We start from the raw sequence: 72,089 nt of genomic DNA, 5'->3' as shown, positions 1-72,089 counted from the left end.
CCCATGGACAGAGGAACCTGGAGGACTATAGTCCACAGGGTTGCAAAGAGTCAGACACAACAGAAGCGACTTACTTAGCACACAGGCACGCATTTTACCTCATACCGTTAAACATATTTTCTGCAGTTACCAATCCCTTTTTATTTTTAATCTATATCTCTACCATCGACTTTCAAATTTTGCCTTTTAGAGCCCAGGCATTTTGTGATTCTGACTTAAATGCTTTCAAGGTTAATAAACTTTTCCTAATTCACAAAAGGGATAACAAAATCAGGCACAATTTCCCCAGTTTTATATTTTCATTTGAAACTATCAGAAGTGCTACTGCTTAAAGGATAGCAAATTATTGAATTAGTAATAAACAAATACTGAGGGAAACAATGTTTCAATCAAATGATTAAAAATCACTGTGATGCAGAGAACATTTTAATTCAACCTAATTTGTATAGCACACCAAAAAAGAGTGAGGTGCTATGGATGACACAAAGTTGAAACACTATTTCTGCTGTCAACGTGAATGTTCTGTGAAACGTGTCAGGAAAACAGACAGCTGTGTAAAAGGGTATCCACGGAAAACTCTAGCATGGATGAACAGCACTCTTTCTCCTCTCAGGTGATCAGGAGGCTGGTAGACTGTGGCTGAATAGGACAGAACGCACAGGAATAGGAAAGGACAGGAGCTGGAAAGAGGAGGTAGGGAAAGGACTTTCTAGCTAGGCTGAAGAAAGAGGAGACAGCTTAAGGAAAGAAACAGAGAGCACCATGCCTTCATGGAGAAGCAGAAAGCAAACTGTTCCTCAAAGTGGAAGACTTAGGTAGAGATACAGTTAGAGATACAAGTAGAGGTCAGGGGATGAATCAGGACCTTGGATGCCAAGCTGAAGAGTCTAGGTATTCCCTTGAGGCAACTGGAAGACAACAGAGATGGCTGAGCGTGGGAAGATGTGAAAGATTAATGTCTCTGTGTCATACAAAATGGGGGACTGGGGCAGGGGAGGGGAGTAAATGATGGATGACCAGCAAAAGTTACTGAAATAGATCAGGCATAAGCCAGGCTGGTGAAGGCGGGAATAGCAAGGAAGGAGGAAGGTAAGAGCTGTTGAAGAGAATGTTTTGGTTCAGAGGCTAACTGAATAGGGAGGACAGAGACAGAACACACACTATTTTTACATCCAAATAACTGGGATCATTAATCAAAACACCACAAATTCAAGGAGAATAAATATGACGGCTGCTGATTTTAGATGAAAAATGTCCAGGATTAAAAGAACCACACTTATTCAGAGCTTGCCACGGGTCAGCTCATGGAACTGTCATGGAAGCTCCATGAGACAGGTATATTATTCCTCTTTTACAAACCAGAGAACTGAGGCCAGTGCCTTGCGGGGAGTGAGTGACAGAGTTGAGACCTGAACCCACACCATGGTTTTGCATTGAACTTTCAAGTTTCCAAGAGGAGACTGGTGATGTGGGGCAGAGACCTGGAAGAATAATCAGAGCTGGAGACCGAAATTTGGGAGTAATAGCAGCAGCCCGGGATGAGAGGGCAGAGAGTGGAGGTGGAAGCCAGGGGCCGAGCTCTGACTGGCCCTTTGTCTTGGTTTCCATTGCAGATCTGAAATCAATAAGAGTGGCTAACAGGATTCTGCGATAAACGACCTAAATTCAGAAACTGACTCTGAGAAATAAAGAGGCCGTGTCTTTGTCTTCTTCCCATTCCATGCACTTGTCACTTTCTCTGTTCTTTCCACAATGCCAGAGATCTGTACCACAACCATCAGAGATTCAATCAGCCGAGGATAGTCAGGAAAGAGAAATTAGGCAGTAATGTGAAGTTACATGGTTAATGTAAAGGGCATATTAACTATAAAAAGGGATTAGACTCACAAGAGACCAGCTAATAAGAAGTGAAAAGGACTTTAAAGAGCATAGGACTAGCAGATACAGAAAGAAGCCACTGCCTCTAGAATTGAGATAGATTATCCCCTAGCTCAGGTTTCCCTGTTGGCTCAGAAGGTAAAGAATCAGTCTCCTGAAATGCAGGAGATCCAAGTTTGATCCCTGGGGCAGGAAGATCCCTTGGAGAAGGATAAGGCAACCCCCTCCAGCATTCTTGCCTGGAGAATTCCATGTACAGAGGAGCCTGGAAGGCTACAGTCCATGGGGTCACAAAGAGTCAGACATGACTGAAGTGACTAAACAACAACAGATATCAAGCCTGGATAATCATCTTCAGACTGCTTTTCTGTAAAATAAAACTAAATCCTTAGTCTATAACCTGGAGCTAAATACAGTTTCTAACTCAAAAGGTACAGGATTACTTAGCTTTCAAATATGTAAAACAAAATCTGACAGAGGAAAACAACTAGCAAGTCAACAATCAGTGATAGATTTTAATACATCTGTTTCTAAAATCAAGTGACTTTAAACATTAGAATTAACATGCAGAAATTATCAGTCTGGATAAAAAAGCATACCCCCAACTACATGCTATTAGAAATGGAATTTAAGTTTTAAAAATGCAAACAGGTAGAAAATAACGAGATGGGAAAGTATATGCCATGCTAACAGGGAGTATAAGAATCAGCAAAAATAGGCAAGGAATATTACAGAGAAATGAGAATCATTTCATAACGATAAGGTAGCCAATTCATCAAGACATAATTCTAAATGTGACATACCTAATAACAGAGCTTCAAAACACATGCAGCAAAAATTGACAGAGCTAAAGGGAGAAACAAATCCACAATCATCGTTGGAGATTTTGTCATTCCCCTCTCAGTAACTGATGGAAAAAATGGACAGAAAATCACTAAGGATATAAAGACTTGAATAACACCAGCTAACAACTCGATCTTGCTGACATTTCTAGAACATCCCACCTGACAACTGTAGAATACACAATCTTTTCAACTGCACGTAAAATAGTCACTGAGTTAGACCCTTATCCAAGACCAAAACCAGCTGATGAAGCAAGTAAAAATCAGAAATAATTTTGAAGACTTTACACAATTAACAAGTAAGATCCCTGCTTACATGGCACACATCTCAGCAAACAGAGATAAAAACATTCTTTTCAAATCACATGAAGTGAAGTGAAGTGAAAGTTGTTCAGTCATATCCGATTCTTTGCAACCCCATGGACTATACAGCCCCTGAAATTCTCCAGGCCAGAATACTGGAATGGGTAGTCTTTCCCTTCTCTGGGGTATCTTCCCAAGCCAGGGATCGAAGCCAGGTCTCCCAAATTGCAGGCAGATTCTTTACCAGCTGAGTCACAAGGGAAGCCCCTCAAACCACATGAGTCAGTACCAAAAACTGTGTGTACCTGACTGTGGCAGGCAGCCTCCAATATGGTCCCCAGTGGTCTTCACCTCCCAGTAATCTCACCCTATGTGGTCCCCTCCCATCAAGTACAGATTGGACTTAGTGATCCGCTTCTGATGAATAGAATTAAGATGTGATGGCTATAACTCAGAGACGAGGTCATAAAAGGCTGTCTGGGGTTGCTATCACTCTCTCTCTCTCTGAACACTCCTTCTAGGAGAAGCCAGCTGCTACATGATGAAATCCCCCTGGAGAGGAACTGAGGCCTTCTGCCAACAGTCATGTGAGTGAACCATGAAAGCTGCTCTCCAACCCCGGTCAAATCTTCAGATGCCTGGAGTCCTACCAACAGCCTCTCAAAACCTCATGACAGATTCTGAGACAGAACCACCCAGGTAAGCTGCTTCTAGATTCCTGACCCTCAGAAACTCTGAGATAATAAATGTTTGTTGTTCTAAACTACTAAGTTTTGGGGGTAATTTGTCACCAAACAATAGATAATATCTAAGCTATTAGGAAAAAAACTTTCCAAACCGAAATGTATACAATCTACTTTGCCTGACCAGAAAGCAATACAATTAACTATTAATGACAAATCTTTCTTAAAAATAAACTGTTTTAAATAATTCTTGGATAAGAAGGCTGTCAAACTGAAATTATCAACTATTTAGAGATGAATGAAAATGAAAACACTACATATCAACACCCATGGGATGTAGTCAAATATACTAAGAAATACTTTTAGCTCACAAGTCTAGTATTTATTAGAAACCAGGAAAAGACTAATGGGAAATGAACTAAACACCTGACTCAAGCAACTCGATGGAAAAAAAAAACAAAAAATAATACATTCCAAAGAGTAAAAAAGGGTTAGTAATAAAAGTTAGAATGCTTTAAACAATAGGCTTAGTCAAAACCAACATTCTTTGACTAATAAAAGAGAAGAACTTTTGGCATTTCTAATTTCTAACTGGTTAAAAAAAAGGGAGAGAAGATGTAAATAAACATCAGAAGTGCAAAAGAGAACATAAACTGAATCTCCTTATCTGGAGCTATTTTCTTAAAGACTGCATTTGATTATATGCCCTAAACTGGAATATCCAATTCAAATTAAAATTTTCTAATACAGTCCAATAGAACTTTTGCAAGGATGGAAATATTTTGTATCTTCACTCTCAAATATGTTGGCATTGGCCATACATTGATACAACCCTAGAGCAATTGATACACCATTACTGCAACTAACTGAATTTTTAAATATTACTTCATTTGAATAAACTTAATCACATATGGCTGGTGACAACTGTAATAGATAACACACTTCTAGAAAAAAATTATAAAAGTTAAGAAGTAGAAAAATTTACTTAGTTTGAACACTATGAAGGAATTTAAAAGTGCAGTCAAAAATATTCTTTAAAGAAGTTTATTAGGTGAGTTCTACTAAACATTCATAAATAATGTTACAAATCTGCAAAGTATAGAAAGATCTCAAAATCTCAATTATTTCTTCAAAGTTAACTCTGAAACCAAATTCCAATAAGAAAGCGTAGAGAGTAGCTTTCCTGGTGGTCCAGTGGTTGATGACTCTGTGCTTCCACCGCAGGAAAACAGCTTCAATCCCTGGTCCAGGAACTAAGTTCCCATATGCCACATAGTGCAGCCAGAATTTTTTAATAAATAAATAAATAAACAAGTACAATTTTAGTTCAGTTCAGTTCAGTTGCTCAGTCGTGTCCGACTCTTTGCGACCCCATGAATCACAGCGCACCAGGCCTCCCTGCCCATCACCAACTCACAGGGTTTACCCAAACTCAAGTCCATCGAGTCGATGATGCCATCCAGCCATCTCATCCTCTGTCGTCCCCTTCTCCTCCTGCCCTCCATCTTTCCCAGCATCAGAGTCTTTTCCAGTGAGTCAGCTCTGCATCAGGTGCCCAAAGTACTGGAGTTTCAGCTTCAACATCAGTCCTTCCAAACAACACCCAGGGCTGATCTCCTTTAGGATGGACTGGTTGGATCTCCTTGCAGTCCAAGGGACTCTCAAGAGTCTTCTCCAACACCACAGTTCAAAAGCATCAATTCTTTGGTGCTCAGCTGTCTTCACAGTCCAACTCTCACATCCATACATGACTACTGGAAAAACCATAGCCTTGACTAGACGGACCTTTGTTGGCAAAGTAATGTCTCTGCTTTTTAATATGCTGTCTAGGTTGGTCATAACTTTCCTTCCAAGGAGTAAGCGTCTTTTAATTTCATGGCTGCAGTCACCATCTGCAGTGATTTTGGAACCCAGAAAAATAAAGTCAGCCACTGTTTCCACTGTTTCCCCATCTATCTGTCATGAAGTGATGGGACCAGATGCCATGATCTTCATTTTCTGAATGTTGAGCTTTAAGCCAACTTTTTCACTCTCCTCTTTCACTTTCATCAAGAGGCTCTTTAGTTCTTCTTCACTTTCTGCCATAAGGGTGGTATCATCTGCATATCTGAGGTTATTGATATTTCTCCCAGCAATCTTGATTCCAGCTTGTGCTTCCTCCAGTCCAGCGTTTCTCATGATGTACTCTGCATATAAGTTAAATAAGCAGGGTGACAATATACAGCCTTGACATACTCCTTTTCCTATTTGGAACCAGTCTCATGGTGGAGAGGTCTGATAGAATGTGGCCCACTGGAGAAGGGAAGGCAAAACACTTCAGTATTCTTGCCTTGAGAACCCCATGAACAGTATGAACAGTAAGAAAAATACAGTTTATCTTCTCACTAATGCTCAAGCTCTGTTGCTGATTGACAAGAGGCTATGCTCATTACAGTGACTCAAGGGCCTAGGCTGGCTTTGTATGTTGCTGGTCAGGAAGTCAGAGGTAGAAAGAAATAGCCCTGGATATGTTGCCTTAACAATAAAATTCTTGGCCCAGAATTGTGACATTAGTTTCACTTCCAACTCATTGACCCAAACTAACAACATGGCTGGACCCAACTCCAAAGAATCTAAGACCCCCATAAGCTGTGCCTCATGGCCAGGAAAAAAAAAAAAAAAAACCCTTGGAGAAAATCTAATTAAATCAGCAATCAGAGAAAGACACCCACCTTCGGCCATACTAGTTAGTATCATACTTGAAGTCCTTGCCAATACAAGAAGAATTAAGGGGTGAAACAATATTAGTATTGGAAGAAAGAGCAGATGTTATAATGAAGACAATGTGTTCATCAACTTAGAAAATCCAATGAAATCAACTAACATGAGAGTTAATTACAAGTGTTACAACTAAAGGACACTTCCGAAGAAAGTGGCCGTATCCAAGGCCAATGGAATCATAGAAAGATAATTCAGAATTATGGTGGGCTTCCCCGGTGGTCCAGTAGTTCAGAGTCTGCCTTGCAATGAAGGGGACAACAGTTTATCTGGGAAGATTCCTCACGCCTCGGAGCAACGAAGCCCATGTACCACAACTCCTGAAGCCTACAGTCTCGAGCCCATGCTCTGCGACAGGAGCAGCCACCACGCTGGCAGGCCCACGCACCACAGCTAGAAAGCAGCACTCACAGCAGCAAAGGCCCAGCACGCCCAAAATAATAAGAAAGAAAGAGAGAAAGTTATTTTAACAGAGAAAGAAATTCCGGAGAAAGATCTCTTTCTTAGAAGCAAATCAAATGATCAGATATCTAGGAAAAAATTTATCAGGAAATATATAAAACAAAAGTGATTAAACTAGAATTTTTTTTTACTAGAGAGAAGAATTACAATGATCCTGAATGAGAAGATTTAATACTGTTAAGATTTTAGTTTAAAAGCAATCATCTATACACTCAAAGTAATTCCAATCAAAATCCCAATAATTAATTACATCAAGCTAATACTAAAATTCACATCTAAATATCCAAGAATTTCTAAGAAAATAGCTTTTAAAAGCAATTTCCTTACCAAACGTACTAATAAAGTTATGGGAAATGTTATGCCCAAGTTGTGAAATCTCCCAATGACCACCAGGGAGCCGATATCCGATGCAAAAGCAAGAGAGTTTTTATTACCAAGCTCGAGCTGGGGCTCCCACCGTTACCAACGCAGCGGCTATAGGGAGGAGCCCCGGGTTTTGGATTACATTGCTTATATAGGGAGTATACATGGAAAAAAAGGATTTCTAGGTAGGGCAATGTCTGATTGGTCACTTTCTTTCGAAGGGTTGTGTGTTGGTTCTTGATTGGTCCCTATTGTCTAGGTAGACCACAAGTTCCTGAGCGTTAAGTCAGGAGATTTTGGTCTGGGGTCCGATTGGCTCGTGGGCGGTGTGGTGAGGTCAGGGGATTTCCAAAGGTTCTTGGATTTCCAAAGGCTCTTTTCCCGGAACCTTACAAAATGGAGTTTTTCTGTTAACAAAATGGAGTAGCTTAGATTCTTCAGAAATACAACTGTGTAACTCTAGGACAGCAATAAACAAATATACAAGGGAATCAAACCAGTCAATCCTAAAGGAAATCAACCCTGAATATTCACTGGAAGGACTGATGCTGAAGCTCCAATACTTTGGTCACCTAATTCGAAGAGCCAACTCATTGGAAAAGACCCTAACGCTGGGAAAGGTTAAAGACAAAAGGTAAAGTGGGCAAGAGAGGATGAGATAGATGGTTGGATAGCAACACTGACTCAATGGACATGAGTTTGAGCAAACTCCGAGAGGTAGTGATGGACAGAGGAGCCTGGCGTACTGCAGTTCACAGGGTCACAAAGAGTCAGATATGACTTATCAACTAAATGACAGCAACAAGTAAGGAAATTAAATAGAAGATCAGAAGTAGATCCATTTCATATCAGGCATAGTTGGCTCTTCATATCAATGGCGATGAAACAGACAATTCAGTAACTGTCACTGGAGAAATCTAATATCCATCTGTGAAAAAATTAAAATACATCTACCCCACACTACCTAAGCACAAAATTCATATGTATTATAAAAACAGTAGCCAAAACTCTAGACCACTGCTTTTATGACCTTGGCAGTGTAAAGAAACATACAAATCCCAGAAACTATAAATGAAAAAACCAGCTTATTTGCTCACATAGAAACTTAAAACTTGACAAAAGATTCTATAAGCATCATTATAATAATAGAGAACATAACTGCAAAGAATTAAAATTTATAAAACATAAATATATAAAATATATAATATATAAAGCATTTCTCTAAGTCAAGAAAAAGACAATAAATATCTAAGTCACAGAAAGAAATAAAACTAATATACTTTGGAATGATATCTTACAACTATCATAAATTAAATACACATTAAGAATACAAGAAAAAGACCCAATCTTGCAACATTTCTGCTTTTTTTAAAAATTTTTGTGGAGATGTGTGTGGGTGTGTGTGAATAAGGATAGTGAGATAGATATTCTCAAGTTTGGAAGGGCAAGTTGGCAAAAGCATTATACTCCTGCACTCATTTTTACCTCTAGTAATCCATCATGCTGGAATATTTTTAAATCTCTTTTATGATTTATATTAAGATAATTTTCTAAATTTTACTTAGAATAATGAGAAATCTGACTAGAAATAGTCAACTAAAACAAATATTATAACTACCAGAAATGTAAGCACATGGAAAGGTCCATAACAAAATAAAAAGCATGATATCAAATTACACAATAAAAGCTATAGTAACAGTGTGAGTGGTACTGTTAATATTTGTTGACCATTTACTAAGCCCTTACTATCTACTAACATTTCATTTACACAATCCCTGTGTGAAGTAAATACGACTTTTTTACCCGTGAAGATAAACTGATGCCTCAAAGGTTTGGATTGATTCACTTTTGTAAGGTAACTAGGTGGTGTCTGCAAACACCTGAAGTGTTCTGAGTTTGGTTAATGAAGGTTTTCGAGTTGAGATTCTAATACTGCCACTTCACCCAGCCCTTACCAACTCAGGGCAATCTAGGATCCTTGCCAAAGCTGAGAAGCAAAGGATAAACCAACAGAGAAGGTCAAAGTTCTGCCTGCCTTCCCAGAGGAAGATCACATCTCTGGCTTGATGACCTGGGAAATGACAGGTGGAAATTCCTCTGCCCACCTTCAGCTCACCTGAGACACGAAAGGCATCTCAAGACTGAAGCGGACGCATGAACTCGGTGAGTGACTGGCATGAACACCTACCTGGGTTCTCATCTCCTAAAAATACCACCAGGCCACTGTCGCTGACCCTAGATAAAGTAGAATCGTGGGGGTTAGAAAAGCTGTAGAAGAGTCTCCCACCCCTCAGGGTGCTCTCCCAACCATAGTTTCCATCCTTAAGGACCCCCAGCACTCACAGCTCTGCCCTCACCTTCCCAACTCACTCCAGAAGAAAGCACAGAATTCTTTTTTTTTTTAATTTAAATTTATTTAATTGGAGGCTAATTACTTTATAATATTGTATTGGTTTTGCCATACATCAACATGAATCCGCCACGAGTGTACACGTGTTCCCAATCCTGAACCCCCCTACCACCTCACTCCCTGTACCATTCCTCTGGGTCATCCCAGTGCACCAGCCCCGAGCATCCTATATCATCCATGGAACCTGGACTGGCGATTCTTTTCACATATGATATTATACACGTTTCAATGCCATTCTCCCAAATCATCCCACCCTCTCCCTCCCCCACAGAGTCCAAAAGACTGTTCTGTACATCTGTGTCTCTTTTGGTGTTTCGCATACAGGGTTATCATTACCATCTTTCTAAATTCCATATATATGTGTTAGTATACTGTATTGGTGTTTTTCTTTCTGGCTTATTTCACGCTATAATCGGCTCCAGTTTCATCCATCTCATTAGAACTGATTCAAATATATTCTTTTTAATGGCTGAGTAATACTCCATTGTGTATATGTACCACAGCTTTCTTATCCATTCATCTGCTGATGGACATCTAGGTTGTTTCCATGTGCTGGCTATTATAAACAGTGCTGTGATGAACATTGGGGTACATGTGTCTCTTTCAATTCTGGTTTCCTCAGTGTGTATGCCCAGCAGTGGGATTGCTGGGTCATAAGGCAGTTCTATTTCCAGTTTTTTAAGGAATCTCCACACTGTTCTCCATAGTGGCTGCACTAGTTTGCATTCCCACCAACAGTGTAAGGGGGTTCCCTTTTCTCCACACCATCTCCAGCATTTATTGCTTGTAGACTTTTGGATCACAGCCATTCTGACTGGTGTGAAATGGTACCTCACTGTGGTTTTGATTTGCTTTTCTCTGATAATGAGTGATGTTGAGCATATTTTCATGTGTTTGTTAGCCATCTGTATGTCTTCTTTGGAGAAATGTCTATTTAGTTCTTTGGCCCATTTTTTGATTGGGTCATTTATTTTTCTGGAATTGAGCTGCAAGAGTTGCTTGTATATTTTTGAGATTAGTTGTTTGTCAGTTGCTTCATTTGCCATTATTTTCTCCCATTCCGAAGGCTGTCTTTTCACCTTGCTTATAGTTTCCTTTGTTGTGCAAAAACTTTTAATTTTAATTAGGTCCCATTTGTTTACTTTTGCTTTTATTTCCAGTATTCTGGGAGGTGGGTCAAAGAGGATCCTGCTGTGATTTATGTCGGAGAGTGTTTTGCCTATGTTCTCCTCTAGGAGTTTTATAGTTTCTGGTCTTACATTTAGATCTTTAATCCATTTTGAGTTTATTTTTGTGTATGGTGTTAGAAAGTGTTCTAGTTTCATTCTTTTACAAGTGGTTGACCAGTTTTCCCAGCATGACTTGTTAAAGAGATCGTCTTTAATCCATTGTATATTCTTGTCTCCTTTGTCGAAGATAAGGTGTCCATAGGTGTGTGGATTTATCTCTGGGCTTTCTATTTTGTTCCACTGATCTATATTTCTGTCTTTGGGAAGCACAGAATTCTGAAACTTGATTATCGCTCAAAGAATTATTTGCATAAGATAAAAAAAATTTTTTTAAAAAGGAATGGCCCTGGAGCAAACAGTGCATTGCACAAAGGAATTATTCAATGGTAGTCTTTCCAGCATCAGTCGGGGAATACTTGAGACAGAGTTCTTCCCAGACTCTGTCCCCCACCTGCCAATACGGGCTGTTGCTGATACAGCTGATCCACGTGGCAAACAGCTCAATAAGCAATCAGCTCTGTCTTTTCACGTCATGGAGAAGGTAACCAATCTCCCCACAAGTATAATATATTTGATCATTAAAATCTCTAGAAGTCCTCATGGAAAAATTAAAGAGTATGAGAATAGAAACCTGAAAATATGATGGGTGGCCTCAGACCAGCCCTGAAAGCACAGCTGCAAGAAAGGTGCTGATGTAGTTGATGAAAACTTCAGATGCTTTAAGACTTTCCGGAAGCACAGGTCAAAGGCTGGTGCTATATTCGGACCTGTAAAGGAACAACTTCAAGCTCCTTAAGGGGCCATTTCAAGCTCATATCAGAGTGGCACTAAAGCCCTGTGTGTTCCATGGCTGCTACCGATGGATGACTTGACCAGCTGGACGTCTGCAACATCTCAGACAGCTCGGGTACAGACCCTGGAGATAAATGGTAGAAGGACACCGAGCTTATTAACTACAGCCACAAAGCAGTTTTAATTAGAAAGTAAAACAGGCAATTGATGTTAAAACTCAAGATCCCCTGGCAGGAGAGCATTAATGAGGCTGGGAGAGAGAAGGGACAGAGCAGTGACTGAGAAGGAAAAATACACGCAAAGGTCCTGGCAGAGAAACTAAAACAAGGCCAGTGTGGGCAGAAGAGAGCAAGATGGGGAAAGCAAGGAAGAGCTGGACCAGCCCAGGCTGGAGGGGTGGCCAGGGCCTGGATGCCACAGGCCCTTCAAGACATAAGAAGTTGAGATTGTGTTCTATGTGCTTTGGAAAGCCATGAAAGCAGGGAGGGTATGAACTGATTCATGTGTTTTAATGATCAGCGGCTGGATAGAGAATGGATAGGGGAGGGGCACGAATACCCTTGGGGGGATCACTTAGGTGGCTACTGGGTGGTCTATATCAACCTCCGGGCCGCAGAACAGTACCTCCTGTCAGATCAGTGTTAGAAATAAAGTGCACAGTAAATGTAATATGCTTGAATCATCCCAAAACCATCACCCCAGTTCATGGAAAAATCGTCTTCCATGAAATCAATCCCTGGTGCCAAAAAGTTTGGGGACCCCTGGTCTAAATGCAAGATGGTAGTGGCCTGTGATGAAGGCAGCAGTGGAGCTGAAGGGAAGGAGCCGATCTGAGGGCTTCTTGATGGACTGGATGCAAGTGGCAAGGAGAGAGCAGTGTTAAGAGTAAGAAGGGGAGACAGTAGGAAGAACAGGGTTGGACTGAAGATCAAGAGTTCAGCCTTGCACATGTTGCTGAGATGGCATCTAGGCCACTATAAAGCAGGCAACATATGCTCTGGGAGGCAGGCAGAGGCCGCAGTGTCCCGCTCCCACCCCAGAAAACTTTTCCAGCAGGCACTATGGTTTGAATTCTCAGCACTGGCCTCCTTTCATTGGGGAATTTGGGGTTTGCAGGAGGGCACTACTGCACATCATATTACATGCTGCACACGCACATCACATTACAGCCCCAGATCAGCAAGCTCACTGCTGAGAAGGCTGCGAACCGGGAGGAGGGGGGAAGGCGCAGGTCGGGACATTTCTGATGATGAGACAAGCCCAGGGCAGGCCCTGGGTGGTGGCTGGAGAGGGAGGCATCTCAGGAGGAGACTGCCAGTTAGGGCCTGCCTGAAAGATCTGTACCAAACCACCTTCTGTTCAGCCCAGATCCCTGACTGCAGAGACAAAGATGTCAATTAAAGAGAAGCACCTGAGATTCCTGTGAGGTGCCTGTCATCAGGCAGAGGCACAGGAACACTGGCTTAGGCAGAATCCATTTCCACTGCCTGCCAGGAAGGGACATGCGTGCGCTCCCCTGAAGATGCCCTGGGGCTGATCAGAGAAAGTCAGCGTGAGTGGCACAGGCCTCGGCACACAAATGTGTCTGGTTGGGCATCGATGTTTTTATTATAGTTCTCAAGAATTACTCCTGACCCTCTCCTCTGTCAGAAGACATGGGCATGCCATCTCCTGCAGAAACTTCCTTCCTTTCAGCCCAGTGCAGACTTAGGAGTCAGACCGCACGGTTTTGTAGCCCAGGTTTGCCATCTACTGTGCAACCTCAGGCAGGTCACTTAACCTCTCTGTGCCTCACACGTCTCATCTGTAAAATGAACACGGCAATAGTAGAGGGGAGCGCCCTCCTGGGATAGCACTGTGAGGAGCTCTGCAGACCCACCTCTCAACGAAACAAGCCTAACTTGGAAATCTATTTGAAAACAAAACAACCATTTAAAGTCTCTGAAAACTGTCCTAAAGGCACGTAGCCAATGAAACACTTATTTGAGAAAATCTACTACAACTTGCTAAGACACTGAGAATCTGTGGCACCTGAGTCTCAACCCCTGCCCTCCTGCCCACCCAGCTCAGCCCCCTCCCCCCTCATCCACTCTGGGCAGCTGGGGCCAAGAAGAGAGCTTCCTCTCCCCCCAGTTCCTAAACAAGGAGTACAAGGCACTGGGAGGAGCAGGCTGCCAGCATTTCTCATGCTTCCAAATCCAATGACTGTGTATTAAGTCACTTCAGTCATGTCCAACCCTTTGCGTCTCCATGGACTATAGCTCTCCAGGCTCCTCTTTTTGTGGGATTCTCCAGGGAAGAGCACTGGAGTGGGGTGCCATCTCCTCCTCCAGATCTTCCTGACCCAGGGATCGAACCCACATCTCTTAAGTCTCCTGCTTTGCAGGTGGGTTCTTTATCATTAGCGCCACCTGGGAAGAGGCTAAATTCCTGGTGAGTTCAGTCAAGAGATCAGGGCTCCTTTCTTCTGTGCATCTCCCATTCATTGGATAGATGCTCTAACCCAGGGTCATCAAACCAAGAACACTGGGGTCCCAACTGTCCCTGCCTCCTCCTCACTCAGAGGGCAGAGGCTTCACATGTTGAAAGAGGCAAGCTGAGAAGACCAGTGGTTACTGCTCCCCCAACCCCCAGTGCAGAAGCAGTGCTCAGAGTTTTCTGGGGGAAGAAGCAATCCCCAAACGAAATGATCCCATTTGAAATGGAGTGTGGGAAAGTTCAAGCCCAAGAGTGCTCTTGGAAACAATGGGGATTTCGATCATAAGAAAATGAGAAGAGATTAGCAGCCTCTTGTATTCAACTGTAGCAAACTAAACCACCGGCCAGCTAGCTCATCAGAAAGGACCAGGAAAAGAGTTACGGAGAGCCCTGCTGCTGCTGCTGCTGCTATGTCGCTTCAGTCGTGTCTGACTCTGTGCGACCCCATAGACAGCAGCCCACCAGGCTCCCCCGTCCCTGGGATTCTCCAGGCAAGAACACTGGAGTGGGCTGCCATTTCCTTCTCCAATGCATAAAAGTGAAAAGTGAAAGTGAAGTCGCTCATTCGTGTCCGACTCTTAGCAACCCCACGGCCTGCAGCCCACGAGGCTCCTCCGTCCATGGGATTTTCCAGGCAAGAGTACTGGAGTGGGTTGCCATTGCCTTCTCCACAAAGAGCCCTACTGAGTTCGAAATAAACCCCAAAGACTGGCCTCAAAAACTGCCTCTGCCCTCCACGTGTAAAACAGATAGCTAGTGGGAAGCTGCTGTATAGCACAGGGAACTCAGCTCGGAGCTCTGTGATGACCTAGACGGGTGGGATAGGAGGATGAAGGTCCAAGAGGGAGGGGATATATGTATACATATAGCTGATTCACCTTGTTGTACAGCAGAAACTAAAACAACTTTGGAAAGCAATTATACTCTAATAAAATAGGAAAAAAAACTACCCCTGCCCTAGTAAAATTGGATGAGAGGTAGAGTAATTGACGCCCCAGGACACTGGAATTGAGCAATCAGCCAGCAAATGATGGAGACTAATATCTGGGTGTGATGCCAAACAAGCCAAGCATCTTGACAGAGATGAGGAGGAAACACAAAGAGACAGCCGCCCCCATCTCCCCCCCAACCCTCCAAAGCCACTCTCAGCCCTGAGTGATGGCTGTGCACACGCCCTTCACTCTGGAACCCCATCATTTCACTTTCTCTCTGTGGATAAAGGAGGTCAGTAATTAAAATGAGTCCTGCAGAGATTAAGAATAATTCTATGTCGCCACATTCATGGAATTATGCTCAAATTAGACAGTGTTTGGTAAAGTACTTTGCCAACTACAAAATACACCATACGTGTTGATTAGCATTATTCTATACTTTATAGGGCAATTAATATAAGGTCGTAATTAAGATGGCAAATCAAGGGTGAAGCACGGAGGTTCAAAGCCATCACCTCTTTATTTGGGGAGTTACCTAGCTTCTCTGAGATGCAGTGACCTCATAGATGAAATATGTCATGTACATCACAGACAACACACTTCTAAAGCTCTAACACATCGCCTGGTACCCAGCCAGTGACAACCAGTAAAAGTTGTTACCATGAACATAAACTAGCACTAATATCTGGCTAGGTTGCTTTAGAAGCAGAATTTACTGGGACCCCAAAGCCAAATCTAAAAATAGAAAATTGACACTAATTTATTAACTTGTTAGAAACAAGATTTAAAGAGAGATGGCCCAGCCGCTTTTTAAAAATTCGGTCATTGATCTGTTAGTCATTGCTGATACAGTTCCATATTCCCAGGAAGGTTCCACTTTATAAAGATAGTTCTAGAGTGCATCAGAAGGGTATTTGGTGGTGGTGGATAGTGATGTCCATTGTAGTGCTTTTGACTGACATTAGAAAGACTTTCAACAGTTTCTCAAAGGCACAAAAGATTATTCTTTCATCCTTCAACTTCTCTTTAATAGAGATCATGAGAACATTATTTAGCTGGAGCCGTGTTGCTTCTGGCGGAAACATGGGGTGTCCTTTTTGAGTTCATACCTTAGGTAAGTCCCTGTCTGACCACTTTGTTCTCCAGATGAAAAGGTGACCCAATCTCCATAGAAGAAATGATCTGTTGGCTTCAACCAATTCAAGAGGAAAGCAACATAGCTTTGTTACATTAATATTCTTTTTTAAGCAAGCTGCCCTGGGGGTTTTCTTTGATTACAGCCTCTGAAATGGATTTACTTTCTAAATGTTGACCTTTACCAGGTATCTTGTAGACAATAAATCATCTCCCAGCAGTCCCGTATTTACCAAGATATACTGCCTACTATGTGTGCATTGATTTCTTTAAGCCACAAACTCGCTCAACTTTATCTACTGAAAATATCCCCAGCAAAATAATGCTTCATTCTTTTCCCACCTCCAAATCCTACAGTACACAAATATACAATGAAATTTTTATGCAGCATAGGAGGGGTTGGAGTGGATCTGACTTTGGGTATAAAATAGTTTCTTTAGTTCTTATTGTTAAGTAGCTTTCCCCAAGAAATGTGCTAAATTTATTGAAATGCCGAGTACATTCATACTCAAATGATATTTACATTTTGCAAGCATACAGATCACTGTCCTCTGCTCTTTCAGCTAAAAGTTCGAGCACTGGGTCAGTGCTCTGGCTCAAATTTCTTGCCCTCCCCAGTGCCATGCTCAAGTTGAGGCCTCCATCATGTCTTGCCTGGACTGAGGCAGCAGCTTCCTACTGCCACCTAAGGCCCCCTAAGCTGCACACACTTAGAACTCTTATCCTGGATGAGAGAGGGGACTATAACATTTTCAGGAATTTTGTAAGCTAAATTCTAAACACAGCCATTATTTAAAAGCCAAGTTAGGGGCTTCCCTGGTGGCTCAGTGGTAAAGAATCTGCCTGCCAATGCAGGAGACACGGGTTCGATTTCTGATCCAGGAAGATCCCACAGGCTGCAGAGCAGCTAAGCCCGTGAACCACAGCTATTGAGGCTGTGCGCTAGAGCCTGCGAGCTGCAGCTACCAAAGCCTGTGCACCCCAGATCCCCTGGTCCACAGCAAGAGAAGCCACCACAAGGAGAAGCCTGTGCATTGCAGCTAGAGAGTAGCCCCGCTCTCTGCAGCTAGAAGAAAGCTAAGAAGCAACAAAGACCCAGTACCGCCAGAAAGACTTCCCTGGTGGCTCAGACAGTAAAGCATCTGCCTCTAATGTGGGAGACCTGGGTTTGATCCCTGGGTCGGGAAGATCCCCTGGAGAGAGAAATGGCAACCCACTCCAGTATTCTTGCCTGGAAAATCCCATCGACAGAGGGACCTGGTAGGCTACAGTCCATGGGGTTGCAAAGAGTCAGACAGGACTGAGTGACTTCACTTTCACAGCCAAAAATATATAAATAAATGTATTTTTTAAAAACCAAGTTACATAAATTTACAATTAAATCACAAAAGAAAAAAGGCAATGACTTCCAAAACCTCATCACTTTCTAATTATTTTACTCTCCTTTACAATCATCTATGCTCTTGGGATTGTATCAGCCCAGAGAAAATGCTCTAGAAGGGAGTGCATTTCTTCCTGCCTCCACCTTAGGGATGAAACCGAGCAGGACCCTGTGGGGCTCCTGGACACAAAAGTTTTTCTATGTCCCCTATTTCTTGTTTGTAGGAAACAGGCTTCATTCAGCCTCCATGACCTTTCCTGAGTTCCAAAGGGCAGATTCAAACAGCTGCTAATCAGCGAAGGAAGGGGATGTAGAGACAAGGGAGGACAAGTCAAGAAACAGCACCGCAGGCTCGAGGCAGAGTCCTTGTTCCCCCTCAAGGCATATACATCACAAGATCTTCGAGCTCTTGTGCAGAACGTAAATTCCCACCAAATGGGAGATGTTAACTACTTGGTGAAGCACTCCATTCCAGAGAGAAGGTCACAATTTCATAATCTCTAGAACCACAGGAGCCCATCATGAGACCACTTGATGGCAGGTGCTGTCTAGACTGAAGAAATGCAGGCCCTGCACGCACCCTAATCCTTATCAGCAACCCCACCCCTTGACTATAAGGCTCCTCACAAATCCCCTCCAGGTTGGGACACCGTTTTGAGGGCATTAGGCTGCTATGGACCCCTTTGCCTAGCAAAGCAATACAGCTGTTCTTTTCTACTTCATCCAAGCTCTGTCTCTGAGATTCAGTTTGGTGCCAAGCGTACAGAGCCTGATGTTCAGTATCAGGGACAACATGTTGAGAGCTTGCAATCAGCCAGGTGGGAATTAGTACACCACAGAAATTAGTAAAATGACACATATTATAGCTTCCCATCACCCTCACCAGAAAAGGTTTTGAACATTTAGGTACACGGCACCAGCTCTCACTTACCTCCAGTGCAGAGCCATCAGACAGGAGACCCCACATCCTCCTCACAGCAGGCATAGCTCCTGGAGACAGTGATGGGCTTGGGGAAAGTCATATAATCCAAACAGGGCCAACTGGAGATCTCTGGAGAGGAGTTCAATGTGAATAACAGCAGAATAATGACTTCTCTCTCTTTGAGATTGCAACCTGGGGGTACATTTAAGCCTGGAGCTGCTGGGGAATCTTCATGTGGAGAGAATCTGTCTGAAAAACAAAAACCACACAAAACAAAACCAGAATCAGAGAGTAAAAGAGATTGGGGCGGGGGAGAAGGGAAAGGGAGTCAGTTGTGGTATCATTTGAGCACCTTGATCCAGCTGTACCTGAAATTAGAATAATTCATGGAGTTCTCAGATACATGAGTGAAAAAATTCCTTCGGGGCTTGACAAACTTCAAGTACTTTGCTTCTATTCTTTGTAACTTAAAATTTTCTGAGCTACGTAGTTTTCTTAGTAGAATTTAAGCAGACCATTGGGCTCTGGTTTAAGTTTTGTTCTTACTGAGCAAATATTGTCAGCCTCCTGCCAGGAGGGAAAGGGACGGAGCAGAGCAAACAGCAGACCTGACTTCCTGCCAGACAAATGCAACCGAACAGCACATCATTAAAGCAAAGGCTCTGAGTATGCCTCAAGGGAGACACTATTTTCAATATCCAGGGACACAAAATGCAAAGTCGAATACATCCTAAGCACTAAGACATCTGGATCAGAACCACCCCCACCATCCCCAGAGTTTCAGATGAAGTAGGTCTGGGATGGGGCAGATGAATATGAATTTCTCTCAAGTTCCCAGATGATGCTGGTACACCTGGCCCAGTGACCATACTTTGGAAACCATCCTTTGTGCATTAGAAATCTAAACACAGAGGTGAGAGACACATGTTTAAGGGTGAGGCTAGTCTCCAGATTCTGTCCTTCCTTCTCAGGTCCCAATATGCAGGGTGGGCCCCCAATGGCCATGTTTTCTGCCACTGGACTCTACCACTGTTATTCAGAGTTGGTCAAAGTTATACCAATTTAATGGTTTTCCCCAATCACTTGAACTTAGGAGAGAGAGACTAGAAGTCATCATAGCAGAGTTTCAAAAGATCTGCCTAGGAAGCTGATCCCGAACTCCTGCTGCTGAGGCATCTTTGTGAGTTAAGAACAGAGGCTCTGTAATCAGCCTTCCTAGCTCACTGGCAAAGAGGAGGTGATAATAAGAAGACCAACCTCATGGGGTTGCTGTGAAAATTAACTAAGATGCAGTTTTGGCCCAGAGCCTGGCACATAGGGAATGCTCGGTAAATACCAGCCACTATTACCCCAGTTGTTGTCAACATTCCATCATGGAGCTGACGGGACTCCTGCTCTTCCTTCAGTTCCGTGAGCTATCACAGCAGCCTTCCAATATATTCCTTCCTCTTAAGTTATTCAAAGTGGGTTCCTGCGGCTTGCAATCAAAGGAGCCTAAGTAAAAGACAATTATAGAGAAAAGCTTGGACTTGCCTACACTGGTTTAGCATCATCAGCCAGCAGATACAAACCAGCCCAGGAAATCACTTCGCCCTCGTAATACAGCCCAGCCTTCATTCAACAAGCATTCAGGTGGCACTTAAATGACCGGCACCATACCAGACACTGTTGGGAAACACAGTCCCTGCACAAGTTTCTGGCCTCAGAAGAAATCAAGGCTTGCACACAACTAACTGAGATGCAGTGCCGGAAGCCAGGTGGCCATCAGAAGGTAGTAATAAAGGTGCAATGTCATCTCTCCCACTCAGGACCAGGGAGCCCCAGGAACCTCCATGGGAACATGGGGAGCAGGTGTAAACTCAGACAGCAGAGGTTACCCCACCCAGAAGGCTACAGAGTCGGGGTATTGATACCCAAAAGCCCATCAGTCACTGGCAAGGCTGCTCCCAAGGGCATTAACTCTCCAGAACTTTCCACCTGTTCTGTGGGTAACAAAGCAAGCTCAGGGCAAGAGAAATCCCCCCGGCAAAGAAACCCAGGTGCTGCCAGTTAGGAGTCAGGCTGTGTGTGCTAAAGTGGCAAAGCTGGGGGCATCAGTGGGGCACCAACAGCATCTTCCAGGCAGAGTGTGTATGAAGATGGAAGAATGAGCAGGAGCAACAGGAAAAAGGAGTAATTTCTGGGGTGGAGCTTCTGAGCTACTTTTCCTATAACATGCCTTGTTGCACTATTGGACTTCCAAAAAAATTCATGTTCCCAAATAAAGGATATTCTACAAATACATGACCAGCACTCCTCAAACCTATTAAAGTTTTCAGAAACAAGGAAAGTCTGAGAAACTATCAAAGACAAGAAGAGTCTAAGGAGATATGATAGTCAACCATCATGTGGTGTCCTAGATCCCTTCCTGGAACAGAAAAAGGGAGAAAAAAAAAAAAAAAAGAACTACAGAAATCTGAATTAAGAATGGTTGAGTAATATTGTATCAATATTGATTCATTCATTGTGACAAACGTACTACGCTAATGTAAGATGTTAACAACAGGAAAAACTGGGTCTAGGGATACATAGGAAGTCTTTGTACTATCTTAGAAATTTTTCTATAAATCTAAAATTGCTTTAAAGTGAAAAGTTTATTTTAAAAATGGAAGCACACCTCCTCCTTCACAGGGCTGTTGAAAGGCTCAAAGGGATGTCTTATAGGAAGTAAGTGATATACCCAATGCTCTCAGTAAATATTAGCTTGTTTAAGAAGCCACAAGATAACTGAAAGTTTCAAGAATAAATTCTGGTTTAATGGGAGCTCAGTCGGTCTTCCCACTCTATCTTTTCATTTTTTTTTAATGCATAAATAATTAGGTGAATTTATTTATTTATTTATTTTTTACTTTACACCCCAACCAAAAGACAAAGACTGGCTGGTTGGATACAAAAACAAGACTCCTATATATGTTGTCTACAAGAGACCCACCTCAAAACAAGGGACACATACAGACTGAAAGTGAAGGGCTGGAAAAAGATATTCCATGCAAATAGAGACCAAAAGAAAGCAGGAGTAGCTATACTCATATCAGATAAAATAGACTTTAAAACAAAGGCTGTGAAAGGAGACAAAGAAGGACACTACATAATGATCAAAGGATCAATCCAAGAAGAAGATGTAAAATTATAAATATATATGCACCCAACATAGGAGCACCGCAATATCTTTTCTTTATACTTATTTATTTCCACATGATTCCATTTCTTTCACCAAATTCATTATTTAACCAGTCTAAGCTCCAATACTGTAGCCACCTGACGCAAACAGTTGACTCACTGGGAAAGACCCTGCTGCTTGAAAAGATTGAAGGCAGGAGGAGAAGGGGATGACAGAGGATGAAATGGATGGATGGCATCACTGACTCAATGAACATGAGTTTGAGCAAATTCCAGGAGATGGTGAAGGACAGGGAAGCCTGCCGTGCTGCAGTCCATAGGGTTGTAAAGAGTCAAACAAAACCAAGCAACTGAACAACAGACACCAGCATCCATTTTTCAAGTTAATTTACAGAAGTCTCCCTAACACTAAGTAATAATAAAAATTGAAAAATGAATAAGTAAACAAAAGTTAGGTTCCTTTCACTTGTTGAAACAAAAGCAAGTCACAGGGTGTGACTAACTCATACCTCCAGCCCAAACTGTCTCATAATCGTATTTAGGAATAATTCAGGGTCATTCACAGACATGGAGCAAAGAGCCTCCCAAATGCCCAAGGCCAGTCGGATACCAGAACCAGGCCACATTTTATTTACCAGCAGCGATGAGCTGCTTGTCCTCTTAAACCCAACAGGGAGCCTGACCAGAAACAAGTCAGCTGGGAGAAGGGCTATGGCTACAACACCTCCAGCCCAGGCGTGTACTGGGCCTGTGGGAACAAGCCAGGTGATAAATGAAATCTTTGTCTTTGCACAGATCCACCATGGGGCAAGTGTAGGAGAGAAAGCCCATCAGTGCTTTCAGTGGGCTTTCTGATGGGCTTACATGAACATTACAGGTAAGGTTACATGAATGCCTGAGAAGACAGAGCAATGGCCCAGGACCCCCAGCTTAGAGCACTGATTTGAGGATATCATTTCTCTGTGGAGTGCGCAGACAGCATTGAGCCCAGAGCCACTCAGGAGAAAGGGAAGAGCCATCTGCTGATTCAGTTCAGTTCAGTCGCTCAGCCATGTCCGACTCTGCAATCTCATGGACTGCAGCACACCAGGCCTCCCTGTCCATCACCAACACCCAGAGTCTACTCAAACCCATGTCCATTGAGTAGGTGATGCCATTCAACCATCTCACCCTCTGTCATCCCCTTCTCCTCCCACCTTCAATCCTTCCCAGCATCAGGGTCTTTTCCAATGAGTCAGTTCTTTCCATCAGGTGGCCAAAGTATTGGAGTTTCAGCTTCAGCATCAGTCCTTCCAATGAATATTCAGGACTGATTTACTTTAGGATGGACTGGTTAGATCTCCTTTCAGTCCAAGGGACTTTTAAGAGTCTTCTCCAACACCACAGTTCAAAAGCATCAATTTTTCAGTGCTCAGTTTTCTTTATACTCCAACTCTCACACCCATACATGACTACTGGAAAAAACCATAGTCTTGACTAGACAGACCTTTGTTGGTAAAGTAATATCTCTGCTTTTTAATATGCTATCTAGGTTGATCATAACTTTTCTTCTAAGAAGTAAATGTCTTTTAATTTCATGGCTGCAATCACCATCTGCAGTGATTTTCAGTTCAGTTCAGTTCAGTTCAGTTGCTCAGTCACGTTCAACTCTCTGCAACCCCATGAATTGCAGCACACCAGGCCCCCTTGTCCATCACCAACTCCCGGAGTTCACTCAGACTCACGCCCATCGAGTCAGTGATGCCATCCAGCCATCTCATCCTCTGTTGTCCCCTTCTCCTCCTGCCCCCAATCCCTCCCAGAATCAGAGTCATTTCCAATGAGTCAACTCTTCACATGAGGTGGCCAAAGTACTGGAGTTTCAGCTTTAGCATCATTCCTTCCAAAGAAATCCCAGGGCTGATCTCCTTCAGAATGGATTGGTTGGATCTCCTTGCAGTCCAAGGGACTCTTAAGAGTCTTCTCCAACACCACAGTTCAAACGCATCAGTTCTTTGGCACTCAGCCTTCTTCACAGTCCAACTCTCACATCCATACATGACCACTGGAAAAACCATAGCCTTGACTAGACAGACCTTAGTCAGCAAAGTAATGTCTATGCTTTTGAATATGCTATCTAGGTTGGTCATAACTTTCCTTCCAAGGAGCAAGCGTCTTTTAATTTCATGGCTGCAGTCACCATCTGCAGTGATTTTGGAGCCCAAAAAATAAAGTCTGATACTGTTTCTACTGTTTCGCCATCTATTTCCCATGAAGTGATGGGACCGGATGCCATGATCTTCGTTTTCTGAATGTTGAGCTTTAAGCCAACTTTTTCACTCTCCTCTTTCACTTTCATCAAGAGGCTTTTTAGTTCCTCTTCACTTTCTGCCATAAGGGTGGTGTCATCTGCATATCTGAGGTGATTGATATTGATATTTCTCCCAGCAATCTTGATTCTGGCTTGTGTTTCTTCCAGTCCAGCATGTCTCATGATGGACTCTGCATATAAGTTAAATAAGCAGGGTGACAATATACAGCCTTGATGTACTCCTTTTCCTATTTGAAACCAGTCTGTTGTTCCATGTCCAGTTCTAACTGTTGCTTCCTGACCTGCATACAGATTTCTCAAGAGGCAGTGATTTTGGAGCCCCTAAAAATAGTCTGTCACTGTTTCCGCTATTTCCCCATCTATTTGCCATGAAGCGATGGGACCAGATGCCATGATCTTAGGTTTCTGAATGTTGAGCTTTAAGCCAACTTTTTCACTCTCCTCTTTCACTTTTATCCAGAGGCTCTTCAGTTTCTCATTTTCTGCCATAAGGGTGGTGTCGTCTGCATATCTGAGGTTATTGATATTTATCCCAGCAATCTTGATTCCAGCTGTGCTTCATCCAGCCCAGCATTTCACATGATGTACTCTGCATATACGTTAAATAAGCAGGGTGACAATATACAGCCTTGAAGTACTCCTTTCCTGATGTGGAACCAGTCTGTTGTTCCATGTCCACTTCTAACTGTTGCTTCTTGACCAGCATACAAATTTCTCAAGAGGCAGGTTAGGTGGTCTGGTAGTCCCATCTCTTTCAGAATTTTCCACAGTTTATTGTGATCCACACAGTCAAAGGCTTTGGCATAGTCAATAGAGCAGAAGTAGATGTTTTTCTGGAACTCTCTTGTTTTTTCGATGATCCAGCAGATGTTGGCAATTTGATCTTTGGTTTCTCTGCCTTTTCTAAAACCAGCTTGAACATCTGGAATTTCAAGGTTCACATACTGCTAAAGCCTGGCTCAGAGAATTTTGAGCATTACTTTACTAGCATGTGCTGCTGCTGCTGTTAAGTTGCTTCGGTCGTGTCTGACTCTGTGTGACACCATAGATGGCAGCCCAGCAGGCCCCACTGTCCCTGGGATTCTTCAGGCAAGAACACTGGAGTGGGGTGCCATTGCCTTCTCTGACTAGTGTGTGAGATGAGTGCAATTGTGTGGCAGTTTGAGCATTCTTTGGCATTGCCTTTCTTTGGGATTGGAATGAAAACTGACCTTTTCCAGTCCTGTGGCCACTGCTAAGATTTCCAAATTTGCTGACATATTGAGTGCAGCACTTTCACAGCATCACCTTTTAGGATTTGAAATAGCTCAACTAGAATTCTATCACCTCCACTCGCTTTGTTCGAAGTGATGCTTCCTAAGGCCCACTTGACTTTGCATTCCAGGGTATCTGGTCTAGGTGAGTGATCACACCATCGTGGTTATCTGGGTCATGAAGATCTTTTTTGTATAGTTCTGTGTATTCTTGCCACTTCTTCTTAATATCTTCTGCTTCTGTTAGGACCATACCATTTTTGTCCTTTATCGAGCCCATCTTTGCATGAAATGTTCCCTTGGTATCTCTAATTTTCTTGAAGAGCTTTATATTCTTTCCCATTCTGTTGTCTTCCTTTATTTCTTTGTATTGACCACTGAGGAAGGCTTTCTTATCACTCCTTGCTATTCTTTGGGACTCTGCATTCAAAAGGGTATATCTTTCCCTTTTTCCTTTGCTTTTCATTTCTCTTCTTTTCCCAGCTAAGGCCTCCTCAGACAACCATTTTGCTTTTTTGCATTTCTTTTTCTTGGGGATGGTCTTGCTCCCTGTCTCCTGTACAATGTCACAAACTTCCATCCATAGTTCTTCAGGCACTCTATCAGATGTAATCCCTTGAATCTATTTGTCACTTCCACTGTATAACCATAAGGTATTTGATTTAGATCATACCTGAATGGTCCTATGGTTTTTCCCCACTTTCTTCAATTTAAGTCTGAATTTGGCAATAAGGAGTTCATGATCTGAGCCACAGTCGGCTCCCGGTCTTGTTTTTGGTGACTGTATAGAGCTTCTCCATCTTTGGCTGCAAAGAATATAATCAATCTGATTTTGGTGTTGGCCATCTGGTGATGTTCATGTGTAGAGTCTTCTCTTGTGTTGGAGGAGGGTTTTTCCTATGACCAGTGCTTTCTCTTGGCAAAACTTTATAGCCTTTGCCCTACTTCATTTTGTACTCCAAGTCGAAAATGGCCTGTTACTTCAGGTATTTCTTGACTTCCCACTTTTGCATTCCAGTCCTCTATAATGAAAAGGACATCTTTTTGGGGGGTGTTAGTTCTAAAGGTCTTGTAGGTCTTCTCAGAACCATTCAGCTTCAGCCTCTTCAGCATTACTGGTCAGGGCATAGACTTGGATTACTGTGATATTGAACAATTTGCCTTGGAAATGAACAGAGATCATTCTGTCATTTTTGAGATTGCATCCAAGTACTGCATTTTGGACTCTTTTGTTGACTGTGAGGGCTACTCCATTTCTTCTAAGGGATTCTTGCCCACAGTAGTAGATATGATGGTCATTTGAGTTAAATTCACCCATTCCAGTCCATTTTAGTTCACTGATTCCTGAAAATGTCGTCGTTCATTCTTGCCATCTCCTGTTTGACCACTTCCAATTTGCCTTGATTCATGAACCTAACATTGCAGGTTCCTGTGCAATATTGCTCTTTACAGCATCAGACTTTACGTCCATCACCAGTCATATCCACAACTGGGTGTTGTCCGCTGATTACATTAATGTATTTCTTAGGACTGCCTTGCAAAGTCATATTATCAGTAGAGATTCATGGCTTGTTTTTTATAAAGGCTTCCTCCCCAGGACACTTGGTTCTACCTTACTGCTTCCAAAAAGTGAAGTGTGCCTTGTCTTTTACTGGCTGAGGACTACAGGAGCCCACAAAAGATGAGTTTGATCCCTAATCCCTGCCCACCCCTGCGTGCTGAAGCAGACTGGGATTACAATTCTGGGTCATTCAGTGGCTTTGAACTCCTGTTAGGGTTCTGGGGAACCGGGGACAATGGGGACACAGGAGGAGGGGTGCAGAGGAGGAGGTGAGTGGTCCAAAGCTGCTCAGGCGGGCAGGCCCCTCATTCAAGAGCTCTGAGCTGAGGTTAGACGGCTGGGCACCTGCCATCTCTGCCTGTCCTGGAGCTCTGAAGGTGGCATGGGACAGCCTGCAGTGCTGTCCAGAGGAGCCTGGCACCTCAGTGACCATCTCCCAGCCAGAAAGATCCAGACCGTGGACTCAGCACTTCTGCAGCATTTCCCTCACTAGCACGTAATTAAAAGAGACAATAAGTCAGAAGAGGAAAGACTATATAGTTAAATACTGAGTTGACCAATAAGTTCACCTGACTGAAGTTCAAAGACCAAAGCTCAAAGACCAAAATGAACTTTTTGGCCAACCCAATACATTACAACTTTAAACGTCTCTATGAAAAAAGAGACTATAAATATAGCTAGAAAGCAAGCCACAGCTAAAGATAATTGCAACTTATTTCACTGACAAATGATCAATACCTATTGCTTATAGATGGTGATTGGTAAGGATAAAGATTTTACCCTTAAAAAATTTTTATCCTTTATAAAATCTTTATCCTTACAAATCCATGATTTAAACACACCCACTCACACAACCCAGAAGTACCAAAAAATACATGAAGTGATGCTCAGGCCCTTTAACACTCAAGCGGTCAGCAAATGATATCAGGAGGCAGAGGGTGGTTGAGAACTTGTGTGGGCTAAGCCCCAGAAATAATAACAACAGACTGAGTAGGAGATACGCCCCCTCTCACGCTTACGTATAATCTCAGGAAGTGTGGGAAGGAAGGGCCTCCCTACTCCCCCCAGATACCTCTTCAAGCATATAATGAGATTTTCTTTCTTTTAAACAGAAAAAAAATCTGACCAGCCATGGTGCACGATAAGTCCCTTCAGTCGTTTCCGACTCTTTGCAACCGCATGGACTGCATCCCAGGGATTGAACCCAGGTCTCTATCCTGCATTAATAGGTAGGTTCTTTACCACTAGTGCCACCTGGGAAGCCTGAACAGCCGTGGTAAAATATAATATTTAAGAAACTTGTTTGGTGGGTACATGTATGTTACTTTCTGAATTTTTTCTTTTTTGCATGCTTGAAACATTTTACAATTTTTATAGAGCTCATAAATGATGAAAAAGGAATGAAATGACGACATTAAAAACAAGGATGGAGTCAGAAGAGGACGCCAGGGTGCAAAAACAATTCCCTTGGGGCACAGGCCTGGGTAGCAGTGGGAGGAGTCAGCCTCCCCTCCCCACTCCAGCGGCCCTGTACCTTGCTTCATTCCCTGGGTTATTCATGACCTTGTAAGGGGGCCTTTCTCCTGCCCAGTCTGGGGCCAGTTTGGGGACCCACAACTCATGTTCCAACTATACTGACTCTGACAACAGGCCAGAAAGACTGAAGTTTAAACTTTTGGGTATTAATGTGTCACCTTCACATTAATCAAGTCCTGATGTTAATAAGCATATTCATTACTTATGATAAATGCGGACAGTTGGAAAGGGCATGACCTAAGTCGTTATCATTCATTACAGACTGCCCTCCAGAAACAAGAGGAATTTAAATTTCATTTAAATTTCCTGAGGTTGGGTTTGCCTCCATTTCTGATATTTAAAAAAAGAAAAAATTCACTGTGAATACAAATCAGCTCAGGTTGAGTTAAAGGTAATTCTATTACTTTCCAAAATGTCAAAGATTTGTGCTTTCGTATCCCATGAGATACCTGATCACAGAAATGTGCATTTCTTTGTGATGGAAATTAAGTGCAAGTAGCAAGAACCTATAATTTTAGGCTTGAGGTTGACTCCACTGGGCGAAAATATTTATTTTTCCTTTGCTCTTTCTATTGGGTTCACATAATGAATTAAATGCAGGGCTCTCTTTCTTGATTATTGCTTTAGAAAGAAACTGTCATGCCTCATTACTCATTTTCAAAAAGAGATGATAGCATGTTTTATTATAGGATTCTTATGTATTGCTAATGTCTAGAAAACTCAGCAGATTAATTCTCTCTATACAAGGAGAAATGATTGAGTGAACTGGATATCTATAAAAGTCCATCAGTTGTGACCTGAAAACTTTATAGAAGAGGGCACACAAGGACCCAAAGAGAAATATATAAATCTGACATCAGAGACATAAAATTATACCCAGAGGTTTATCTGAGATTGATCAAAGAACCATAGTGTTCAATAGGTAATTTTTTAATACTAAGTACTATAAATTACTTATAGGAGGTGGAAGACATGGAAAAAATAGCTAAAAATATACTCTGAGATATCTATGGCACTTTAAATTTTAAAAGCTGAATTTTTTATAGCTTCTGAGCACACACAAAAGCCAGACTTACACAAAATTTCAGATGTAAGTTTTGATGAGTCTCTGATAAAATATGACATCAGTGTCACAGGACAAGTTCTAAACCTCAGGAAACTTCAGTAGGACACTGGACAGCTTTTTGTTTGCCCAGCATGCTATTCTGACTCCCCCTTGAGAGAAGTCCATCCATGAGGTTCAAGTAAAGTGAACGCTTACTTGCATAAGATACTGGGTATCACACACGGGGCCGTCCAATTCTCATCTCCAACCTTCCCCACCCTGCCCTGAGCCCTGGGCAGCTGACTAGTCTCGCCTGTGTTAACAGCTCCCCAGCACTGTGGCTTCCAGTTGGCCAGGCCCCACAGGAGTCATTAGTAGGAGAAAAAAGGCAGGAGGAAAGTGAAGCCGAAGAGTTTATTCTCCACCAGGTGCCAGAACCAAAGTCCTCATCTCCTATCAGGAGGTGCTCCCAGCTTCCAAAAAGTGCCCTCTCCTTGCTCTGCAGGCATAGGGACAAGGACAGCAGCCTGGGGTACTGTGTCATCCCTTGCTGGCTTCCCTACACCCTGCTCTATACCACCACAAATGATCCATTGATAAGCCATCCATTTCCTGCCAGGTCCCTGGCTAACATTCTTGATCCTCCCCTTCCAGCTTCACCAGCAGGCTAAGCCCTGGAAGTTCTAGATCAAGATCATCCAAACAGTTGGGGCTCCTAGTAAAGAGACAGACTCTCTCTTGACTGCTGTAAGAAGCAATAAACAGGTTTGGGTCACATTTCGGAAGAAAACTCTAGTAAGAAAGTATAGGAATGGTACCTCATTGTGGTTTTGATTTGCATTTCTCTGATAAATGAGTGATGTTGAGCATATTTTCATGTGTTTTTTAGCCATCCATATGTCTTCTTTGGAGAAATGTCTATTTAGTTCTTTGGCCCATTTTTTGATTGGGTCATTTATTTTTCTGGAATTGAGCTGCAAGAGTTGCTTGTATATTTTTGAGATTAGTTGTTTGTCAGTTGCTTCATTTGCTATTATTTTCTCCCATTCCGAAGGCTGTCTTTTCACCTTGCTTATAGTTTCCTTTGTTGTGCAAAAACTTTTAATTTTAATTAGGTCCCATTTGTTTATTTTTGCTTTTATTTCCAGTATTCTGGGAGGTGAGTCATAGAGGATCCTGCTGTGATTTATGTCAGAGAGTGTTTTGCCTATGTTCTCCTCTAGGAGTTTTATAGTTTCTGGTCTTACATTTAGATCTTTAATCCCTTTTGAGTTTATTTTTGTGTATGGTGTTAGAAAGTGATCTAGTTTCATTATTTTACAAGTGGTTGACCAGTTTTCCCAGCACCACTTGTTAAAGAGATTATCTTTAATCCATTGTATATTCTTGTCTCCTTTGTCGAAGATAAGGTGTCCATAGGTGTGTGGATTTGTCTCTGGGCTTTCTATTTTGTTCCATTGATCTATATTTCTCTCTTTGTGCCAGTACCATACTGTCTTGATGACTGTGGCTTTGTAGTAGAGCCTGAAGTCAGGCAGGTTGATTCCTCCAGTTCCATTCTTCTTTCTCAAGATTGCTTTGGCTATTCGAGGTTTTTTGTATTTCCATACAAACTGTGAAATTATTTGTTCTAGCTCTGTGAAAAATACCGTCGGTAGCTTGATAGGGATTGCATTGAATCTGTAGATTCCTTTGGGTAGTATACTCATTTGCACTATATTGATTCTTCCGATCCATGAACATGGTATATTTCTCCATCTATCAGTATCCTCTTTGATTTCTTTCATCAGTGTTTTATAATTTTCTATATATAGGTCTTTAGTTTCTTTAGGTAGGTATATTCCTAAGTATTTTGTTCTTTTCGTTGCAATGGTGAATGGAATTGTTTCCTTAATTTCTTTTTCTACTTTCTCATTATTAGTGTATAGGAATGCAAGGGATTTCTGTGTGTTGATTGTATATCCTGCAACTTTACTGTATTCATTGATTAGCTCTAGTAATTTTCTGGTGTAGTCTTTAGGGTTTTCTATGTAGAGGATCATGTCATCTGCAAACAGTGAGAGTTTTACTTCTTCTTTTCCAATTTGGATTTCTTTTATTTCTTTTTCTGCTCTAATTGCCGTGGCCAAAACTTCCAGAACTATGTTGAATAGTAGCGGTGAAAGTGGGCACCCTTGTCTTGTTCCTGACTTTAGGGGAAATGCTTTCAATTTTTCACCATTGAGGATAATGTTTGCTGTGGGTTTGTCATATATAGCTTTTATTATGTTGAGGTATGTTCCTTCTATTCCTGCTTTCTGGAGAGTTTTTATCATAAATGGATGTTGAATTTTGTCAAAGGCCTTCTCTGCATCTATTGAGATAACCATATGGCTTTTATTTTTCAATTTGTTAATGAGGTACCATTTCACACCAGTCAGAATGGCAGCGATCCAAAAGACTACAAGCAATAAATGCTGGAGAGGGTGTGGAGAAAAGGGAACCCTCTTACACTGTTGGTGGGAATGCAAACTAGTACAGCCACTATGGAGAACAGTGTGGAGATTCCTTAAAAAACTGGAAATAGAACTGCCTTATGACCCAGCAATCCCACTGCTGGGCATACACACCGAGGAAACCAGAATTTAAAGAGACACATGTACCCCAATGTTCATCGCAGCACTGTTTATGATAGCCAGGACATGGAAACAACCTAGATGTCCATTAGCAGATGAATGGATAAGAAAGCTGTGGTACATATACACAATGGAGTATTACTCAGCCATTAAAAAGAATACATTTGAATCAGTTCTAATGAGATGGATGAAACTGGAGCCGACTATACAGAGTGAAGTAAGCCAAAAAGAAAAACATCAATACAGTATACTAACACATATATATGGAATTTAGAAAGATGGTAATGATAACGCTCTATGCAAGACAGCAAAAGAGACACAGATGTATAGAATGGACTTTTAGACTCTGTGGGAGAGGGAGTGGGTGGGACGATTTGGGAGAATGGCATTGAAACGTGTAGACTATCAGGTAAGAAACAAATCGCCAGTCTATGTTCGATACAGGATACAGGATGCTTGGGGCTGGTGCACAGGGATGATCCAGAGAGATGATATGGGGTGGGAGGTGGGAGGGGGGTTCAGGATTGGGAACTCATGTACACCCATGGCTAATTCATGTCAATATATGGCAAAAACCAATACAGTATTGTAAAGCAAAATAAAGTAAAAATAAAAAATAAAAAAAAAAAGAAAGTATAGGAAGATTAAGAAGAAGACAAAACTAGAGACAGAAGGACTAGTTTTGGGTTTTGTTTTTTTTTTTTCACGGCTACAGGCCAAGTCGGCTTCCTTGGTAGCTGAGATGAGAATCTGCCTGTAAGGGTTGGGAAGACCCCCTGGAGAAGGGAATGGCTACCCATTCCAGTAGTCTTACCTGGAGAATTCCATGGACAGAGGAGCCTAGAGGGCTATAACAGTTCATGGGGTCACAAAGGGTCAGACATAACTGAATCATTAACACTTTCACACAGGCTCAGTACTATGCTACAGGGCTTCCCTGGTGGCTCAGATGGTAAAGAATCCACCTGCAATGTGGGAGACCTGGACTCAGTCCCTCATTTTGGAAGACTCCCTGGAGAATGGAATGGCTACCCACTCCAGTATTCTTGCCTGGAGAATACCCAGGGACAGAGGAGCCTGGCGGGCTACAGACCCTGGGGTCACAAAGAGTAGGACACAACTGTGCAGTTTTCACTTTCAAGTACTATGCTAGGTCTTAAGAAGGCAACACAAGCAAAAACAGTGGAGTCAAGAGTCTAAAGAACTAACTGACTCTTAGTGAAGTCACTCAGTTATGTCTGACTCTTTGCCACCCCATGGACTGTAGCCTACTAGGTTCCACCATTCATGGGAGTTTACAGGCAAGAGTACCGGAGTGGGTTGCCATTTCCTTCTCCAGGAGATCTTCCCAACCCAGGGATTGAACCCGGGTCTCCCGCATTGTAGGCAGATGCTTCACCGTCTGAGCCATGGGGAATGGACTTCACTGGGGGGCATTAATACCATTCGCAAAGTCATCCCAGATTTAAATGTCCAATGCAGAAGTTTCTGGTTTATTTACCTCAGGTCATATTTAGATATACCAGAATAACCCAGTTTTGGAGGTACAGTTCTACTGAGGCCATTCCAGCAATGATGCACTGTCTGATTTAATCTTCATGACAGCTGGAGAAGGAAGGTTTTGTTATTATCCCAATTTTACAGAAGGGGACACTAAGGCTTCAAATCACACAACCAAAAAGTGGTAGGGCTACATTTCACACTCCAGCAATTCTGATCCCCATCCTCCATATTTTTTTTCCTCACAGAAGTAGAGTTTGTTTACAATGTTATATTAGAAATTAGGAATTCAGCCTTACCATTGGGGAAATTAAACCCTGGGCTCCTAGCTGACAAGCAGGCACACTTACCACTATATTAACAAGGAAGACATTCCCACCCTCCATATCTCAGCCTCTACCCTACAGTTGCTGACGTTCAGTCGCTCAGTCGTCTCCGACTCTTTGCAATCCCGTAGGCTGCAGCACTCCAGGCTCCTCTGTCCTCCACTGTCTCCCAGAGTTTGCTCAAACTCATGTCCATTGAGTCGGTAATGTGATCCCACCATCTCATCCTCTGTCTCCCCCTTCTCCTCCTGCCTTCAATCTTTCCCAGCATCAGGGTCTTTTCCAGTGAGTCAATTCTTTGCATCAGGAGGCCAAAGTATTGGAGCTTCAGCTTCAGTATGAGTCCTTCCAATGAATATTCAGGGTTGATTTCCTTTAGGATATAGTACTATAATCTTTTTTCATAATTATCTAATCCAACCACAATGGAATCTTCTAATCACTTAAAAATTAACTATACCAAGAAATAATTGGTAGGAAAAAGGTAAACCCCCATACCATTCATACCTCAGAAAACATTATCAAAATTAACAGTCACGCACATTTCAATATTAACATATCAAGCCAAGGTGTAACTTATACCATTCCAGGAATATTGTCACATATATCTCAACAAAGCATTCCTAATATGGAGTTCTAGCACTGTTTGGGGAAATTCTCATCTCTTTTTTTTATTGTAGCCAGGATATCATGGACACAGCTGGAGGTGCTCCAGTTCAATCAGGTATTAGCACTTGGTGTTCAGCTGACACTTCATTATCACTAGTTAAAAGTGAGCTACCCCACATTTTTAACTAGTACATACAATATTTTCTTTTATTATTTGTACTTACCGTCAAACCATAGTATTATAAAGCACGGCCCACTAGGGTTTTAGTAAGACGTGTGCACTTAGCTTTGATCAGAGAAGCTTTCCCTACAGCTGCTTCTCATCGGACAGGATAGGAACTACCTGGCTTGTCACCAGAAGGCAAACAACAACATGTGATTTGGAGTGTCTCACTTTACTCAGATGTCCAGTGGTTAAGAGTGAAGATGTAGACTATTGACAGAGAAGGAACTAGGTCCAATTAGGAAGGAGAGGGAGATGTTTCCGACACAAGCCTTGCAAATAATGCAAGAACTTAGAAAGGACATTGGCCTGGGAGAGATGTCATAACTACAGGCAACTGCTCACCACTGACATCTCTGCACTGGAATCTTGGGGTGCCTGAAAGGCACAAAACAGGGTACCAGGAAATATGAAAAACTGGTTGTTCGGATTAAATCGGGTAGTTATCAAACAGACAATAAGTGGCCCTAATGGGCATGCACATGTGCACACTTGTGCCTCCCAGAGGAAATAAGTCAGAGCCCAAGTAAGCAAAATGAAGTTGGGCAACAGCCCAGGGCAATGGGTGTGAAATAGCAAAGGCACATGAAATCAGAAACGGGCAGGAAGACGATGGTGACAGTTCCCCATGGGCTTCAGGAGTAAGACAAAATACTTGGAGAGCTAGGGTGGGTCACCAGCACGGAGGAGGGCAACACTTTTAAAGAAATCCATCCTGGTCTAAAAATCTCTTACTTCCTAGGACATGGCTGACCTAGATCTGCAGACAGATAGACCTGCTGAAGTGAAGAGTCTGGGAGATTTAAAGCATGGCCTTACACTAAGATTACTTTGCATTTACTGCCCCTTTCTTGATCCCAGGGACACTTCAATCCTTTCCCCTCTCTCCCTCAGCACTATACTCCATTATTCACACTAGCTATCTACAGTGACCTGTTTAACTGAGTAAGTATTCTGCACCTTACTTCTCTACATGCCAGGTGTACACAGTTTAGATCAAATTTTTAGCCTGAAGAAGGTTTTCATTATGATCTACCTGAAATAACTAGCAGTTCACTTCAGTTCAGTTCAGTTGCTCAGTCATGTCCAACTCTTTGCAACCCCATGAATCGCAGCACGCCAGGCCTCCCTATCCATCAGCAACTCCCGGAGTTCACTCAGACTCATGTCCATCGAGTTAGTGATGCCATCCAGCCATCTCATCCTTGGTTGTCCCCTTCTCCTCCTGCCGCAATCCCTCCCAACATCAGAGTCTTTTCCTATGAGTCAACTCGTCGCATGAGCTGGCCAAAGTACTGGAGTTTCAGCTTTAGCATCAGTCCTTCTAAAGAAATACCAGGGTTGATCTCCTTCAGAATGGATTGGTTGGATCTCCTTGCAGTCCAAGGGACTCTCAAGAGTCTTCTCCAACATCACAGCTCAAAAACATCAATTCTCCGGCGCTCAGCTTTCTTCACAGTCCAACTCTCACATCCATACATGACTACTGGAAAAACCATAGCCTTGACTAGATGGACCTTAGTCGGCAAAGTAATGTCTCTGCTTTTCAATATGCTATCTAGGTTGGTCATAACTTTTCTTCCAAGGAGTAAGTGTCTTTTAATTTCATGGCTGCAATCACCATCTGCAGTGATTTTGGAGCCCCAAAAAATAAAGTCTGATACTGTTACCCCATCTATTTCCCATGAAGTGATGAGACCGGATGCCATGATCTTCGTTTTCTGAATGTTGAGCTTTAAGCCAACTTTTTCACTCTCCTCTTTCACTTTCATCAAGAGGCTTTTTAGCTCCTCTTCACTTTCTGCCATAAGGGTGGTGTCATCTGCATATCTGAACTTATTGATATTTCTCCCAGCAATCTTGATTCCAGCTTGTGTTTCTTCCAGTCCAGCGTTTCTCATGATGTACTATGCATATAAGTTAAATAAGCAGAGTGACAATATACAGTCTTGACGTACTCCTTTTCCTATTTGGAACCAGTCTGTTGTTCCATGTCCAGTTCTAACTGTTGCTTTCTGACCTGCATACAGATTTCTCAAGAAACAGGTCAGGTGGTCTGGTATTCCCATCTCTCTCAGAATTTTCCACAGTTTATTGTGATCCACACAGTCAAAGGCTTTGGCATAATCAATAAAGCAGAAATAGATGTTTTTCTGGAACTCTCTTACTTTTTCCATGATCCAGCAGATGTTGGCAATTTGATCTCTGGTTCCTCTGCCTTTTCTAAAACCAGCTTGAACATCAGAAAGTTCACGGTTCACGTATTGCTGAAGCCTGGCTTGGAGAATTTTGAGCATTACTTTACTAGCGTGTGAGATGAGTACAATTGTGTGGTAGTTTGAGCATTCTTTGGATTGCCTTTCTTTGGGATTGGAATGAAAACTGACCTTTTCCGGTCCTGTGGCCACTGCTGAGTTTTCCAAATTTGCTGGCATATTAAGTGCAGCACTTTCACAGAATCATCTTTCAGGATTTGAAACAGCTCAACTGGAATTCCATGACCTCCACTAGCTCTGTTTGTAGTGATGCTTTCTAAGGCCCACTTGACTTCACATTCCAGGATGTCTGGCTGTAGATGAGTGATCACACCATCGTGATTATCTGGGTCATGAAGATCTTTTTTGTACAGTTCTTCTCTGTATTCTTGCCACCTCTTCTTAATATCTTCTGCTTCTGTTAGGTCCATACCATTTCTGTCCTTTATTAAGCCCATCTTTGCATGAAATGTTCCCTTGGTATCTCTAACATTCTTGAAGAGATCTCTAGTCTTTCCCATTCTGTTCTTTTCCTCTATTTCTTTGCACTGATCGCTGAAGAAGGCTTTCTTATCTCTTCTTGCTATTCTTTGGAACTCTGCATTCAGATGCTTATATCTTTCCTTTTCTCCTTTGTTTTTCGCCTCCCTTCTTTCACAGCTACTGTAGTTACCATTGCCAATTACCAGGCAATGAAAATTCAGCACCAAGAGAGGCTTACAAAAGAAAACTTCCTCTAAAAAATTAAGCTGAAATCAAAACACTACTTTATTTTTTTTGCAGTAAAATGTTTAATAGTCAATAAATATTAACCCTCACAAGTATGTATTTTCATTCTGAAACAAGTTACGTTAACAGTCAGAAAGCACGTGATGGATAACATACATCAACATGATTCTCAGACTGGTAAATGCAACCCCACCCCAAAAAATGAATATCCCACATCCATTCTTTAGACCATCAAAAAGATGTTGTGATGGCTAATTTTCTGTGTTAACCTCACTGGCCATGGGGTGTTCAGGTTAAACAATATTTCTGGGTGAGTTTGTGAAGGTATTTCCAGATGAGACCAGAGACCATATTGCCAACATCTGCTGGATCACAGAAAAAGCAAGAGAGTTCCAGAAAAATATCTACTTCTGTTTTATTGACTACATCAAAGCCTTTGACTGTGTAGAACACAACAAACTGTGGAAAATACTTAAAGGGATGGGAATACCAGACCATCTCACCTGCCTCCTAGAAACTTGTATGCAGGTCAAGAAGCAGCAGTTAGAACTAGACATGGAACAACAGACTGGTTTCAAATTGGGAAAGGAGTACTTCGAGGCTGTATATTGTCACCCTGTTTATTTAACTTCTATGCATAGTACAACATGTGAAATGCCAGGTTGGATGAAGCACAAGCTGGAATCAAGATTGCTGGGAGAAATATCAATAATCTCAGATATGCAGATGACACCACCCTTATGGCAGAAAATGAAGAGAAACTGAAGAGCCTCTGGATAAAAGTGAAAGAGGAGAGTGAAAAGTTGGCTTAAAACTCAGCATTCAAAAAGCAAAGATTATGGCATCCAGTCCCATCACTTAATGGCAAATAGATGGGGAAACAGTGGAAACAGTGGCTGACTTTATTTTCTTGGGCTCCAAAATCACTACAGATGGTGACTACAGCCATGAAAGTGAAAGACGCTTGCTCCTTGGAAGAAAAGCTATGATCAACCTAGACAGCATGTTAAAAAGCAGAGACATTACTTTGCCGACAAAAGCCAGTCTAGCCAAAGCTATGGTTTTTCCAGTGGTCATGTATGGATGTGAGAGTTGGACTATAGAGAAAGCTGAGCACCGAAGAATTGATACCTTTGAACTGTGGTGTTGGAGAAGACTCTTGAGAGTCCCTTGGACTGCAAGGAAATCAAACCAGTCAATCCTAAAGGAAATCAGTCCTGAATATTCATTGGAAGGACTGATGCTGAAGCTGAAGCTGAAGCTCCAATACTCTGGCCACCTGATGCGAAGAACTGACTCCTTGGAAAAGACCATGATGGTGGGAAAGATTGAATGCAGGCAGAGAAGGGGACGACAGAGGATGAAACGGTTCACCGACTCAAACAGACATGAGTTTGAGCAAGCTTCAGTAGATGGTGAAGGACAGGGAAGCCTGGAGTGCTGCAGTCCATGGGGTTGCAAAGATTTAGACACGACTGAGTGACTGAACAACAACAACTTCATTTTTAAGAAAAATACCCAACTGCAGTCTCTGGAATGTAAACAGGAATAAAATGAAATAGGTCCTGCCTATCACAATGTCCAGAATTTTCCATAAACCCACTCTGCTGTGGTTACCAAACTCCTGTTCTTTGTCAACCCCAAGTCAGACATGAGGCCAGAAAGCCTTCATGCAACACACACAGAGATAGACTACTAGCAGCCAGGTAAATTGAAGAAATGGTGAAAATTATTGATTTTATACATGCAAATATTAGGAAACTTAAAAGTTATGCCTACAGTGAGAGAAGGAACTTCAAACAATTGCATTTAGATTTATTACTTAAAAAGTAGACAAAACAGGGTCCATATATAGTAAAAATCAATAAATAAATCCAATACACGTTAATCTCCAGACTGCAATTGAGATTATTTTTCAAATAAGAATTCCATTGAGGACTTCCCTCGTGGTCCAGAGGCTAAGAATCCACCGACTGATGCAGGAGACATGGGTTTCATCTCTGGTCCAGGAAGATCCCACATGCCACAGGACTACTCAACCCATGTACCACAACTCAGCCTGCGCTCTAGAGCCTGGGAGCCATGAGAATCACGCTGTGCAATGAAGAGTTCCTCGCAACTAAAGAGAGCTCAAGCATAGTAAGAAGACCCAGCGCAGCCATAAATAAATAATTTTTTTTATAAAAAGAATTTCATTGCTAGGGTACCTACTAAGAGATATGTAAGGGAATCTATAAAACAATACCACCACAAACCTGTTCAATTGCAAGGTGATAGTAATTCTCTGAGCTAATACAAAAGCTACAGATATAATTTCAAGCTGTACACAGTAATGAAACACCATGAAATAAAATGACTGCTTGTTTCTCGTACACATTTTCAGAATGTGTTTGGCCATCTGCCCCCAGTATCCTTGATGTCACTGGAAAAATAGGACAACAGCCAACGAAAGTCACAACCATCGCTGGTTTCCTAGTGCAGCAGAATGAGTTTCCAAGGGTCTTTCCTGGGAGTGGAGTAATTAGCTCTGAGATCCAGAACTTACGGCTACTCCAGGCTCGATTATAAACCTCTTTGGCTGAAACTACGAACACTGTAATATTATCTTCAGGCATCTCGGGGACCTGGAGGCTTCATAAAATGAGAGCGCTTCAGAGGTCAAGTGCACCATAAATCTCCTTAAGCTTGCAGCACTTGTTCCAAAATGTAAGCTATTATAAATAATCCATGGAAAACTGACCCACATGCTCAAATGACATTTGTTGAGGATTTAAACATCTTTGCCATTGTAATTCAAGGAGAGTCTCAGTGTAGTCAGGCAAAATGCACACGTCAGAGACAGGAAGAACAAGAGTGACAGCTCTAGAAGATTGAAAAGAAAAAAATGATCATGCACTTAGAGAAGGTTGATCAACGTATTCTTCATAGAATTTAAAGTCCACGTAGAAAGGACTACTCCTCTCCTCTATGCTGGATGAAATCTTGCAGGAAGTAGCTTGAAAAGGACCCCTGATGCATGCTGCATGCTAAGTTGCTCCAATCATGTCCAACTCTTTGCAATCCCATGGACTGTAGCCCACCAGGCTCCTCTGTCCATGGGATTCTCTAGGCAAGAATACTGGAGTGGGTTGCGATGCCCTCCTCCAGGGGATCTTCCTGACCCAGGGATCATACCCACATCTCTTATGCCTCCTGCATGGCAGGGAGGTTCTTTACCACTAGTGCCACCTGGGAAGCCTGATGACATATTACACTTCAAGAAAACATCATTGGCACTCTTAATATATGCAGCTGCTGTTTCTCTAGACGTTGGCTTCCCTGAGCCCTCCTTACCATATTTCAACTTATGTTCAAGTTACCACTGACCATTCTCCATGTCCTACTCTAGCTTTTAAAATATTCATTAGCTTTCGAATGAGGAGATTCTATTGGGTCTGTTCTCTGTGCTGAGAGAGATATTTTATATTCAGATATTTTATATTAGGACAACGTTCTTTCAAAGCTGGTTGGTGTAAGTATTATACTCTTGACTGATGTAGCTCTAAGCTTCTGTCTTTTGTTTGCCTGGCCTGACAGTTTAATTGTCAGCTTTTCTTCCAAATGCAACTGATCAGAGCTTCTCACTCGAGGATTCCATAATTGGTTAGGATATACCTCAGTAATTTTAACTACCTGCCTTACCTCCTGTTGTAGAAAAATTCATAAACTGCTCAGGAGCTCTAAACAGTCCTGTATTCACCCTGCTGCCTCCTTTACTATACGGATAAACAGCATCGCTCCACTCCGTTTAACTCCCATCATTGACACATCTTGAGATTTACGCTCTAGGTAGTGCCCTTATCTCCCACTTCACACACACGGCCTGCTTAATGGCGAGCTGAGCTTTCTACCCGGAGTTATTAAGTGACTTGTTTACCTTCACACTTCTGAAGAAATGATCCAGTATTTTGCTCAGGTGCCAATCGCATCCCAAGAAATTGCTTTTTTTTCCCCCCTTTGAATGTGGAACATTTCTCTTCTCATTGAATTTAGACTATTATCAGCGGAATACCAACAAAGTTTAGAGCGAGATGTTTAAGAGATATGGAAAGCATCCAGAAGAAAGTAATGAAAATAAATAAAGGTTGCGAAACAAAACTGATAAAAAAAGATAAGCGAACTGATACAAAATGTCTGAGGATGAATCCCGTATGCTACCTGGTTCATCAGTGCAAAAATGTTGTGTGCTCATAAACATGCATTTACATAAATCACTTAGTGTCTGTTCAGAGGTCTCTCTGTCCCAGGTCTGTAACACTGTTGTCATCAATCTTAAAGAAGGATTGACAGATGCACACTACCACATATAAAATATGAAAATCAGTAAAGACCTACTGTATAGTACAGGAAATTCTACCCAATATTCTGTAATGACCTATAGTGAACAGTAAAGTCGCTCAGTCGTGTCCAACTCTTTGCGACCCCATGGACTGTATGTAGCCTACCAGGCTTCTCCGTCCATGGGATTCTCCAGGCAAGAATACTGGAGTGGGTTACCATTTGCTTCTCCAGGGGATCTTCCTGACCCAGGGATCAAACCCAGGTCTCCCGGATTGGAGGCAGACGCTTTAACCTCTGAGCCACCAGGGAAGCTCTGTAATGACCTATACGGGAAAATAATTTTAAAAAGACTGGATATATTATATGCATAACTGATTAAGTTTGCTGTGCAGCAGTAACTTGCACAACATTGTAAATTAACCATACCCCAATAAATGTTTTTTTGTTTTTTAATTTAAATTTATTTATTTTAATTGGTGGCTAATTACTTTACAATTGTATTGGTTTTGCCATACTTTAAAAATATTTTTAAAAAATCTTAAAGATGAAGTGGATTCCCCTGAGATTATAGGAGTGTACCAACTGTGCTGGAGGTTTTGTGGCAATGATTGTTACTCTCAAGAGTAGTAATAATTATTTTTATAATTTTTAAATTTCTTATAATTTATTTAACATTTTTAAATGTTACAAATTTAACATTCTAAATTTATGTTAATAATTATAAATTATGTCAAGTAGACTATCAATAATAATTACATTTTAGAATTAAAAGATGATATGGTGTCATTTTTTGCAAATATTTTCTCCTTGCATGAATAGTTTTCCATTTTCTTGACAGTGTCTTTCTAAAAGTATATATTTTAATTTTGATGAAGTCAGTTTATCATTTTTTTCTTTGTATTTATGTTCTTTTGGAATTGGCTCTTTATACCAAGATTATATATATATTATATATATAAATATATTATAGATATATATAGATATTATATAATATATAATATAGATATTGATGTAGTATTTGTTTTCTAATATCCATTATATATGATTTATTTTATATTTATAATATATTATTTATAATTACAAAAATAAGATACTTATAAGTGAAGAGGAACTAAAAAGCCTGTTGATGAAAGTGAAAAGGAGAGTGAAAAAGTTGGCTTAAAGCTCAACATTCAGAAAACTAAGATCATGGCATCTGGTCCCATCACTTCATGGCAAAGAGATGGGGAAAGAGTGGAAACAGTGTCAGACTTTTGGGGGGGGGGGGGCTCCAAAATCACTGCAGATGGTGATTGCACCCATGAAATTAAAAGACACTTTCTCCTTGGAAGGAAAGTTATGACCAACCTAGATGGCATATTGAAAAGCAGAGACATTACTTTGCCAACAAAGGTCCGTCTAGTCAAGGCTATGATTTTTCCTGTGGTCATGTATAGATGTAAGAGTTGGACTGTGAAGAAAGCTGAGTGCTGAAGAATTGATGCTTTTGAACTGTGGTGTTGGAGAAGACTCTTGAGAGTCCCTTGGACTGCAAGGAGATCCAACCAGTTCATCCTAAAGGAGACCAGTCCTGGGTGTTCATTGGAAGGACTGATGCTAAAGCTGAAACTCCAATACTTTGGCCACCTCATGCGAAGAGTTTGACTCATTGGAAAAGACCCTGATGCTGGGAGGGATTGGGGGCAGGAGGAGAAGGGGATGACAGAGGATGAGATGGCTGGATGGCATCACCAACTCGATGCACATGAGTCTGAGTGAACTCCGGGAGTTGGTGATGGACAGGGAGGCCTGGCGTGCTGCGATTCATGGGGTTGCAAAGAGTAGGACACGACTGAGCAACTGAACTGAAGTGAACTGATAACATATTTTATTCTTATAAAGCCAAAATTATTTTTGTACAAGTTTATGTCTCAAATTAACTGCGCCCAATCATTAAGATAAATGAATATAAAAATGCAAATTCATGTGCCAATATGCATGAATACAAGCCTCTAAAAACGTATGATTGTTTTTCATTGCTTTGGGTGTTAGGGTGTTGCCTTGTCAGATTAACACTGCTGCAGAATTTAAATTCTAAGCTTCATTAAAAGTATACTCAAGTGATTGTTCACCTTTAGCTCACAGTTTAGAAAAAAGCATTATGATCAAATACTGCTGTTGCACAAAAAAATATACACAAAGCACAACTATTGAACAAAACATCGCTCTTTAATAGCATCACCTTAAGTGCTGGGATTCAACTCAATGGAGCAAATTGTGTTTTAACAATAAAATAATAATGTTTGCCATCTTAGAATTGCCAAGCATTTATGACTTTGAATGCATTTTACACATCTGAAATAATAATCATTATCCTTATTTTCTACACGATAACCTTCATTCCATGTTAAGTACTTTAAAATTCAAACTCTCTGCTGCCAATTACTGCACTTGTCTTTGGCAACATCAAGTCTAGAAGCCAAGAAAAATATATTTGAAGGACTCAGCCAGGTTTTAGGGATAGAAAGGGAGGCTATAAATACATCTTTGCTTCCTCCACCAAAATACTACTTTTCTCTAAACTTCTTAACTTGAGAATTTCAGTTTTTAATGGCTTAGCAGGTCAGCTATAGCACTGTTGTGTGACTGTGGCCCCACTACTGGGCCGAATACTTGGGTACTGTGACACACAGAGACTGAGGGAGGAAGCACAGATGAGGCAGCTGAATGCTTTGGAAAGAGTAGGGGCTCAGAGCTGAGAGCCTGAGTTTATTAAGTGAACTCACGTTACTACATTTACAAACATCTTACCTCCTGCCTCGTCTCCTCATCTGCAAGCTGAAGCTCACATCTACCTTGTACAGCTAGGTCAGGAAATCTATACAGGAAACATCACACATTTGGAAAACAGCTCCCCAATTTAATGTTAGTTCCCTCCTTCCAGCTCCCTGTCTTGAAAGGTCTTACAACCATGGGGGAAGGAAAGATTATGATAGATAGAGAGAAAAATCTTCAGGTAAGTCTCTACCTTTTATCAAAACATGTTCAGGCGATTTAACTACTTAAAGGTTTGAAATGAAGTCACTAAAAGTAACTAGAAAAAAATTTTTTAAAAAAATCAAGGCTGCAATCATTCTTGATTTAGAATGATCTTATCATTCTGGAATTAAGAAGTCTTTCCTCAAGCTGAATAGGAAGAGTAAAACTAAAAAAAAAAAAAATGTATACAATCGACACTGTAAAAATAAATATTGGGCTTACCATGTAGCTCAGCTGGTGAAGAAGTCACCTGCAATGCAGGAGACCCCAGTTAGATTCCTAGATTGGGAAGATCCACTGGAAAAGGGATAGGCTACCCACTCAAGTATTCTTGGGCTTCCCTGGTGGCTCAGCTGGTAAAGAATCTGACTGCAATGCAGGAGACCTGGGTTATTTCCACAGGCACAACTTTAAGTTCCCAAAGTCAAACCACTACCATATTGTAATCAGCCTCCAATTAAAATAAATTAATTTTTAAAAATATAAAAAGAGATAATTTAGTATATAAAATGCTCTACAAAAGCAATGATAAAAAGATGAGCACCTTTTAGGGAAAAAATGAGCAAAGAACAGGAAAGGTAATTCACTCAACATCCAACAAATGTTTGAGCTCCTTCTTCTGTGTGTCAAGCACTCTTCCAGGAATGGAAGATAGAAAAGAAACAAAACAGATGAACATCTCAACCTGTATGAGCTGCTCCTCTAGTAAACACAGAAAAAATACAAGTGGGAAAACAAAAACCTAAGTAATTAAGGGAATGTAAATTATAATGACTTCCCACTTCTCTTGGCAAAGATTAAAATATTTTGTAGAGGGCAGTAGAATAAAATGTTTTAGAACCTTGAAAGATTGCACACTAATTTCCCAGAAATTCCTGTCCTAAGGAAATCTATAAAGATACAGGTCTAAGGATATACAATTTATAAAAAACTGAAAATAACCCAAACATTTACCCAGATGTTGATTTTATAAATTACAGACAGTCCATACAATGAAATGCAATGCAAGCATTAAAAAAATCATAGCATTAACAAAGTATGTCCACAAAAAGCATGTGTCAAAAGTATGTATATTACATGGTACAATGTTTGTGTTTAAATATATGTGTGTAGATTCAGATATCTTTAAGCATAAAAAAGAATCTTGAATGATTATACATAAAAATATTAACAGCAGGGACTTCCCTGTTGGTCCAGTGGTTAGGAATCTGCCTACCAATGCAGAAGACACGGGTTCGATCCTTGGTCCAGGGAGATCTCACATGCCTCAGAGCAACAAAGCCCACTCGCAGCAACAACTGAGCCCACATGCCTAGTGCCGTGCTCTGCAACAAGAGAAGGCACAGCAATGAGAAGCCTGTCCACCTCAATGAGAGAGTAGCCCCTGCTTGTCACAATTAGAAAAAGCCCGCACACAGAAATGAAGACCCAGTGTAGCCAATAAATAAATAAAATATTAAAAGCAGATATCTTTGGATGGAGAGCTGACAGGTGTTTTTATGATCCAAAAATTCTAAAACTATTTGCACTGGAATTTTTTTTAATTAAAAAAAAATTTTAAAGATGGACAACAGCCAACAGCACACACATTCCTGGAAGAACTACACTCAGAGAATAAGAGTCCACTGTGTAGTCTAAAGCACCAATACCCAGAGGTGCCATATTCCTCTCCTCTTTTCTGGCAAGCAGAAGATGCCTTTGCCATAACCGATTCATGGAAACACCAGACTTTGGGGACAACAGAAGAGTCTGTGCTCTCAATAAGATTTCCAACTGGAAGAAAAAGATCCCCCAGAGAACCAGCCAGTCAAGTTAAGTGAATATATAGTACCTGTGAAAACAGCTCTCCACTCCTGGCCGTTAAATATTCACCACATGGACCATAAAGGCCCAAGTAATTGAAACTGGAATGGCTTTTTATCCATGGCACTCAATTTTTAATATATAAAATCCAGCTCTAAAACCCCATTTATGGAAATCTGTCACAACTAAATTACAAATCTCACAGTGGTCAGGGAGCATCTGTGCTCTCGGTCTCTTTAACCAGGAAGCAATAAAATTAATTATTTTTATTTCAAACTCACTTAATTTTCTGTCACCAGCAGTAACATTTATACCACATTCAGGAGTTCTTTCAGGGTTATCAGTGTTTCTGCCGAGGCTCTTCCCATTTCAATTTATCAACATAAAGCTCATTTATCTCCAAAAATATGCATATCATATTCATAACTAAAGCATTTTTTTAAATGGCTCTTCTGACCCACCTCATTAACAGTGTAAAATTCACTGGTCAAATACATATCATTAGCCAGTGAACTACTATTCTTTTTGAAAAGCCATATATATACAAAGGATTTAATTCAAAGGTGAGTGTTTTTTTTCTCCCAAAAAGGTGCTGCTGCCTTGCTTGGTAACATGCTTGATAGGTTGCTAGAAAGGAGAATTATTAGACAGCAGCAACAGAAATAAAAAAGAGGGGAGGAAAGCAAGAGAGACGGCTTCCCCCTCATTTCCACCCATCTGTACTATATGGTCTTTGTACTGCGTTCCACCGCATGCTTGGCTTCTGCGAGGAGGAGACACCTGCACCGGAAGTGGGAGGAGCTGGAGTTTCCCACTTCTCGCGAGCAAACTCGAGAGTGGATTCTGCACAACCGACCAGGATAAACTAAGCTGACACTGGAACGTGCCTGACGTCCTCTTCACCAGCTCTCGCCTCAAAATTTGCTAACTCAGCGACACCTGGGGGAGGCAGATAGGAGCTGGGAGACCTGGTCTCTGGTCCAAGCTGGGGCATGTGTCCAAGGATGTGATCTTGCTCTGTGGGTGTCAGTTTCCTTATCTGTCAAAGGAGGGGACACGATCCAGATGCTAACTGGGATTTTTTTTTTTTCTACTTACAAATTGTGGCAAGTCCAAAGCTATGCCTAAGATCTCCACAAATTTTCGGAGTGGTGGGAATTTGGGGGTCATATTCCTGGGGTCACCTCTGGCTTGGAGCTTCTGCACCAGATCAGCCCTGATGGGGATTTCTGAAGGTACCTCCTGTAGTTCGGCTAACTGGCCAAGACTGAGAACCGTGGCATGGAAGAGTCAGCGCAGGCTTTCCTAGCTCTGACAGCAGAAGCTTGACTGATTCTTGATTTATGGAATTCATTGTTCAAAAAGATCTGGGAAAAGAAAGTTTGTCATAATGACCCAGATTAAAGACAGCTCTCTTGAAAGAAGATGAGAGAACAAGAAAAAGACCTTCCAAGCAGCATCAAATGCAGAAACAGAAGTGGCTGCCTTCATGTCACATAGCAGAGGCTCCGTGAATTGGTCTGCCCAAGTGGTCTGCAGGACAAGACAGAGAAAATAAGCCTGGAAATGCCTTGGCTACTGCCCTGACCAGTCCCCCAGCTCAGACCATCCCAGTGGTTCCTCCTTTTCCTAGAATGACCCCAGGTTGCAAACAGTATTCTTGATTTCTCCCAGGTTTCCCTCTCCTGCCCAATACCATGCCCCTGATCCCAGACAACTGTTATCTTCCAGAACCCCTCAGTGCTAAAACTTTGAAAAATCATGCTGGTCTCTAACTTATCACAAGGTCTTGAAAAGAGGAACAGCGCACATGGCATTACTGAGTTCACACGAAGATATGATCGTCTTCTGTCTTTTCTTGGGAAAACTCAGCACTAGGAACGGAACTGGCCCAAACTATCAGCTCACAAGGAAAATGTCCCACAAGGAAATAGTACTCTCAAAATAGGATGATCTGAGGAAAGCTTATTTACAAAGGTGCTACTTATGCAAACATGTGGCTAAGGCAACCAAAAGGGGTAGTGTAACAGCAACTTGAAAAGCAGAGATTACTTTGCCAACAAAGGTCCGTCTAGTCAAGGCTATGGTTTTTCCAGTGGTCATGTATGGATGTGAGAGTTGGACTGTGAAGAAAGCTGAGCACTGAAAAATTGATGCTTTGGAACTGTGGTGTTAGAGAAGACTCTTGAGAGTCCCTTGGACTGCAAGGAGATCCAACCAGTCAAGGAGATCGGCCCTGAGTGTTCTTTGGAAGGAATGATGCTAAAGCTGAAACTCCAGTACTTTGGCCACCTCATGCGAAGAGTTGACTCATTGGAAAAGACTTTGATGCTGGGAGGGATTAGGGGCAGGAGGAGAAGGGGACGACAGAGGATGAGATGGCTGGATGGCATCACCGACTCAATGGACGTGAGTCTGAGTGAACTCCGGGAGTTGGTGATGGACAGGGAGGCCTGGTGTGCTGCGATTCATGGGGTCGCAAAGAGTCGAACATGACTGAGCGACTGAACTGAACTGAATAGCAACTGAGCTGAAGGACCAAGGAGAGAGAGCTGTAACTGGATATATGTGTATTTTATATATTCTAGCATATATAATATATGTACATAAAATTTTTATACTATATAAATATGTTGTAATTATATTTATATCAATTTTATAAATTTTCATTATGTAATATACAATTATTTCATAATAGAATACATAATACACTATTATATGTGCTATATATTCCTCCGTATTCACTATGTATATGTTTGTAGGGCTTCTCAGGTGGCTCAGTGATAAAGAATCCTGCCAATGCAGGACACATAGGAAACATAGGTTCAACCCCTGGGTCAGGAAGATCCCCTAGAGAAGGAAATGGCAACCTACTCCAATATTCTTGCCTGGAAAACTCCATGGACTGAGGAGCCTGGTAGGCTACAGTCCATGGGGTGGCAAAGTGTCAGACAAGACTGAGCATGCACACACACACACACACACACACACACACACACACACACAGAGTATACATGTATGTACAGGTACAAACATTCTTGCTCAAAACAGACTCACCTACTTAATGCTAACCTGGAAACCATGGTGGTATCTGATATTACCCATCACCAACACCTGAAGCAACAAATTTCAGAATTTAGACATTTCACATGGATCAACCCCACCTAAAGATTCAAACCTCAAATATAAATATTTTGGACATAAGAATGGATAGCACATTCTTTGTTAATCCTAAGTGACTGATCTGTGTACAGATTTCCTATTTATTATTTAAACACCAATATAAAATAATACAAAAACATATAGACTTCCTTGAAAACTGTGAGCAACATGACATCAGTAGTCACATCCTTTGATCAAGGTGAGTCAAGAATACCTTGATATAACCTTAAAAGTTATATCTTAAAAGTATGGGCAGACAGTAACTGCCTGCCCATACATTGTTAGAGCTGGGAGTTTGTTCAGATTAGCCGTATGTAAAGCCATCTGTGTATCACCCTTGTTGTTGTTGTTTAGTTGCCAAGTCATGTCTGACTCTGTTGTGTAACACCCTTACTTGCTACCTAAATAAAGACTTTGGAGTTTTCATGATGATGCTGCTGAATTCATGGCTTTAAAAGACACTAATCGAAGTATATCACTCTTCCTTGCCATTCTCTATTTACATTTAAACTACCTATAAAAGAGATAAAAATCCCATTTCCAGACCTAAACTTTCAACCTTCAGATCCAAATATTTAACTGCCTGCTAGAACTTTCCCCCCTTCCCTTTCCATTTTCCTTTCCACACAGGCTACAGTTGGTTCCTTATGTCTCTTCCACTCAACTGTAAGCTCCCCAAGGACAAGGAACTTCCCCCTACCATCATCACCCCAGCACCCTCCTGGGTGCAGCACAGATAACAGAAATCTAACAAACATTTGTTCGATTAAACTTGATTCCTAAACTTTCCTTCTCCAAAGGAGAAAATGACCACAATATCGGATATGAACTATAACACAAGCTGCCTACTAGAAATCTCAAAGCGGACACAGCTCTGCAAAAAGAGAGGGTAGAGAAAAGCAAGTTAAAGCCAGTGCTTTCTTGGAAACAATTCCAGACTACTTCACCCAGAAATGGAAATCTAAGCATCTTTAAAAAGTGGAACCATTAAAAGAAAGAAAAGGCAAACCAGAGACTGGAAGAAAATACTTGCAATACACATATCTGATAAAGGACCAGTATCCAAAATATACAAAGAACTTGTAAAATTCAACAATAAGAAAACAAAATTAAACCATTTAGAAATGGGCAAAAGATCTAGATATGTCACCAGAGAAACTGTACAGATGGCAAATAAGCATATAAAAAGATGTTCCACATTGTATGTCATTGGGGAAATGCAAATTAAAACAACAATGCAATTCAGCTACACAGCAATCAGAAGGACCGAAATCCAACACACTGACAACACCAAATGCTGACAAGGGTGTGGAGCAACAGGAACTCTCTCACCCATTACTGGTGGGAATGCAAAATGACACAGACAATTTGGAAGACAGTTGGGCAGTTCCTTACTCTTACCGCACAATCCAACAGTCTTGCTCCTTGGTATTTATCCAAATGAGTTGAAAACATGTCCACACAAAAACTTGCACTCAAATGTTTGTAGCAGCCTAATTCATAATTGCCAATAATTGGTGCAACAAAGAGGTCCTTCAATAGTTAATAGATATGCTGTGATACACTGAATAATACCAGCGATAAAAGGAAATGAACTGTCAAGCCACAAAAAGACATGGAGGGACCTTAAAATGTATATTGCTAAGTTAAAAAGACAGATTGGAAAGCCTACATGTTATATGGTTCCAACTTTTAACTACATTCTGTTAAAAGCCAAACTATAGAGACAGTGGTTAACAGTTTAAGAGGAAGAAAGAGTGATGAAAAGATGGAGCACAAAGGATTTTTAAGGTGGTGAAACTATGCTATATGGTGCTGTAATAGTAGCTATGTGTCATTTTACATTCATCAAAACCATCAGAATTATAAAACAAAGAGTGAGTCCTGATGTAAAATTCAGACTTGAGCTAATAATAATATATCAATACTGGTTCACCAACTGTTATAATGTACCACATTAACACAAGAGGTTAGTAATAAGGGAAACTGGGGCATAGGCGGGCAGTGCAGGAGAGCATAATACAGGAACTCTGACCTTCAGCTCTAATTTTTCTATAAGCCCAGAACTTCTCTAAAAAATAAAGTTTATTCAGTAATTTTTTTTAAAGGAGTAGGACCAGAGACTGGGACTTCCCTAGTGGCTCAGATGGTAAAGCATCTGTCTACAATGCAGGAGACCTGGGTTTGATCCCTGGGTCGGGAAGATCCTCTGGAGAAGGAAATGGCAACCCACTCCAGTACCCTTGCCTGGAAAATCCCATGGATGGAGGAATGTGGTAGACTACAGTCCATGGGGTTGCAAAGAGTCGGACACGACTGAGCGACTTCACTTTCACTTTCAGGACCAGAGAAGCTGTGTTATCAAAGGCCATCATCCACGGAGCTAGACTCTTCCCAATGTACCCGTACACACTCATGACCACATCACAGAGTTGGAGAAAAGTATTAGAAGGCCAAGTGGAAGGGAGTTACTTTAGGGTGTCCCTCTCTACCTTCAATAACTAAGCCCTCCTGGGAGGGGTCTCCCCAGAGCCAGGTGGGACTGAATGCCTTGAGTGAGCAGGATGGAGAATGAAATGGCTACTCATGTTGTGGCCAGAAGTACCAGGGTAGGGTACTTGGAAGACCTGTATCTATTCTAAGACAACAGCAACAAATTCAAGCCCTTTATTCCTCAGCATTTTTTTTTCTTTTTGGCTTTTCTAATACATATGTGTGCATGTGTGTGTGTGTGTATTTAATCGCTTCAGTCGTGTCCAGCTCTTTGTGACCCCATGGACTGCAGCTTGCCAGGCTCCTCTGTCATGGGATTCTCCAGGCAAGAGTACTGGAGAAGGTTGCCATTTCCTTCTCCAGGTGTCTTCCCGACCCAGGGATTGAATCTGCATCTCTTACATCTCCTGCATTGACAGGCAGGTTCTTTATCACCAGTGCCGCCTAGGTAGCCCTCTAATACATATAAGCCTTCCTTTTATTACTTACAATATGACTATTCCTTTTCCTGTTACCTAGAGAAAGAACTTTCTGGATTCCTCAAAACAGCAGCATACTGGTTAGGGATGTGGGCCCTGAAGACAAAAAAACTTGAGTATGGGGACTTCCCTAGTGGTCCAGTGGCTAAGACTCCACGCTACCAAGGCAGGGGGCCTAGGTTAGATCCCTGGTCAGGGAACTAGATCCCACAAGCCACAGCTAAAGATCCTGCATGCTGGAACCAAGGGCCAGAGCAGTCAAATAAATAACTAAATAAACTTGAGTCTGAAACTAGAGCTCAGTAACTCTGCCATTTTCTAGTTGTGCAACCATGTAGAATTTACTTAACTACCTTGCCTGTAAGATGGATTCATCATGGTGCCTCCATCGGAGGAGGGAAATGAGATAATGCATGTAAAAAACTGAGTCCAATAACAGCTTAGAAGCAACAGCATAATAAGCAGAAGCTATTATATTTATTATTCCAACTCCTATACTTGTTCCCCAGTGCCATGAAGCCTCTCTGCAGCTGACAGATGGTAATGATTAATGCTGGAAAACAATCAAAGATATTATGGTCTCTGATGCTGTCACTTCTGTCTCACAGCAAATGAATCTCATACTATGCTAACCCTTCAGTCCATCACTTCTAAGTTACCCCAAACTATACTTCTCAAATTCTATACTTCTATATATTCCATATTCAAACCTCCATCTGGCAAAATCTATATCATATCTGTCTTCCCACTTATACCTAGTAGTTGTTATTCAGTCGTTAAGTCATGTCCAACTCTTTGTGACCCCATGGACTGCAGCACGCCAGGCTTCCCTGTCCTTCAGCATCTCCTGGAGTTTGCTCAAACTCATGTCCATTGGGTCAGTTCAGTTCAGTTCAGTTCAGTCAGTCAGTCGTGTCCGACTCTGCAACCCCATGAAACACAGCATGCCAGGCCTCCCTGTCCATCACCAACTCCCGAAGTCTACCCAAACCCATGTCCATTGAGTCAATGATGCCATCCAACCATCTCATCCTCTGTCGTCCTCTTCTCCTCCTGCCCTCAATCTTTCCCAGCATCAGGGTCTTTTCCAATGAGTCAGCTCTTCACATCAGGTGGCCAAAGTATTGGAGTTTCAGCTTCAACACCAGTCCTTCCAATGAACAACCAGGACTGATTTCCTTTATTATGGACTGGTTGGATCTCCTTGCAGTCCAAGGGACTCTCAAGAGTCTTCTCCAACACCAGATTGAGTCAGTGATACTATCTATCCTCTGCCACCCTCTTTTCCTTTTGCCTTCAATCTTTCCCAGCATCAGGGTCTTTTCCAATGAGTCAGTTCTTCACATCAGGTGGCCAAAGTACTGGAGCTTCAGCTTCAGCATCAGTCCTTCCAATGTCTATTCAGGGTGATTTCCTTTAGGATTTACTGGCTTGATCTCCTTGCTGTCCAAGGGACTTTCAAGGGTCTTCTCTAGCACTACAATTCAAAAGCATCAATTCTCTGGTGCTCAGCCTTCTTTATGGTCCGCCTTTCACATCCGTACATGACTACAAGTCATAGCTTTGACTATATGGACTTTCATCAGCAAAATGATGTCTTTGCTTTTTCATACAATATCTAGGTTTGTCATAACTTTTCCTTTCAAGGAGCAAGCATCTTTTAGTTTCCCTTATACCTTGTAGTAGCCACCTCAATCTATTTGAATAAAATCAGTAAATTTATATAATGTATAAAGTGCATCAATAAAAGACAACTACAATAACCCCCTCAAATGTTATGAGAAGTGTTTACCCCGAGCAAAATGACAGATAATTTTTTTTTTTTTGCAAAGGTAAGTTTGTTCTCAACTTGTCCCTTTTTCGGGGGCCCTCTCTCCCTCACCAGAGCCCTATCGAGGCTAGATCCCTTGGTGAGGTGGTAGCTGATAAATGTTTAAAATGCTGGACTTTCTGGAGATATCCGCTCATAAATAGGGCATTCTTAAGAACCAGAGGAGCCCTTGGATTTTAAGGAAATGATTAAGGATTTTAAGGAATCTAGCTCTTTAGCTCCTGCTTGGGAAAAATCTGGGACAAGAAAACTTTTCTGGTATTTTCTACATCCTGCCAACATGATTGTCTGTCTAAGGTCAATGTGTAAAATTTCACCAAAATGTCTGAAAAGCCCAAGCCACCATAGCTAGGTTCACAAAAATTTCATTCCAGAACCATAGCACTGAAAATCTTCCCAAGGTGTCATCAAATTAGTTCTATTTTGACCAAGATTTCTCCTAAGCTCTCTGGCTGCACGGCTGGTGAGTTGACTCCAGAAGGGCCATAGATATTTGATTAAGCCAACAGGTGTTGCAGATTTATCTGGGGACCACAAAAGCAATTAGAATAGTGGGGGAAGTCTGATTAACTTCATTATTGCTGGTGCTCAGCCAAGAAGAGAGTTGCCATACACAATATTAATGAAAAGCCGTTCCAGAACAGGAAAATGCAAATAATGTTTCAGCCACTGATTTTCTGTCACCAATCCAGCAAAGCTGAGTGAAATAGCAAATCTTTCTCTGCCAGTCACTTCAACGTGGCACAGTTGCCAGGCTAACCAAATGGAACTTACAGCCATGTTTTATTGTTGCCTGTCTTACTCATTAACAGTAGCAGGAGGACAATATTTCAAAATAATTACAGAAGTGAAAGGTAGTAATCAGCAGTACAAATTAGCTATTAAGTGATTCCAAAATTTCAAAGTGAGGAGATGACCTTTTCACTTCTTACCTGGCAGTGATAAATTGGGTTCTGATTTGAGAAGAAAAATAAAGCCCTCTAACACAGTATGGATTTTCTTCACCTTCCAATGGGAACTGAGCCAAGTTAATTAAAAATATGGTAGAGAGCAGGAATTTCAGGATGTTCCTGGGTGGCTTTCTCACTTGCCTACCTGGAAGGGTCACCTTCCTCTTCAGCCCATCCTCAGCACCTTCCCTCATAGTTATGAGAAGTAAAAATGGGGATTCCTAGTGCATAGTATTTTATTTAATTACTGGATGACCTGGTAAACCTATGTTTGGCGTGACAACATTTCCCACTCTAATTAAAAATTACTGGCTGAAGATACACACGCTGAGTGTTCATTAATTCCTCTAACAAATAATTTCACTTTACAGTAAACATGGCATTGTAGTCCCAGTCTTGGATATTTTCCATCTAAAAATGTTGCCAAGTTATTCTTGCCATTTTACCTGCTGAGCAAAACTACACAGATTCCACCATGAAGAGCTAACCAGACCACTCACCTCTATTAACCTGCAGTCATGCTAAGCACCTTCCATTGCTGCTTCTCTTGGAAAAGGTACCCTCGGCTCAAGAACTGTATATTTCTCTTATATGCTAAAGTCTCTTCTGTCACTGCAGTCTTGATGCAATTGCAATCTAGGTTACTTCTTCACAAGTCAAAGTATGAAAACCTTTTTTCTGCACTTTATGGTGAGGCTGAAGATTTTGACATGAGAAGGCACAGTGCCATGGGGGCGGGGGGGGAGGGCGGGGAGTTGGCACGGAGACAAAGGTAATGATCTCTTTGACACAAAGCAGCAGATGAACACAGTGATTCATGGTATACCCACGGGGCTTCCACCTGAGAGCGCAACTCAGAATCACCCAACTGCAGAAGTAAAAAGGACCTCAGATGTAATTAAGCTTAAACCACCTTACTTATAAATGATGAGACAAAGACTATTAATGCATATATGTGAAATCTAGAAAAATGGTACAGATGAACCTATGTGCAGGGCAGGAATAGAGACACAGACATAGAGGACAGACATATGGACATGGCGGTGGGGAAGGAGAGGGCAGGACAAATTGGGAGAGTAGGACTCATGTATATACACCACCATGTGTGAAACAGAGAGCTAGTGAGAAGTAGCCGCACCACACTGGGAGCTCAGTGATGACCTAGAAGAGTGGGAGAGGGTGGGGAAGGGAGGCCCAAGAGGGAGGGGATTTTGTATACATATAACTGACTCACTTCATTGTACAGCAGAAACTAACACAACATTGTAAAGCAATTGTACTCCAACTAAAAAAAAGACTCATGGTAAACAGGTTTTGCCCATCAGCACACAGCTACCTGGGGGCGAGCCAGCCTAGATCCCAGGTCATTGCCTGGTTCTGGGTCCAGTGCTTCTTATGCCTACCTGCTGCTCTTTCAAAGGTTTCCCCCTCCCCAGGCTGGAGACAAAGTGCAAGTTTCATTATTTGCAGATATCTGCAAATTCTCCTACTTGCTAAAATGCATTTGGAACCCCAAAATCAATACCCGCAGCACCTTCACAATCACTCATGAACATGCACACAGAGCAGAAAAACGTTTGGGCCACCTGGCATGCCAGGCCATCTCAGCCAAGGTCTAACAAAGATACCCTCTGCCTCCTTGTTGCAGCTCTTACACTAAACAAATGTCCTTTATGTGGCCTATATCATTCCACTTTTTTATACTTTGTGTTTTTGCTTGGTGATTTCACTGTTTAAAATGACACGGTGCTGAAGCGCCGTCTAGCATTTCTAAGTATAAGAAGGTTGTGAGGAGACACAGAGAAAACACACGTGTTAGACACGCTTCCTTCTGGGCATGAGTTATAATGCTGTTCACTGAATTCAGTATTATTTAATCCACAGTCTATATTAAATAAGATGCCATTAAACAGAAACATACATCAAACAAGGTTATGTATTAACTGGCTGACAAAGTTCTTCTGACCAGAGGTTTGCAGGAAGCTAACCATTCTGAAGGAGATCATCCCTGGGATTTCTTTGGAAGGAATGATGCTGAAGCTCAAAGTCCAGTACTTTAGCCACCTCATGCATAGAGATGACTCATTGGAAAAGGCCGATGCTGGGAGGGATTGGGGGCAGGAGGAGAAGGGGACAACAGAGGATGAGATGGCTGGATGGCATCACCAACTCAATGGACATGAGTCTGAGTGAACTCCGGGAGTTGGTGATGGACAGGGAGGCCTGGCGTGCTGCGATTCATGGGGTCGCAAACAGTCAGACACAACTGAGTGACTGAACTGAACCCTGTACTTCCTCTCGCAGCAGTGGCTCAGAATTTGCTCATTCAGTGTTCAAGGCAACTTTACAGACCGTAACTACCATGAACAGAGCTTCCCAGGTAGCATTGGTGGTAAAGAGCCCTCCTGCCAGCGTAGGAGACATAAGAGATGCAGGTTCCATCCCTGGGTCGGGAAGATCACCTGGAGGAGAGCATGGCAACCCACTCCAGTATTTTCCTGGAAAGAGCCCATGGACAGAAGATCCTGGCAGGGCTACAAGCCCATAGGGTCCCAAAAAGTCAGACACAACTGAAGTGACTTAGCACGTATGCACACACCATGAATAGTAAGAATCACCCATATATCTGAATAGGCCATCAGATGATGAGGGCTTCCCTGACAGCTCAGTTGGTAAAGAACCTGCCTGCAGTGCAAGAGACCCCAGTTTGATTCCTGGGTCAGCAAGATCCGCTGGAGAAGGGATAGGCTACCCACTCCTGTATTCTTGGGCTTCCTTGAAGGTTCAGCTGGTAAAGAATCTGCCTGCAATGTGGGGGACCTGGGTTTGATCCCTGGCTTTGGAAGATCCCCTGGAGAAGGGAAAGGCTACCCACTCCAGTGTTCTGGCCTGCAGAATTCCATGGGCCGTATAGTCCATTGGATCACAAAGAGTCGGACACGACTACGTGACTTTCACTTTCAGATGGTGGCTCAAAAATGTTAAAACAATACCGGAAAGGTAGGACAATCCCAAGGTCATGGGCAGGTACATCTGGGAGATGAGGCAGACTCCCTGTGGGTGCCCACTCTTATCAGTGGTTCTTGGTTTATAAGTATTTATGGGGCAGAACCAGGTCCCTCAATTGAGCATCGTGTACTAGCATCATATACCTATTACTGAGCATGTGAGGTGCCTCTATTAGGAAATGAGTGATCTATGATGATTCCTGAGAGCAGAGTAGCAAGCATAGAAATTCAAGAGAGCAAAATCGCAGCTGATGTGTACATTAGCCTCTCTGCCTCAGACACTCTCTCCCACAAAGGCTACTGGGATTCACTCCAGGCTTTCTTTTAGCTGAGTCTCCCATGACCCTGACAGCGGCTCTACTCTTTGATTCTTGCAAGAAAAGCAGATTGAGAAGCTGCCTCCTGGGAAGTCACAGTGAAAATTATGGTTTTAAAGAGCTCCACTGATGCTCAGCATTTAAGTGCACGTTTCCAAAACAATGTTAGACCCACACACCATGTTTGGAAGAACATATACCAACCATCAGCAATGGTTTTTTTATGGAGGACAGAATTACTAGGGACTTTCACTCTGTCCATTATTTATTTCTGCAATGTTTCGGTTCTTTGTGCAAAGCGTCTATTACCTTTTGCTATGGATTGAATTATTTTCCCCCTTAAAAAATGTTGAACCTCTAACCTCCAGTGTGACTGCATTTTGAGATAGGGCTAAAGGGAGGGGATAAAGGTTAATGGGTGTGATAAAGATGGAGCCTTAGTCCAGCAGGGCTGGTGTCCTTAGAAAAAGATGAACAGACCCCAGAACTCACTCTTTTTCTGCCATGTAAGGACACAGCAAGAAGCTGTCTGCAATAGGGAACTACATTCAATATCTTGTGATAACTCATAATAGAAAAGAAAATGAAAGACAATATATGTATAATGTATAACTGAACCACTTTGCTGTACAGGAGAAATTAACACAATATTGCAAAAATTAACTACATTTCAATAAAATTTTGTTTGAAAGATTCAAAAAAAAGAAGCTGTCTGCAAGCCAGGAAGTAAGTTCTCACCAAATCAACTGGCACCTTGATCTTAAGACTTCCTGGCCTCCAGAACTGTAAGAAAATAAATGTGCTTTGTTTAAGCCACCCAGTCAGAGGAATTTTGTTATGACAGCTGGAGCTGATTAATACATCTTTGTAAGCAGGGGGAGAAAAGATACATTTAATAATTAAACACACACGCATTTGCAGAGCTCAGACAAACACGCTCAGTGCTGACCCAGCTGAAGTTTTTGTTTTGTATTTAGCAAATGTGTGATCCCAATGAACTATTTGAAATATATCATTAAACATTGAAAGGTAGCATCTATACAGAAGTGAAAAGCCCCTGAGCTTGATCATTTCTGTTTTGCTTGACAGTGTTCTTCCCTAGGGCATATTTTGTGAAAATTGAACTCAAACATGTAATCAAATCAATTCCAAACAACTCACATAGTTTTCTGTGTATTCTATCACCCTTGAAGACATCCCACAGGCAGAATTTCAGTTCTACCATAGCCCACTCCAGTGGCCACTCTGGAAATCTCTGCAAAGACCATCAGCTGCCCTCCTCTTCCAACCAGGCTGGCATCTAAGTAAGGCCTGGGAACTTTGGAACCAGGCAGCAAACGCATACTTTTCAAAAGAAACCAATGCACCACACCCATTAAAATGACTACTATCAACAACTGGAAAATAACAAGTGTTAGCAAGGAGGTGGGGAAACTGGAACGCGTGTGCCCTGTTGATGGAAATGTAAAAATGGTGCAGTCACTGTGGAAAGCAGTATGGCTGTGAAACCATGTACAAGCCTCTGGGTCCTCGTCTTTTGGAGTAAAATGCTGACTTGGGAAGTGTGAAGACGTGGAAACAAATAGCTATTGGGCTGGTAGCGATTTAGACTATAATTCTGCCACATAACAGAATCACCAAACTCCAGTTTCCTGATAGATAGATAGATAGAGGCCTGACACACATTCCTAAGTTGTTTTTACAGGAAGCAGACCCCTCTCCAGATGAAAACTGCTGATGGCAAGAACATAGACTCTAAACTAGTTGAAACCAGAAAGCTGATGATGCTTGAAACTTCACCTTGACGCCAACCAATCCAAGAAGTGTCCACAACCTGATCACGTCCTGCTCCTTGGACACTGTAAAGCCCCTCACTACCCCTTCCAGGGTGGGTCACATGGTCTTCAGGGCGTTAGCCCACTGTGGCCCCCTTTGCCTGGCAAAGCAATAACAGCCACTCTTTTCTACTTCGTCTAAAGCTCTGTTTCTATTCAGCACTGGTGAACAGAGGCTGAGTTTCAGCAACAGCAGTTACTTAAAAAATTAAAAATAGTGACAATGGGTAGCTCAGTGAGTGGGACGTGTCAGGGTCACTGGGGATGGCACTCTCTGCCCACTCATTCCTGCTGGTGCTCATTTGTCTGTTCAGGGCCACAAACCACAGACCAGGGAATGGGGACCAGGAACCAGACCTAGCAACAGTTTTCTCCAACATCCCTGGGCAAAGTACGCCTGCTGGGGAGAGGACAGATTGCTCCCTCTCAATGCTGGGCCAGTTCCTAGCATCACTGGCTTCCAAGGTTCATGAGGCCACCCTCAGTCGGCTCAAATGTGCTGAGAAATTTTCACCATCATCTTGGGTCAATATCCCAACATTTATACATGCATGAAGAAAGTTTTGTTTTGGTTTTTTTTTAACCCCTTGCTGCCACTGCAATGAAAGAACATCCACAAATGAAATGAGTAAACACAGGGTAATATTTAAAATAAAAAAATTAAAAATACAACTACCATATGATCCAGCAATCCTACTTCTGGGTATATGCATCCTAATGAACTTAAAGCCAGGTCTCACAGAGGTATTTGTACATCCAAATTTATGGCAGCATCATTCACAACAGTCAAGAGGTAGAGGCCACTCAAGTGTCTCTCAACAGGCGGATGGATAAACAGAATATGGTCAGTACATTCAATGGAGTATTATCCAGCCTTTAAAAAGAAGAGAATCTGACACACGCTGCAACATGGATGAACCCTAAAGACTGGCTGGAATGGAGGAATGGAGGTAATAACTACCAGGGCCACGCAAGGGCTTCTGGGGGAACAATATTGCTTTGATTCTTGCCTTGGGTGCTGGTTACACAGGTGTGTTTACTTCAAGACAATTTTTCAAGCTTAGGAGACTGAGGATATGTAAATATGGGTATTATAATTCAATTAAAAGCTTTTTCAGAAATTCCCAAAGTGAATGCAAAACTTCAAGCTACAGCCACAGTGGATCAACTGACCAGAAGCCAGGAGGGATTGGGAGACAAAGCAGAATTTAGGCTTGGGAGATTCAGTCATTTCCAGATTTCCAAACAACTGGTACAGTTGCTTCTGAGCCATAGAGCTGGACCCCACGTGCTCAGCCAGATGTTCTCAACCCTGGTGCATATCGGAATCCCCTGGAGAGCTTTAACAGTCGCCAGTGCCTGGGCCCTGCCCTTAAGGATTGTGGTGTAACTAGCCTGGGCAGCAGCCTTGGCATCAGATTTTCAAAGGCTCACGAGTGTTCTGTGAGCATCCAAAGCTGAGTACCACAGCTCTGGGGACCAGGTTAAATCCTTTACATCATTATCTCTAATCCCTCACTCTTCTACAGGATGATAAAATGAAGCTCTGAGCAACTGTCGTTTTCCGAGACCTCACAGCAAATAAAGAGCCAAGGTGGATTAAAAGTCTGTCAGTCTACAAAGACCGCTACCTCCATAACTTTATCTAGAGTTGTTCAAAGTCACGAGTTTTCTTATAAATGATTTGCAAACTTGCCATGTGTTTTTTTATCTGGCTCTTATCCTCGCCAGCTTCTTCATACTAGGAAAGAAAGTAAAAGTGGTAGTCGCTTAGTCATGTCCAACTCTTTGAGACCCCGTGGACTTTAGCCTTCCTCGTTCCTCTGTCCATGGGATTTCCCAGGCAAGAATACTGGAGTGGGTAGCCATTCCCTTCTCCAAGGGATCTTCTCGACCCAGGGATTGAACCCAGGCCTCCTGCCTTGAAGGCAGATTCTTTACCATCTGAGCCATCAGGGAAGCCCTCTTCATGTATATTCCTGCTTAAACTGGTGTCTTCTGAGAAAGCCTTTCCTCTTCTCATAGTCCTCCACTGACACACATTTAACCACCCCCAGCCATCATTTCTATCACAGTCGAAAACGGCCCAGCAATTCGTTTCTTTCCTTGTTTTGTTTCCTTCCCTACTAAATGGTAACCTCCAGGGGAGCGGGAATGCATCTGTTTTCCTCCCTAATGAATTCCCAACACTTAGCACAGTGCCTGACATTTCATAAGGACTAAACAACTCACCGCTGAATAATAAATGAACCACTCAATACCGAAGTGTGTCACTCGAAGCCTGTGGAAATGGGGCATCCCCTCCTCTCGTAGGTCCCCTAGAGGCCACTGAAGTGAATGCACCCCCTCCTAGTGAACACTAGGAAGGACCCAGGGTCATCCACAGAGAATACAGAGGAGAAGATAGAAAAACAAGAGGCAGAGATGAAAACCCAGAGGTGGAGACAGCATCTCACCACAGGCAGCAAATCACACACGCAGCTCGCATCTGTCTCCAGACAATCTTGTTTATTCCCCACCTCGCTCAGTTTATCCTGGGGCTGCAGAAGAGACAGATGTTCCTGAAGCTCAACCCCAGCTCCTCGGGGTGAGGGGTGGGGGGAGGCCCTGGGAGTTCACCTGCAGCTGCGGGAAACATCACAGGAAGCATCTTTTGTAATCTGGCCCCCTGGGCGCTGGCTCCATTGTAAGCAGGCACAACTCAGAAGGATGAGGGGCTTAACCTTGCCACTGCCCCTCCCCTGGACAACCAAAGGGAGGGGAATCCAAGGACAAACGCCCCAGGCCCTGTCCTCTGCCAGGCTGATCTTTCAGAGGTCCTGCAGAGGGTCCTAGTGGGATTGAGACCCTGGTGCTCACCTAGGGTACCCATTCATTCCCACACTTAATGAGCTCATCTCCTTCCCTGCCTCACCTTCCCTACTTCCTCCCTTTTGCTTCCTGATATTAACTCCCAAATAAACCACCTGCACTCAGTGCTTGCTTCAGGATCTGCTTTAAGGGCCCCAAGTTAGGGCAGGCTGTTATTTCTACTGCACAGGTAAATAAGAGAAGGAGGGAAGAAGCAGAGTCTCGCTTAGAGTGAGTTGGTTTCTTTGCATTTCCCACAAAAACTTAGGGATTCCCGCACTGCTTAGGGATGACCTCTCATGGAACTCTGGAGGCAACAGCAGGGCAGCCTTCACCTCAGAGCAAAGCAGGGAGTTCCTGACCTTTGATCCAAGTGCAGCCAGGCCCCAGGGGCTGCAGAGATGCTGGGGTGGGCACTCTATGTTCTCAGGGACTTAACCTCTAACTGGGAGGCACTGGCACAAATTGTCACTATTCCCATGTCCAGTCGGACAGCAAAAACTGACTGCAGACAAGCAGCCAGACTATGAGGAGTCCCCCTTCTTATGATGTCTGTGGCAGACACAGAGAACCCAGCTGCATTCCCCTTCACTCTGAGAAGCTGGATCTGAGTGTCAACGCATAAGACCCCTCATGGGAATTCATTGTCCTTCTAAGCACATCCATGTTCTGAAGTTCTTAGGGATCCTAGTTTAGTCCAAAGTAGAAATGTCTTCCCCTGTTCAGGGCAGAAACTGGTGTCCCCTGAGCAGTGTTTGTCCCATGAATGTGTTCATTTGGGGGCTGGATGAGGATGATAAATGAGATTTCCTACGAAAACAGGAATTTCTAGTTTTTCTTGAAAAAAAAAAAAACAAAGGATCTGGCCAGCCTGGGCCCACACTCTCACCTGGGAAGTACTGGCCAGAACCAAACAGTGGCTGCCTTTTCTAAACAGGCCAAGTACAAGGGCAGTGGCAGGGGTGTGGCAGGGAGGACTGACTGGGAGACTGGGATTGACATAGATACACTATTGATACCATGTATAAAATAGACAGGGAGAAGGCGATGGCACCCCACTCCAGTACTTTTGCCTGGAAAATCCCATTGACGGGGGAGCCTGGTAGGCTGCAGTCCATGGGGTCGCTAAGAGTCAGACATGACTGAGTGACTTCACTTTCACTTTTCACTTTCCATGCATTGGAGAAGGAAATGGCAACCCACTCCAGTGTTCTTGCCTGGAGAATCCCAGGGACGGGGGAGCCTGGTGGGCTGCCCTCTATGGGGTCGCACAGAGTTGGACACGACTGACGCAACTTAGCAGTAGTATAAAATAGATAACTAATGAGAACAGACTGGATAGCTCAGGGAACTCTACTCAGTGCTCTGTGGGGACCTAAACGGGAAGGAAATCCAGAAAAGAGGGGCTATGTGTATACATATAGCTGGTTCACTTTGCTTTACAGTAGAAACTAACTCAGCATTGTAAAACAACTATACATGTGTGCATGCCAAGTCACTTCAGTCGTGTCCAACTCTGCAACCCCACGAGGCTCCTCTGCCCATGGGATTCTCCAGGCAAGCCTACTGGAGTGGGTTGCCATTTCCTGTTCCCAACCCTGGGGTTGAACCCCGAATCTCCTGCATTGGCAAGGGGATTCTTTATCACTGAGCCACCAGGGAAATCCTAAATACCTACTTTAGCTACACTCTAAATAATAACATGGATGAAATCATGGTTTCGGAGTGCCAGTTTAATTTTCCTGTTAAACACTGAGACAAACATAAACCTTTTAAAATCTTTAAATGTCACTTATACCATCTCAAATTGTCTTGCCCAACATATTTGTTAGGGTAATGTCAACAATTACAATAAATCACCAAAAACATAGTGACTCCAACACAGTCGATGTTTACTTCTTGCCCTCGTGGCAGTCCTGGGCAGGTGAACTGAACAGCAGGACCAAGTTCCTCCACACAGCCCAGCTGTGCCCTCTTCAACACAAGGCTGCGGAGGTCACCCTATGGGTCACGTCCACTCCAGCCAGCCTGTGGGAGAAAAGAACATAGGAGGGCATGCACGGTTGCCATGGCCAAGCCAGAAGGGGGTGCCCTTCACGTCCACTCAATTTCCTAGGCTAGATTCCAGCCCTGTGTTACACCTTCCAGAGAGGCTGGGAGAGAGGATATAGCTAAGTTACAGGAGGAAAAGAGAAAACTCTAAGCTGTGTTACAGCCCATTACATATACAGCTATTCCTTACTAGTGTCTGGGCAGTCTGAAGTCAAGAAGAGACTTTATATCCCTGTACTCGCTCACGATTCCTGACGGTGTGGCTAAATAAGTATTCATTCCATGGTCAACAGAACAATCTTTTCAGGACAGCAACATTCCAGTAAACAGCAGGCAAGATGTTGTTCCAAACCATCTTGTTTAGTTACAAGAGCCGATTTAGTGGGAAACAGAAGGCACCATTAACACGAGAGAGCTCCAAGTAAGACCAGATTCTATCTAATGGGGAAACTTAGACTTTCTTAAGCCAAAGCAGAATTAAGAGACACTGTCACCGATGATCTCCAGAAGCACAGAGGGGATGATTCCAGGGATCTTCTGGGCATCAGGGGGGAAAAAGGTCAAGAAAACCTCTGGAAGAATAGAAAAATGCTTCCACTTGGCAACAGAAAAGAACAGAGATGAATGGACTTAGAATATAAAAGGGACCTTCTAAAATCAACAAATTTCTCTTTTTGCACAATTAAAACTCAGTAGAAATGGCAGAGAAAGAAGGGAAGAGCAATTTTCTTGTAAATCACAAACTCTAGAAGGTGATGATGTATCACACTATCACATTTCAATTGGTGTCCTGGGAAGAAGTCAGTGAAAATAATTTATAAAAAAGAAATTGAGGAGAGATAAAAGGAAATGAAGAAAGTGGAGAAAATCACTAGACCATTCAGGTATGACCTAAATCAAATCCCTTATGACTATACACTGGAAGTGAGAAATAGATTTAAGGGACTATATCTGATAGACAGAGTACCTGATGAACTGTGGACAGAAGTTCATGACATTGTACAGGAGACAGGAATCAAGACCATCCCCAAGAAAAAGAAATGCAAAAAAAGTAAAATGGCTGTCGGAGGAGGCCTTACAAATAGCTGTGAAAAGAAGAGAAGCGAAAAGCAAAGGAGAAAAGGAAAGATATATCCATTTGAATGCAGTTCCAAAGAACAGCAAGGAGAGAGAAGAAAGCCTTCCTCAGTGATCAATGCAAAGAAATAGAGGAAAACAATAGAATGGAAAAGACTAGCGATCTCTTCAAAACAATTAGAGCTACCAAGAGAACATTTTATGCAAAGATGGGCTCAATAAAGAACAGAAATGGTAGGGACCTAACAGAAGCAGAAGATATTAAGAAGAGGTGGCAAGAATACACAGAAGAACTGTACAAAAAAGATCTTCATGACCCAGATAATCATGATGGTGTGATCACTCATCTAGAGCCAGACATCCTGGAATGTGAAGTCAGGTGGGCCTTAGGAAGCATCACTATGAACAAAGCTAGTGGAGGTGATAGAATTCCAATTGAGCTATTTAAAATCCTGGATGATGATGCTGTGAAAGTGCTGCACTCAATATGCCAGCAAATTTGGAAAACTCAGCAGTGGCCACAGGACTGGAAAAGGTCAGTTTTCATTCCAACCCCAAAGAAAGGCAATGCCAAAGAATGCTCAACAATTGCACTCATCTCACACACTAGTAAAGTAATGCTTAAAATTCTCCAAGCTAGGCTTCAGCAGTAAGTGAACCGTGAACTTCCTGATGTTCAAGCTGGTTTTAGAAAAGGCAGAGGAACCAGAGATCAAATTGCCAACATCCACTGGCTCATGGAAAAAGCAAGAGAGTTCCAGAAAAACATCTATTTCTGCTTTATTGACTATGCCAAAGCCTTTGACTGTGTGGACCACAATAAACTGTGCAAAATTCTGAAAGAGAATGGAATACAAGACCACCTGACGTGCCTCCTGAGAAATCTGTATGCAGGTCAGGAAGCAACAGTTAGAACTGGACATGGAATAACAGACTGGTTCCAAATAGGAAAAGGAGTACATCAAGGCTATATGTTATCACCCTGCTTATTTAACTTATATGCAGAGTACATCATGAGAAACGCTGGGCTGGAGGAAGCACAAGCTGGAATCAAAATTGCCGGGAGAAATATCAATAACCTGAGATATGCAGATGACACCACCCTTATGGCAGAAAGTGAAGAAGAACTAAAGAGCCTCCTGATGAAAGTGAAAGAGAAGAGTGGGAAAAGTTGGCTTAAAGCTCAACATTCAGAAAATGAAGATCATGGCATCCGGTCCCATCACTTCATGGCAAATAGATGGGGAAACAGTGGAAACAGTGTCAGACTTTACTTTTGGGGGGGGGCTCCAAAATCACTGCAGATGGTGACTGCAGCCATGAAATTAAAAGACGCTTACTCCTTGGAAGAAAATTTATGACCAACCTAGACAGCATATTAAAAAGCAGAGACATTACTTTGCCAACAAAGGTCCGTCTAGTCAAGGCTATGGTTTTTCCAGTGGTCATGTATGGATGTGAGAGTTGGACTATAAAGAAAGCTGAGCACTGAAGAATTGATGCTTTTGAACTGTGGTGTTGGAGAAGACTCTTGAGAGTCCCTTGGACTGCAAGGAGATCCAACCAGTCCATCCTGAAGTAGATCAGTCCTGGGTGTTCACTGGAAGGACTGATGTTGAAGTTGAAATTCCAATACTTTGGCCACCTGATGTGAAGGGCTGACTCACTGGAAAAGACTCTGATGCCGGGAAAGATTGAGGGCAGGAGGAGAAAGGGACGACAGAGGATGAGATGGTTGGATGGTATCACTGACACAATGGACATGGGTTTGGGTGGACTCTGGGAGTTGGTGATGGACAGGGAGGCCTGGAGTGCTGCAATTCATGGGGTTGCAAAGAGTCGGACACGACTGAGCAACTGAACTGAACAGAACTGAACTGAAAAGGAAACGAACACCCCAAAGCAGACACTGTCAGCAGCACTTTAAAGAGTCAATAATTATTGACAGTTCAGCACTTGCACAATGATAAATAGCTGGTGATTCAGGCTTTATATAGCTGTGCTGGTGGCTCAGGTGGTAAAGAACCTGCCTGCAATGCAGGAGACCTGGGTTTGATCTCTGGGTTGAGAACATACACTGGAGAAGGATATGGCTCCCTGCTCCAGCATTCTTGCCTGGGAAATCCCATGGACAGAGGAGCCTGACAGACTATAATCCGTGGGGTTACTGAGAGTTGGACACAGCTGAGCAACTAACACACAGGCTTTATAAGCAAACAAGTATTTATAATATGAAAACATGCTATCAAATCATTTTCTGATGCAGACATGAGAGAGTGTAGCTCTTGGACAAAGAATTGGGGTCTGTCCTCTGCACCAGGTGCATGGGAGAGTGTATCAGTTTTCTATTCCCGCTGTAACAAATTACCACAAACGTGACTCAGAACAGCACAAAGTTGTCATCTTACAGTCCTGCATATAGGTCAAACACAGGTCTCCCGTGACTGAGGCCAAATTGTCAGCAGGGTGCCTCCCCATCCGGGGACTCCAGAGAGAACCCACAACCTCTGTCTTTTCCAGTTTCCACAAGTGTCCACATTCCTTGTCTCATGACCCCACTCCTCGTCTGCAAAGCCGGTGGCAGCAAGCTGAGTCCTCCAGCTGCCTTCTTGTCTCTGTGATTCCCTCCTGTGAGTCTCTCTCTCACTTTTAAGGTCTCCTGATTACACTGGCCCACCAGGGTAACTCAGGATTATCTCCCTGTTTTAAAGTCAGCTGATTAGCAACCTAACTCCATTTGCAACCTTAATTCCCTCTGGCCATGTGTTATGGACTGAATGCATCCCCTCAAAATGCATAAGCTGAACACCTAACCCCTCACATTGTGATGGTGTTTGGAGTCAGGGCCTTTGGAATGTGATTAGGTCATAAGGGTGGAGCCCTCGTGAATGGAATTAGTGCCCTGATAAGAAGAGGCTGGGCTTCCCTTGTAGCTCAGTCAGTAAAGAATGTGCCTGCGATGCAGGAGACCTGGGGTCTATTCCTGGGTGGATTCCTGGAGAAGGAAATGGCAATCTACTCCAATATTCTTGCCTGGAAAATCCCATGGACAAAGGAGCCTGGCAGGCTACAGTCCATGGGGTCACAAGAGTCAGACACGACTTAGCTACTAACCTACCACCACCACCAAGAAGCTAGAGAGCTCTGTGGCCCTCCCCACTATAGAAGGATATCACAAAAAGTCAGTCATCTGGACCCAGAGGGATGGGATGGGGAGGGAGGTGGGAGGGAGGTTCAGGATGGGGAACACATGTATACTCATGGTGAATTCAAGTCAGTGTATGGAAAAACCAATACAATATTGTAAAGTAAAATTAATTAATTAATCAATTTTTAAAAAGTCAGTCATCTGCAACCCTGAAGCAGGCCTTCTCTGGAACACAACCATGCTGATATACCCCAATCTTAAACTGTGAGAAATGCTTGCTGGTTAAGCCACCCAGTGAACAGCATTTTTGTTATTGCAGCCTGAACTTCCCAAGAACCATGGAATTTAACATATTACAGGATATAGGGACTAAGACATGGGCATCTTTGAGGGGAGCCAGTATTCTGCCAACCATAGGGATTATGTTAAATGAGCCACAAACCTTGCTTTTATGATGCCTATATGTAAGTAAAGGAAATGTTCCCCATTCCCCAATAATAACAGCCACGACCAGTTACTGAGCACCATGCTCTGTCCTGAGCAGCGTATCTAGTAACCATGGGGTTAGAAAACTACAACTCATTACCTGTTTTTGTAAATAAAGTTTTATTGGAACACAGGCACACCACTTGTTTATATACCATCTGTGGCTGTTTTCTCACTACAACAGTAGTTGTAACAGAATTATGACCCACAAGCCTTAAATATTCACTATGGCCCTTCACAGGAGAAAAACTTGCCAAACCTATGTTATCAGCTCATTAAATAACATTTTGCAGTCAGCTGTCTTATTATACCATCAGGTGGCCAAAGTATTGAAGCTTCAGCTTCAGCATCAGCATCAGCTTCAGCAACGAATATTCAGGGTTGACTCTCTGAAATAACTATACAATAAAGACCCAAACGCTGTCTCATAAGAATTCTGCTGCTGCTGCTGCTAAGTCGCTTCAGTCGTGTCCGACTCTGTGTGACCCCATAGATGGCAGCCCACTAGGCTCCTCTGTCCCTGGGATTCTCCAGGCAGGAATACTGCAGTGGGCTGCCATTTACTTCTCCAATGCATGAAAGTGAAAAGTGAACGTGCAGTCGCTCAATCGTGCCCGACTCTTAGCGACCCCATGGACTGCAGCCTACCAGGCTCCTCCGTCCATGGGATTTTCCAGACAAGAGTACTGGAGTGGGTTGCCATTGCCTTCTCCCATAAGAATCCTACATACGTATTATTGGGTTTCCCAGGTGGCACTACTGGTAAAGAATCTACCTGCCAATGCAGGAGACGTAAAAGATGCAGGTTCTATCCCTGGGTTGGGAAGATCCCCTGGAGGAGAAAAGGGCAACCCACTCCAGTATTCTTGCCTGAAAAATCTGATGGACAGAGGAGCTTGGCATGCTATAGTCCACGGGGTCACAAAACCATCAGACACAACTGAGCAACTTAGGACATAGGTAATATTGTCCTCATTTTAGAGATGTAGAAACTGAGGCTTACAGTCCTACAGCTGGTCATAGCAGAGAAAAGGTTCAGGCCCAGGTCTGTCTGACTCCAGAATGTCTGCTCTCCTAACATGCAGTGATACACTGCATCACTCAAGGGGAACCACCCTTACAGGGTCAGAAACAAGGGAGGCTGCCTGGCCAGTTATGTGTGAGTTGGGATTTGAAGAATAAATGAGATTTTGAGCTGCAGAGCTGAGGCTGAAGAATGGGGTATTCCAGGGAAATGGATAGCAAGAAAGAAATCTTGGAGGTAAAAAAAAAAAAAAGTCAGTATGTTTGGTGACTGGTGAGGAGGCTGGAGTTGAGAACTTCAACAAGAGAGCAGTGGAGGTTGGACTGAATTGATGGGAGAACCAAAGTATTTGGATCTTAAATGCCAAGTGATAGGATGGGACTTTATCTGAGGACAGAAAAGAATTTCAAGTTGGAGCTTATCTATCATCATCTATGAAAAGAGAAATAAGGTGATGGTGGAAGAAACAGAAGGAGAAGGAAAAAGGCACTTGGTTAAAGAAGAATCACAGGAGGGTCACAGGAAAGAAAAGGTCAAGGAAGACAAAG

Source organism: Budorcas taxicolor, chromosome 23 (assembly GCF_023091745.1).
Source record: "Budorcas taxicolor isolate Tak-1 chromosome 23, Takin1.1, whole genome shotgun sequence".
NCBI lineage: Eukaryota > Metazoa > Chordata > Mammalia > Artiodactyla > Bovidae > Budorcas > Budorcas taxicolor.
Note: the sequence above shows the minus strand (reverse complement) of the source record.